At 44.1% G+C, this 72089-nt stretch overlaps 1 protein-coding gene and 1 long non-coding RNA gene across 5 annotated transcripts in view; one reads left to right on the forward strand and one right to left on the reverse strand.

The window, feature by feature from the left end:
- Positions 1 to 21195: 21195 nt before the first annotated feature.
- LOC140586948 (protein LBH-like) lies at positions 21196 to 42520 on the reverse strand. Of its 4 annotated transcripts, none has more exons than XM_072708489.1 (5): positions 42383 to 42520; positions 41956 to 42057; positions 23187 to 23268; positions 22758 to 22959; positions 21196 to 21892 (listed from the first exon to the last, which is right to left on the reverse strand). In XM_072708489.1, the coding sequence occupies exons 3-5, from the start codon at positions 23265 to 23267 to the stop codon at positions 21831 to 21833; spliced, it is 345 nt and encodes a 114-aa protein (XP_072564590.1). In that variant the 5' UTR covers position 23268; positions 41956 to 42057; positions 42383 to 42520; the 3' UTR covers positions 21196 to 21830. The 4 variants fall into 4 exon arrangements, with proteins under 4 accessions (XP_072564590.1, XP_072564589.1, XP_072564591.1 ...); XM_072708488.1 differs by having other exon boundaries at positions 41956 to 42100; XM_072708490.1 differs by having other exon boundaries at positions 23187 to 23320; positions 41956 to 42100.
- A 29448-nt stretch (positions 42521 to 71968) lies between these two features.
- Positions 71969 to 72089, forward strand: part of LOC140586949 (uncharacterized) — a 3798-nt gene continuing 3677 nt past the window's right edge. The window contains exon 1 of the long non-coding RNA XR_011988725.1: positions 71969 to 72064. This is a non-coding gene — a long non-coding RNA (uncharacterized lncRNA). The remainder of the gene's footprint in view (positions 72065 to 72089) is intronic.

Raw genomic sequence — 72089 nt, forward strand, 5'->3', positions numbered from 1 at the left:
AGCGTTGGGATTGAGACATGCGTTTGGAACTGTGTATCATCCGCAGTCCCAGGGAAAAGTGGAGCGAATGAACCAAACAATAAAACAAAAATTGGCAAAAATCTGCGCGCAGACCAAAATGAATTGGGTTGACGCTTTACCACTGGCAATGATGTCAGTGAGGTGTTCCATAAACAGGGGGACCGGGTTCACCCCCTTTGAGCTCCAGTCAGGCAGGCAGTTCCTAGGACCCCAGAAAGGGTTAACCTGGACCCCCGACGAGGAGGGGGAGCAAAATCCTAGAGCATATTATGATTGTTTGCAAGGTCTCGTTGCAGATTTCTCTAAACAGATCCAGGAGGCGAGACCAGAGAACCAGCCAGCCAAACCACACACGGCAGAGTGGGTCCTCCTGAAAGTCATCAAACGGAAGTGGTCAGAGCCCAGGTGGACGGGCCCCTTCCAGGTTACGGAGAGGACGTCACACGCGGTTCGTCTGAAAGGCAAAGGCGACACGTGGTTTCACTGGAGCCAGTGCGCGGCTGCGGAGGACCCAGGGAGAACCACAGCAGAGATCCAGGAGGCCCTGAGGGAAGGAACCTAGAGCGTCAGTTCGGCTGAGCCAGACGCAACTCAGGTCTCAACAGAAGGGGCAGAATAATCCCCTGACCTGAGCAACCAGAGCAGGGTAGTCCACCCCTGCTCCAACGACCAGAAAGAACAAAAGCACCTCATCCACCGCCAGACAACACTAGGACCAGGATGAAGATCAAGATAAAAAGGGGAATGTTGGGGAAACAAGTGTGTTATGTGTGATGCTTAAAATGCTTAAAGTGTTAATGATTAGTGGTTTGTGAGCCATGCCAGCCATGGACCCCGAAGGGGGGCCACGCCTGTGGCGGGCTGGGAGTGGAATTTCCCTGAAGCTCAGGGTTTTTGCCCTCCTTCCTAGGCTGGATGGACAGATTGTGTGTGGAACTCTTTGGAGTCCTAAAGGGGGGAGTGTGCGCTATGTTTGGGGAAGTATGCTGTACTTACATTCCCAACAACACAGCACCAGACGGCTCAGTGACCAGGGCACTCGAGGGTCTCCGGACCCTCTCCAAAACGATGCATGCACACTCCGGGATCAATAACATCTGGGATGCTTGGCTGACCTCGGCGTTCGGACAGTGGAAAGGCTTAATGAGCTCGCTTTTATTATCCTTTGCTACTTTTGCTGCGATTTTAGTTACTTGCGGGTGTTGTTGTATTCCCTGCCTGCGCGCACTGTCAGTTCGTCTCATCACTACCGTGATAGAGAAGCGGGATGGCACCTATGCGCGGATGATGCCTCTCCTGCCTGTCGGGCCGGAGAGGGGCAAAGGTCATTTGGACAGCTTTGAACTACAACTCCCCCGCCAATAGGGTGATCTCCTAGTGGAGATCAAAAGGGGGAATGCAAAATTTCATAAGGGAAAATATTACTAATCAGCATAATCAGGGTGATCTCCTTGCGGAGATCAAAAGGGGGAATTGAGGGAATAATTAATAAAATAAAAGGAATGATTCTATAAGGCTGTAACTAGTCAAAACAAGAACTGACTGGTGCGCCGGCAAGTCAAGGCTACCTAATCGGAACAGATAGGGGGGGGGCGACAGAGAACATCAGCGGCCCCTACTTATCTTTTAGCCTTCCAGAAGGCCAAGAACAGTACGAGCCGGCTAGAATCACACATGTGGTTGTCACGTACACGGAAGATACCGAGAAAGGGGGGGAGATGCCCAAAGGGCTTTAAAAGGGATACAGCTGATACATATGGCAGAGCCTCCTCCTGTACATGCTGAATGTATGTCAGACGGCCGCTCCCGGATTGCAATCTGTCAGACAATAAACCGGTGATTTGCAACTTCTCCCCGTGTCAGCTGTGAATCTCTTCTCATCCACGGACCCGGTGGAGACGCCGTGCTCCAACACACTACAACAAATTCCTCGTATGTGTCAACATACCTGGCAATAAAGCTTATTCTGATTCTGATTTAGAATGTGAATAGCGATCTTCGGGTGGTCTGACCGCGGTACTACACGCCCCGATTCAGGTAAAACAAAGTAAGGTGACATGGTTTGATTTTTTGATTTAACCTAATTTTGAAAAGACAGATTACGGATTTAGCCAGCGTTTTTTCATGATTCTACATTAAGGTTTCAGCGAGATATAAACTGAAATAGACGCGAAAAGTACGCTAAAACGCCGACAATGCACTCGACCCCAGAAGGGTAAAGCATGTGAGTAGAGCAATATTCGGACCATAAGACGCAGTGACTTTTTTTCCCCACTTTTGGATGAGGAAACAATTTCTGTTTGCTCAGAAATGCTAGCCATATGAACTTGAAACTATTTTGCAGCGAATAACATTTGTCTCTTCCTTATAAACCCATCCAGTATTTGCTGTGTACAGGTATACAATGATTTATGTGTTGTAAATAACTAGATGTTAAAAGATTCAGCACCATTAATTCCAAAGAAAGCTTCCTTAATGCCAAGAATGCCTCTGTTGCCAGGAAAGGTAATGAGTATATTTAAAAATTTAATGCAACCTAAACCTTCCTGATTTCACGACACACTGTAGCTATGCTTAAATGTTCAGCATCCCCCACACTGTACAGAAATGAACCACTGGCAAAGTAACGCAAAGTGATACGCACAGATGTGCAACCGTAAGGGCTTTAGAGCGACGTGTGTTCTTAGAAATGTAAGGTTCCAATAACTGACACAAATATGTAATACTGCGTCAACTAAATCTATAGTGCTCGTACAAATAATCGTACGGAAATTGCAACGGATCTATCCTGGGCTGAAGTACACATGGAACCTGTTGCCTTAAAGCTCTATGAATGACCTGCGCTCCCTCATCAACTTGATTATGAATAAACGGGCACGCCATGGTTATTCATGTAAAAGCCTTCAATGCACTCCTTGTCATTTTATACTTTCTGAGTAATTGGAATCGCCTGCATGTAATCTGTAATAATTTTATATTGGAGGGTCGATGTGTGCGAAAGAGGGAGAGAACAGCAGCAGAATAATCCCAGCCCTGCAGAATGTCGTGCTGCGACATCACATGGCTTGTCCAGTCATATTCATCAAGCTAAGCTAAGCTTCACAGCTAACCTGCCACGGAGCAAGCTTGTCCAAGAGCATATGTTGACATAGTAACTATAAGCGGAGCTTCAGGTTAGCCTCGTTCGTGGAACCGAATTTGGAAAAATTAAGCCGGGATTGTCGAAATAAGCCTGGATTTTGAGGTTAGCTCGCTTCGTGGAACAGCCCCCAGCTGTGTGCTTTATTCCTTAAACTTTTTATGTATGTTTTTATACGCAATTACTATAACCAGGATTTTATTCTTTATTTTACGACGTTAGTGGCTTGCCATTAAAGAGGCTGATACACGTGTGCTTAGAATCTTCCTCATTTCTTGTTGTCTAAATGATTTATAAAACCATTCATATTAATTTGAAATAACGCTATTGCAAAAAGAGCTGTTGGTCATTTCTACAACGCCCACCCCGCTATTCGCACGATAACAAAAGTCTAGTTCTGCAAATCATGCAAAGATAGTCAGGGCGTGTGGGATAATATGCTTAACCGACACGAATGATGTTTTTATCCCTTAAAACATTAATATATGTCCAAGACATTATTGTCATGACCTGCTCGTTCGCTCCTCCTGTGTGCCACGCCCACCTCGTTACCTCATGTTAATTCCCGATTGTTATCACCTGTTACCCATTCTATCCTGCTTGTCTTGTGTATTTAGACCGCGTCTGAGTTAGTTTCCCCAGGTCTGTCATTAACGTTATATGTTTCCCCTAAATAAACCTTTATCTTGTATTCACGGCTCTCTTCGCCTGCTTCGCTGCAAACCGAACGTAACAATTATACTACAACAGTATGTTGCTAAATACCGCTCACTAGTGCCTACAGCTATTAAATGTATTTAAATTAAATCGGTGGCATCTTATTTTAAATAAAACTAACAAAATACAACTAAATGCATCTTTTGTAAGTTATAATGTTTTATAATGTTTTATAGAAGAATTTAGCTAAATGTCGCTAAATAACCCGGGGGTGTGGTGTTAGAGATCGACTTTTATTTAAATTAGAAATACAGTGGTACTTCGGTTCTCATACTCACTAGAATTCGAATTTCTTGAAAGTCGAACAAACCAGTTTGACCTAGAACTCGATCTGAATATCAGAAGTCGAACCGTGAACGCTGACCTAATATAAATTGTGCGCGCCAGGAAATGAATCATACTACAATGAAATTCTTACTTGAATGCCTTCTTCACAGACTGGACGATTAACCAAATAAAGCAGCGCAGCATTACAGTAACTAACAAATAAACCACTAACTTACGTGTACTATTAGAGGATTTATGTCATTTATTTAAACTTTATTTTAACAGGTAAATTAACTGAAAACCAGTTCTCACTGCTTTACGTCATATTCGGGAGAAATAGCAGATTACGCATCGGAACTGCCTGGGATACAAACCTCATGCGTGTAACTAAACTCTTCAGCCAATAAGGGCAAAGGTGTGTCGTCACGGAGGCGGCTCCAGTTTGTGCAGTTGGGTGAGAGGTCGCAATGCATCTAGCCGTAATGCATTGCGTCAGGATCAGAATGCGTTGCTTTAAGCCAGAGCTGTAAGCAAGTGGAACGCACCCAATGACCGGACTGGGGAAACAAACTGAAACGCGGACTTAATACAGAGGACTAATGACAACAACTAGAAACAGCTGATCACATGGGGATCCCACACGAGGTTAACGAGGGGGTGTGGCATACGGAAGGAGCGGACGATTGGGGCAGGACAGGGGTATTGTTGGAATAAGATCTTTATCGTTTTGGAAACCATTAAGAAAAAAATGCTCTTCTTGTTTTATCCTGTTCATTTTGTTTTTAAATGCTAAAAAAAAAAAAAACATATTTAGGTGTAATTTTGGGGGGCCGGGAACCAATTAATTGGTTTTCCATTATTTCTTATGGGAAAAATTCGATCACAACTCGAACGGATTAAGTTCGAGAACTGAGGTACCACTGTATATTATTTTACACTATTTACAAATAAGTCAGATTAACAAATAGAGTTAATGCGCATTCTGTCAGGATGGTGGCATGCTTTCACAATTAAGGGCCATGGGCTAGTGTCACGCCCAGCTCCGTCTGATCCTCGTGTGTGCCACATCCACCTCGTTATCTCGTGTTAATCCCTGATTGTACTCACCTGTTGCCTGTTCCTTTTGCCTAGTCTTGTGTATTTAGTCCGTGTCTCAATCGTTATCCGCAGATCTGTCATTGTATTGTCCGAATGTTCGTGTCTGTCAGTCCTTTCGTGACAATTAAACCCTGTTTACCCGTCTATCCGGCTGATCTTGCCTGCTTCCCCGCTCGCCTGCCTTGCGACTCTGACAGCTAGCATCACGATAACAATTTTCGCCGGTCGCCATTTTATCACCAATAGTGTCTCTACGTGGAGAGAGAGAGCGCATGCGCTCATTTTAACAAGGATTACCCAGCGTTATTCCTTGATTCTTGTTGTCAAAATTTACTTTATTATTCACATTGGCAGAAAAGTGCTTCATTATTTAAAAAACGTCATGGTTAAGGGGTTTATTTGAAATAACCGGCGCACCATTGTTGTCGCCATTTTGAAACGTGTGTCTGCGTGAGTGCGCCTGCTGCCGCCCCACGGTCGATCATTTGAAGCGCAACTTTTGAACGGAGGGGACGCTCATGGCCAAGCTGCAGGGCTAAATGTTTGCTGGTTAAATGTTTTCTTCAACCTAACACTGGTAAATATCGGTAAAAGTTTTTCTTCTTCTTTAAACATGTTGGTTAAATGTAATGGGTTTAAGTGCTTTCTTCTTTTAAAAACTTGGGCTAAAATATTTGTGCAAACTCAGCATTTGCTCTTCTGGCAGGCAGGGTTCCCGCGGGGTCTTAAAAAGTCTAAAATTCAGAAAGTTAAATTTAAGGCCTTAAAATGCCCAGATTTTCATCCTAGGTCTTAAATTTAATTTACCCAAGTCTTAAAATTCTTACCTCCGTTCATTCCCAAAAAGCGTTGTCCGCAGAAAATAAAATAGTATATCGCTGTAAAACTAATCCGTTGGTTGTGTTTTCTGGTCTGCACCGGTGTCTGCGTGGTAATAAAACTACAAATCCCTATCGCGGGGGATCCAGCAATAGGTGAAAATCCGCGATATAGAAAGACCATATACATAAACTTTTTATAGTTTAAGCCTTAAAATACCACTCCCACATGCTTTAAACACATGTGAACTTCTTAAAATGCACTTTGTAAACACATGATATGTGGATGTTGGGCTAAGGATATGAGTGACATAAATTTAAATTTTACTCATAATGATCTTAAAATGTCTTAAAAAGGTAGCTGAATATGAGAAAGATCTCGGTATGTATGTTGATGCTTCCATGTCCCACTCTCGCCAGTGTGGGGAAGCAATAAAAAAGGCGAACAGAATGTTGGGTTATATCTCTAGGTGTGTGGAGTTTAAGTCAAGGGAGGTGATGTTACACTTATATAATTCCTTGGTAAGACCCCACCTAGATTACTGTGTGCAGGTTTGGTCACCATACCTCAAGAAGGACATTGCTGCCTTAGAAAAGGTGCAACGAAGAGCTACAGTACGAGAATGATTCCTGGTCTTAGAGGAATGTCTTATGAGGAGAGGTTAGCGGAACTGAATCTGTTTAGCCTTGAGCAAAGGAGACTAAGGGGGGATATGATTCAGGTCTAAAAGATTCTAACGGGTCTGGATGCTGTTCAGCCAAATGAATATTTCAATATTAGTCTAAATACTAGAACTCGCGGCCATAAGTGGAAATTAGCGGGAGAACATTTTAAAACAAATTTGAGGAAGCACTACTTTACACAGCGTGTAGTTAGATTATGGAATAGTCTTCCTGCTAGTGTAGCAGAAGCTAAAACCATGGGTTCCTTTAAATCAGAGCTAGATAAGATTTTAACAACTCCTCTCGTTTGTAAATTTCTTAAATTTAATTTACTAAAACCTGCAAGATCCCTGGGCAGGGCTTCGTTCAGGCATGTTTGTACTTGTTTAAATTCTGCCTGCTTTTCTTTCTTTCTTTTCTTTTTAAAAATTAACCACCTGTTGGGGCGCCCAGGAAACTGGGGGCCTTGCTCAAGGAGCCGCAGACATGCTGAGGCTGAGTTTGAACCGGCGACCTTGTGATTACAAGCACACAGGGCTAGCCCACTGAGCCACACGCTAATGTATTTTTATTCTATTACAGTTTAATGGCAACCATTATCTCCCCAAACCATATGTCCCCCTATCGGCAACACGTGGCATAAGCATGTATGATACCATTGGACATAACCCTCGACCAATCAGAACAAGGGACACGCCCCTCCCACTTATGACGTCATAGACGGGGAGAGCTTTAAGCTCCGCCCAAAGTGCCCATTAACCTTTTTTCCCATATGTTTTGATATGTTCAGTCTTACACAGTACAGCAAGGAATATTGATGATAAGGATGTCATGTCTTGCTGGTAAATTGCCTATTACCCAGTATACACCACACACTTTATGTTTCTTTTTCGATGTTCCTAATGGATTACATATTTCAAAATCATCTATATATAATCCTATAGTAATACTGATATCACAACCTGAGAGAATTTGGTTCTTCAAGTATTCACCATCTCAAAATGATTTATATTATCCAGAGTCTTTAACTGGATTTATTAGATCAATAAATTCCAGTACCTCTTCTCTTTTTAAGAGTTCATGTAATAAATTCAAAAAAGTAACGTAAACAGAAGTATGGGTCCTTTCAAGTGGATTTAAAACTTCTACAAACAGTAAAAGGACTGTTTGTAGAATTATTGCCTTTTGTGTGCTGTACCTAAAGGTCCTTCTCTTGAAAGTGACTTCAATGGATTTGAGTTTCGTAATGCTTCAAACAAAGAATCAACTATATTATTCTCATTTGTAGTTCTGTTGTTTTAAAGTATTTTCAATTGACTGCTTAGATATTTGCCCAGCTAATTCTCCAATGTCAAACAACTCATCTACAATTTCCTGAATTGCTGACTAAGCTTGGGTTTAAAATGTTCTAATGTGGAAGACTGATGGTCTTTGTAATGCTTAAGGGCTTTCTTTTCATTACTTGAAGAAAACTCGTAAAACTTACAGTTCTACTTCATGCAGCCTTTTCAAAACTCTAATCCAAAATGTTGTGCCTGTAAACATAAAACATCTTTATATTTAGAACATGGGTGTAGTAGTAGTAGTAATAATAAATAATAATAATGTGAAATTAAAACATAACTTTGAAAACCGACTTAAGATTCCGAGTTCATTAGGATTCATTTACTGGAAGAAAGTATAAAAAGTGAAATATACAAATGCTTGATCAAGGAAAGCATGATCAAGGAAAGACGTTATGGCATGTACAGTTAAATTTGTTCAATTAGTACTAGTTAGTACAAAAATCTTCTATATTTGCAAGCAGATTTTACATCATATTGGGGCAACTCATTCAGCTAACAGCAGAGTAAATGCACGGTAAAATACCGTGATTATGGCTGGGCAAACTGTGATTAATGAATCTTTTGGTGCTTGAGAAGGCATTTCACAGAATCAAATTTAACTGTATTTCAAAATTATGCACACTTAACATGGTTCACTACAGAAATACAGACATGGAAATAATAATCTTAAAAAATGACCTCTTGGCCTAAATGCTTAATTAGGCTGCACGCCAGCCCTAAGCTACGAGTTAGTCTGTTTATATCAAAATACTTTGCTTTTTTAAATAGAACTTCTGCATATGGTGCACACAATGTATTGAACAAAAACAATTTGCACGTACCTTTTCCACAGTCAGAAGTAGGCTAGCTGTAGCTGAAGTCTCTTTCCCACAGTAAACGTTGGTATAAGTCTCGTTCGAATGTCAGATTTTTAAGCTTAATGACTTAACGTTGGTTTGATGTATTATTTCTCATTAAAATTTTGTAAGCAAATGAAATTGAGTCAGTATTACAGAACTGAAGAAGACGAGTAAAATTAGTAAATATACATATGTAGTGTTAACGAAATTGGGTTGTCATTTTTTACAGTGTGGGGACCAGAGAATACCACAGCTTTTCTTCTACCCCTACAAGGAATCAGCAAGAAATCATTGATATCAGCAGATATAATTATACCCTTTTGATGGTGGTCAAGTTTATATCAATACTTTAATGTTTACAAAAATGCCTTCAATTTAATTTCACAATTAACCTCCCAAAAGTGTTGGAATGAAATGAGATTATTTATTTGTAACCAGAACTTGCATCAACAGGAGAAAATGAGGCCACTTTACTTGAGCAAAAACATAGACTCTCTGGGGGCCCTTGAGGACCAGGATAGGAAACACTGGAATAAGCAATTTATTAGGTCTGAGGTGGGAAGCTTTCGGCTTTGGAATATTTCACGTGCATATGGCCGGAGGTCCACTGGGATAAGCAAATCCAAGGATCAGTTGAGGTATGAGGAAATGTCCTGAAAAATGTTCTGGTTTATTTCATCTTCAGTCTGCTTGTCTCATGCGGTGAGTACCACACATCCTATAAGAAGATGTTCTCTCTACAATCACTGGAAATTAGTATATTTTCACTACACTGGTTAAACATATATTTGACATGTAAAAGCATGCCAAAATTATAAGTATAGAGTATCTATGAGGTAGATACAAAATGTCTATAAAACATCTATCTTCTGTACCTGCATGTCCTATTCAGGGTCACAGGAGGTCCGGATCCTATGGGCAGAAGGCAGGGAACAACCTAAGATGGGCCGCCAACCCTTTACAGGACACACTCACACATCATTCATTCATATTAGCAGAACTACAGTCACATCTGTAACTCCAATTCATCTCAGTATGTTTTTGGACTGTGGGGAAAACCAGAGTACCCTGAGGAATCCCCCTGATGATAAGGGCAGATTGTGCAAACCCTGGTCCCAGAAGTGCCAGGCAACAGTGCTAACCACTGCACCACTATGTCACCAAAGTACAGAATATCAAATAAAATGAACCCTCTGGAGTCGACAGCATTGTCGGCGATGCTGCGTATCTATCTCGTGTATTTCAGTTCATAACTCGCTGAAATATTATAGAAATATGAAAAAAATGCTGACTGAAACACCAAAACAATGACTTTGACAGTGAACATACAGCATATTTTGAACTTTTCTGAGTGCTCTGAGTGCTGATGGCTTTTAATCTTCATGTCTTTCTCTGATCTGAGCATGATTATTTGCATTTTTATAAAGCACCCTGGATTTGTATGTGGTTGCTATGGAGGCAAAAGTTATGTCATCATCCTTCTGCTCTTAGTGTCTCCAGCTCTCTGCTCCCTTGCTGTTGCCACTCATATGGCACTCAGTAATTTGATTAGGGTTGATATTGGAGAACGTTTTGCATTTGGCATAGGGTGAGTAGCCACACCGTCATGTTGCCATTGGAGACGCAACAATAGGCGGGTCATTTATAAACACTGGCTTGCCCCTTAGCTGTGGGAGTCAGCCATTTCAGCACCTTCATTACTTCTGCCGCCATGTGGCACTGTGCCCAGTTTCACACCCTTCTAGAGGCACTAGTGCTGCCCTACAGGGCTGCTAATCTCTCTGCCCATGAGTCAACTGCAGGAAATCATGATCCAAATATAGCCACTTTGTGTAGCTCCATTGTCCACTGTAATGTCCACAGGCTCTGACATGTGGCAGCCTGATGCCATTTGGGTACATGCAAATAGCTGCATTTGCATCCCACCTCATCCTCACAACCAATGGATAATCCTGCTTTCCAAATATGCTGGATAGATAGGTATGGAAATGAAAGAGAAGGGGCTGTCAGAGACCGCACCCCCAGCTAAACAGGGTCCTGAAAGTGGGCTGCTGGTGTAAGGAGTGAGTGGGGGGATCAGATCCCTTCCATTACTGTTTGCTTGCAAAAGTCAGCTGTGAGCAATCAGGCCACCACTTCTTAGTATGAAAAGCCAAGGAAACCCTACAATAAAACCTATGATGAGAAGTAGAATAAAATGTATAAAATAGTAGTAATAGTAGTAATGAGCAACAATTGAGCAGAAAGGAAACACAACAACCATTCTGAGCCTCAAACAGAACCAGAATCAGGTTTATTGGCTATGTATGTTCACTCTCTCTCTCTCTCTCTCTCTCTCACACACACACACAGGGTCAGTGACCCTCAAACATGCAGATGTAGACACAAGACAACGAGCAGACATTCATTCTCTGACCCCACAATTGCTAGTTTAACAACAGAAAGATCAAATGATTCAAAACAATATGCTTCATAGAAATGTGCTTGTCTTACTATTGACAGAAGGTACCTGGGCAAGGGAGTTTCACAGCAGGTGTTGCTGACAGGAATGGGGAGGGCCCCCGGTTAACTTTGCCAACCTGGGGTGGCAGGGTTCTCTGTAAATTGTTGTGGATTTTGCATGATCACCTATTGTCAGAAGGGGCACTTCATAAAATTTACGAGCTGGGGGTGGAGGGAGGGTTGTCCCCCTTGATAAATTTTGCTGTGATGGGCTCCCTCGCCTCCTTCGCTACTGAGAAGATATAAGGCCCCTTATGTAATATATAACATGCTTAATGTTTAAACTTTACTTTTACTTTAGCAGATGCCACAACAACATGCAATTGAGGCAAATAGCACATTAAAAACACAGGTGTGATTTTGAGAAAGTAACTTGGATTAAACAAGTTTAGTCATACTAACACCAGTTACGCTCATGATAGCTATTGTTGTAGATTGTAGAGTGCAACCTTTCTCAAAGGCTGTGATTTCAGTCACATTTGGGGTCCAAAACAGGGTTCATCACCACACAGGCTGTGAGGGTGACAGCACTGCTGCCTTTCTTATCCAGCCAGTCATATGCAGTGGAGGCCTCAATCTGCTTCCTTATCCAGCCAACCATATGCAGAGCAGGCCTCAATTTGCCTCCTTATCCATCCAATCATATGCAGAGCAAGCCTCAATCTGCCTCCTTATCCAACCAATCATATGCAGAGTAGGTCTTAATCTTCCTCCTTATCCATCCAATCATATGCAGAGCAAGCATCAATTTGCCTCCTTATCCAGCCAATCATATGCAGAGTAGGTCTTAATCTTCCTCCTTATCCATCCAATCATATGCAGAGCAAGCATCAATTTGCCTCCTTATCCAGCCAATCATATGCAGAGTAGGCCTCAATCTGCCTCCTTATCTTGCCAATCACATGCAGAGTAGGCCTCAATTTGCCTCCTTATACAGCCAATCATATCCATAGTGGAGGCCTCAGTCTGCTTCCTTTTCTAGCCAGTCATACTCAACGGAAGCATCAATCTGCCTACTTAGGAGGGGGAATACAGGAATCTGGTGAAGGACTTTGTTGAGTGGTGCAATAAAATCCAGCTGCAGCTCAACATTGGGAAGACCAAAGAGATGGTGGTTGGTTTCAGGAGATCAAAAATCCCCCTGTATTGATGGAGAGGATGTGGAAGTGGTGGACACATATAGCTACCTAGAAGTATAACAAGCTGGAGTGGGCTGTGAACACAGAGGCCCTATACAAAATGGGATTGGGCAGCCTCTACTTCCTGAGGAGACTTTGGTCCTTTGGAGTCTGCAGGTTTGCAAGTTATATAGAGCATTGATCAGGGTCACATTTCCAGTGATGCTCATTCAATGAGGCCATCTGCTTTGGTCACATTTGAAGTATATAACGAAGGGCAGATCTTTACTGTGACAATATCTAAATTGATTATTGTGAGGATAATCTGCAGATTGGTTGGCTAAGGGCACTTTTCCACTGCACCAAGTACTGTACTTTTGGTACTTTTCCTTTTCCATTGACTTCTGGGCAAGTTCCAGTACCAAACGTTCCAGTACCAAAAGTACCAAACCAGCTGGGTGTCACGCCCACTCGGGCGGGACCAAGCACATACAGGCGATCAACAGCTGATCGCTCCACTATTTAACACTGGCAGACGTAGCATGCAGTTGTTGCCATTTCCTAATGTGCCATACCAAGCACTTTCTTTGTCTTGTGTCTTCCCCTCTCCTGCCTGCCTGCCCTGCCGACCTGCCCTGTCCTGATCCGCTCCCTCATCGGTCCCATTCCTCCTGTCCCATCGGAATCCCGTCTCGTCCGTCTGTGTAGGACTGACCCCCCCGACTCCCGACCACCACCTGTTACCCGACTACGATTTTGGAACATCCCTTTGGCTCTGTCTGCTCCCGGCTTATTAAATAAACAAGTTTGCTTCCGCATTCCGGGGTCTGCCTCCTCCGATCTAGCCTGTCATTACCGAATACTTCGGCAAAATGAATGGACCCCACGGAGCACCAACTCCCCTCCACGGGCCTCTCGCCCGGTGCCGGTTGCCATGCCGGAAAAATATGATGGCAACCCAGACCACTGCTGGGTCTTTCTCATGCAGTGTGGCCTCTACATCGAGGAGCATCCAGATCGCTTCACCGAGGAAACGGCACGTATCAGGTTCATCATCTCGCTGCTCACGGGCCGAGCCCGCGACTGGGCAACCGCCCTTTGGTCCGATGACAGCCCCCTTCTAGAGTTGGCTCAAGACTTTCAAGCAGCCTTCAAGGAGATTTTCCATCACCCCGCTGTGGGGCGCAGCGTCAGGTAGACCTCCGACAAGGTTCCTGGACCGTAGCGGAATTCTCCCTAGAGATCCGGACCATTACGGCCTGGTTATGCTGGCCAGAGGACTGCATCCGTATATTATACTGTACCAATGTGCCCTTAACCCTGAGATTCAGGACTAACTAATGTCCAGAGGCTCCGCACTGTCCTTCGAGGATTTCATCGGTGTTACGATCCCCTGTCTAGGGTCAGGGACCGCCAGAAAGGTAGAGGAGAGGGAGAGGGGAAGACAAGACAACCAGGGAATAAGGGAACGGGAACAAGGGACACAGGAGGGATCTTTTTTTATGGTTTTTTTATTTTTCACAACACGTTCACAAACAGGAGGTGCAACGAACTTCGGGAGTGACCCACGCCAAAAATAACAATCAAAACAACTAATGAGCACGTCCCAAACTGAGCTAATCCCTAAGTGAAAATAAGTGAACAAAACGACAAAGACTAAACCTGGCTCCCTATCCAAAACACACAGTAAACACCACGGACGCAAAACAAAATGGCAGTCACTCCTTACGCACCAAAAAGACATGTACAGACAACACACAGGCCGAGACACGGTATCCAAAGGGCGAGCAAAAGAATAGTCAGAAGACAGGCGGGAGATCAGAAAACCAGCAAATCAAACAAATCAGAGCAACAGTACCAGAGAGGGAAGAAGCGAAAGTCGTAGTCCAGAAGCCAAAACCAGTCATACACATATAATCAAAACAATAAGCAAACCAATCACAGAAAAACCAAAACGAGCAGAGCTCCTGAGGTGTCTTCCTGTCGGCTTTTCAGCTCCCGGAACCAGGAAGTGACGCGCGACGCATTGGAGGAGCCGTGGGCGGGATCTGGTCAGCAAGGCGGAGCCAAGATGCAGCCGGCGAATGGCGACGAGGGAGGGAGGTCCGGAGAGTCGGCAGGGCTCCTCCTAGAACTTACGGCACGTAACAATCGGGCTGTCCATCATACTGCATAACAGCCTCCGAGAACGCCGTCGCCGGCGTTCCCGTCTGCTAGCACTACCAGGACCCGTTCCTGTCGAGGGTCCCGAACCTATGCAGCTTGGAAGATCCCCTCTCACCCCAACCGAGTGGAGACGCCACACCATCCAGGGGTTGTGCTTGTACTGCGGCAAACCTGGACACACCCTCCACTCTTGTCCTGTTCGTCCCTCTCGCTCTGAACCATCCACCAAGGTAGGCCATTCCATCTTTTTGTGAATCTCGCAGGCACAATCAACATTACTCGTCGAAGTTGCATTCACAGGGGAGTCGCAATCCACACAGGCCCTGAATGATTCCGGAGCTGCGGTCAACTTCATGGATCTGACTTTAGCGCAGAAGTTATGTATACCACTGTAGCCCCTCACCAATCCTATCGTGGTCCTAGAAGTTAGCGGGGAGCCCTTGCCTAAAGGAAGAATCACCCATCAATCGTGCTGTCACCTTGCTGGTTGGTATCCTTCATACCGAAACTCTAACCTTTTTGATTCTTCCTTGCACTAAAGATCCCATCATTCCCCTGTGGCTACAGGACCACGATCCCCGTATCTGCTGGTCATCTGGGGAGCTCGTGGCCTGGTCTCCCCAATGTTATTCTCAGTGTTTTACTGTACCCTGTTGTGCATCTCTAGTAGAAAGCCCAGACCCAGAGGACCTTACCTCCATTCCCGAGGACTATGTGGACTTCCACGACACCTTCCAGTTGCCACCACATAGGGACTGTGAGAATGCGCGATAGACCTCACTGAAGGAGAACCACTCCCGAAAGGAAGGCTCTATCCCTTGTCCGTCACCAAGGAAGCTGCGATGGAGGAATATATCCGTGAAGCCCTGGCACAAGGTATAATTCGACCATCAACATCTCCCACCACCAGGTACCTTCCAGGTTCCAAGAATATCAAGGCAGATGCTCTTTCCTGGCAGTATGATCCGCAAACATCAACCGATCGGGCGACGCCCATTCTAGCTCCATCCTATGGAGTTAATTTTGTGCCAAAAGTATTAATCAAAATTTTGAAAACCGCAAACAAATTATTAAGTATCAGAATGAAAATATGTATTTTAAATATCAAAAAAGTCGAATAAAATCATTTTTTCCTTCTCTAATTTGTTTTGCTTCTGGAATGTTTTTCCTTGCTTTTGAATTAATGCTTTTTTGCTTCTGATTTGTGGCACTGTTTTAATGGGTGGGCGGGCCTGAGCAGCTTACACGTCTATTGGTCAGCTGGAATTTGGAGTGAACACACCTTTAACCATCTGAGCACGCCCACTCCATGACGCTTCAGAATATCGCAACATGGCGGGAAGCTCCGGAGCCAGTTTACAACTTGGAATTGCATCTTTGCAGTTCTGTAATAGTGTACTTTTATCAGGAATTGATGTATGCAACACGTATTTCGTGTAGATAAAATGTCACCAACCCATCCAGTTCAGTAACCTTCGCTATTCCACCAACACGCTGACCAGGGAATTTTCTAGCTAAATGATGAGGGGCTAAGTCAAGTTTACCTGGGGCACCGCGGTTAAGTTAGCTTCATATTTGATATTCAGTTTTCTGGCTTTAATAACATTTAACGGTAGTAAGGTGCGGCATTTTTAATGACAGAATTGTGATGTACAGTACACAGACAACGATGCACACCGATTATTTTTGCGCTTCAAACCATTTCGTGATTTGTGCAAAATCGTGTTAATAGCCAATATAATAGTGTCATAATATAATAATATAATAATGTCAGCTGTAATGGCATGGTGGTTTAGCATTTTTGGCTCATGACGACTGTTGCACACCCCTTTGTTTCCCAGATTGCTTTATGTATGATTTTTAATTAATTTTTGAATGTTCGAAGGTATCCGTATAATGTGCAATGGGACAGTACATGAATGGGTTAATAACTTTAAAACTAGACAAGACAGGCACATCTAGTGAAGTGTGCTTTGATCAGTGGACTACAGGGAACAATGCACACCCCTTGGATTTTCAGACTTTGTCTGTGATAGTTATTAATTATTATATTGCATCCATTTTAAAGTGCAATGGGGCAACACACTAAGGGGTTAACAGCTCTGAAACAAAATGGGACAGCCATGTCCTATGAAGTTAACCTGGGGGACAATGCACAACCCTTGCATTTTCAGAATAACTTTCTCTAAGTATGCTGTATCCATATTACATGCCATTGGGGCAAAGCACTAAACCAGGGGTGCCCAACTCCAGTCCTGGAGGGCCATATCAACCCTGCACATTTTTGGGTTTCCCCTCATTTAACACACCTGATTCAACTCCTTGTGCTAATTACCACACAGCTCTTGAGCTGTATCATTTATGGTGGAACAGGGAAAGAACTAAGCTACACAGGGCACCCCTGCACTTAAGGGTTAATAGCTCTGAAAGAAAATGGGACAGCCATGTCCTATGAAGTGTGCATTGATCAGGGGAACCTGGGGAACAATGCACACCCCTTGGATTTTCAAGATCACTTTCTCTCTAACAGTTATCAGTTATTCCATTGTATCCATACTACATGACATTGCTCCATTTCATACATGTTGACAGTTCATTGATAACACATGTTAATCCATAAATAAGTTGTAAAATGTGTTTTAGGCAGTGCACCGTGGGACAAAGCAAATGCTGAATTGCTTGATTACATGTTTCGTCACATTTAATACATTAGCATTAAGCTTTAATGTATTGCCCCAATGGAATGTAATATGCATACAATGTATTAATTAATAACTGTTAGTTGTTTTGCAGCCACCATCTCCTGGTCCCTGGAGGAGACCCTCCGAACCGCGAACGAACGCACGCTGCCACCTACCGGATGCCCACCTGGAAGATTATATGTGCCTCCTTCGCACCGCCCTGCAGTCCTCAGGTGGGTCCATACCTCACAGAGCACCGGACACCCGGGAGTCTCCGCGACGCTCTGGCTGGTGGTGCGACGGTACTGGTGGCCTGGATGGTACGTGGCTTCCTGTCCGGAATGTGCCCAGCTGAAGGCATCGCACTTACTACCTGCTGTGCTCCTTCACCCTCTACCGATCCCGTCACATCCCTGGTCACATCTGGCGATGGATTTTTATCACGGATCTTCCCCTCTCAAAGGGAAACTCCGTCATCCTTACCATGGTAGATCACTTCTCAAAAATGTGTCGGCTGCTTGCTCTCCTGAAGCTCCCGATGGCGATGGAGCTGGCCGAGATTCTCCTTGCCTGGGTTTTCCGATACTACGGTATCCCAGAAGACATAGTGTCTGACTGGGGTCCTCAATTCTCCTTGCAAGTATTTCATGCTTTCTGTTCTAAGCCTAATATCTCTCTGAGCCTGTCCTCCTCCTATTACCCCCAATCCAATGGGTTGGCAGAAAGAACTAACCAGGAAGTGTCCAAGCTGCTGCGGTTATTATGTCGAGACAGATCCACAGAATGGGCCTCCCACCTCTTGTGGGCAGAATACGCCTTGAACACTCATGTGAGGACTGACCCCCCCGGCTCCCGACCACCACCTGTGACCCAACTACGATTTTGGAACATCCCTTTGGCTCTGTCTGCTCCCGGCTTATTAAATAAACAAGTTTGCTTCCGCATTCCGGGGTCTGCCTCCTCCGTTCTAGCCTGTCATTACACTGGGGTACTTTTTTGGTACTTTGGGGTGGGACTTAAAATGCTTTCTTTGTTAATTGGTTATGCAAATACCCTGCCTCTGAAACACAATACAAGTGCTGCCTTTAACACAGTTGCGAACTCAGAAAACAATGATAAACAAAAAAAATTATTGCAATCTAGTCCGAACAACAGATGCAGGATGGCATAACAATTTTTTTTTAAGATTTTATTTAATATACTATATGCATGCTGTCTTTGTAATGTGATTGTGTTGTAATTAATGTTGGGCTATTTATAAAACAAGAAAAGGAGTTCATAAATTTCTCACAAACCCATCTTCGCCTGATTTAAACAGCAAGGATGAAATAATTACAGTCAGATGGCAGCGATCCAGGGTGGCGATGCTCTCCTTATGCAAACAAAAGGTTAATGGGGGGTGTTTGACATCAACAGTGAGACATGGCGGGCAGCTGAAGGTACTTTTAATGTTCCTATAAATACTACCCCCCTCTCCGGTATGTGGGAGGTCACACAATCCCAGCCTCACCCACACATCCAGAGGATGTGCTGCCATAGATCCCCCCAGACCATAACCACCATAACCCTCCCTTTCATATAACCCACTCTAGGTGCAAATACAGTAGCAGCAGCAGAAAGCATTTCAATTTCCTGTCCCCAACCAAACCAGGCAGAAATGCAAATCCTTGTATGGATGTACTGCTGTCATTTACTAGGCATGCAAATACATATGCAGGAAGGGAGGTCTCCAAATTGGGCTGAGGAAGCTTAAACGGTAACGGACATGTAACAAAGAGTTAATGGATAGAAAAGTGCAATGGTGCAAGACGATGGCAGAAATCATACTGGTGTTTGTAATGGAAATGCTGCAGATTCACATGCTGCGGAGGGAGTGCAGTGTGCCCCTGCCAGGCAGGAGGGGGAAATTTAGAGGATAGCTCCCATAGCAGCCTGCTATGCACCTCCATTCTCAGCATTGTCACAGCAATTACACAGAGACACTTCCCATTAAAAGGTGCTAATTACAATTTTTATATGGATTTTTTAGGTTGCTGGTTTGAATCCAGTGAATGCCAGGAGTGATCCTACTTCACTGGGCTCTTGAACAAGGCCTTTAACCTTCAATTGCTACATCCTGGGTATGACGTTAATCTATATCTAGCCCTGCAAGGAGGTCCTCCAATTTGCAGGGATAATTTGGGGGTTGGTGGCAGGATTGGCACTCCAGCTACCAGAAAAAACTCACATTGTTCCATTCAGACTCCATTCCAACACCAACATGCAGGAAAACATCAATCTTATTGCTTTCTGTGGATTCATTTTAATGCTTTTAATTATTCGAGGACTGTAGTCCAGAGGGGAGCTGTGTATGTATTTCAATTGTTTGTGTGCTTAAGTGTATGCTTCTATGTTTTCTCCTGTATAATGACTTCTTTCACACCTGGTCCTAACTGGTTTTTATGGCTCTTCTGGGAATCATCCATCCTCCAAATTTTCAGTATCCATCTAGGATTGTGGTTATCTGCAGCACATACTGAAAGGTATTAAAGCCTGCAATATCCCATAGCAAGCAAAATATTGAAAGCATTAAAAAAAATACTGAAAGCCTAGTTCATATTCTTATTGAGAGTTTGTGGGCGGCTGAGAATCTGAGACCCCCAGGTAAACCAAAACCCTCCCACATAGATGGGTGTCTGAGTGGGTCAGACTGACGTATAGAAAGGCATTTGCAGGACATTGGAATATTTAAAAGATCAGAGGGGTGCACTCGGCATAGTCCTGTAAGCATCAGTTTGCAGTGCCAAAGCCAAAGTGCTGACATAAGAGCAGAGGAATCGCATTTCCAAATGTCCCATGTACTGCAGCTCCTCTTCCTCTACTTTCCTGCCTCATAGCCCCTCCTTCACCTCCACCTGGTTATTACAATAGCAGAGGGCTGCCATGTTCTAATTTGTCACCTTTGTGACTATTGGCAAATAGCTGCCATGTTTTACATGATGGCGATATTTAAAGATGAGCAAATGGACCCAGTACCCAAAGTGAAGCATTCAACTGACTTATTGTGACTGTTGGTCTGACTCCACTGACTCTCTATGCAAGATTTTGTGTGGTGAATGGAGTCTCTCCTGAAGAGGCTTGGCCTCACAGATGTCACACGAGCATAGATACAGCTTAGGTAAAGGTGTGGTGCAGCTCAGCTGGTATGGGGTCTGATCCCATATCCAGAAGTTTGTGGGTTTGATTCTCATGGCAGACAAAGCAATCAAATCATCCCTAGGCCCTTCAGTATGACCATTGATCCCAACTGTTCCGGAGGTGATGGCTGCAGAACAAGCAGTCTCCATGCCAACCTCACAGAGGTGACGTCAGGAGGCTGATGCTCTGAAAGGCCCTACAGAAGACCAAAGACACTGGGGAAAGTTCATTAACATGAGGATATGGTGCAGGTTTGAAGACTCAGAGCACCTGAAATGTATCACTGGAGTATCATGTGAAAGATGTGCATTGAATGAGATGGCTTGGGAACCGAAGCTCTTATAATGTGTTTAAACTGACAGTAAGAAGACTTCACCTCCTACATCCACACAAGGCATTCATCCCAAAGCACTATAAGAGCAGATAATGATTAAAAAAAGCAGACACTGGTTTTGTCTTATATACCCAAATAGTTGCAGAAGTCAGTGGTATCCATAGCATGAGAGTATGACTGAGGAGATGAGTGGACACACCAAAGCCATAGCTGGCAGAGTTTCACCATGCAGCCACAGAAACACTATTAAGAAACGTATATATCATATGGCCACAACTTATCATATAATATGATGAAAGTTACAAGCTGTTTCAAGGGAAAATTTTATTGGAGTGTTACTGGACAAAAATCTTTACAGTTGTACTAAGAGAGCTTAGAGTTATTGGCATTTTATGTGGCAGGCTGCAAAGCAAGGATTCAGATTTCTATTGTTGGACCTACCATGATACTTAGAAAATTATAATTAACACCGTATGCAACATAAGTATTTTTACGTATATCAAGGAATACTATAAAGGGACAAATGAATATTTAACAGAGTACATATTTATACATTAAACACATAAATTATATATGTCATATTGCAAAATGTGCCTATAAGATACTAGGGATCTAGTTCAGTGTACAATCTCTCAGAACAGATTTACAAAGTCTGAAAAACAGCTATGCTGATTATACAGATGTAGGTCTGCACTAAAAAAAACTATTATAAATAGAGTAGATACGAGTACAGTAGAATTTGGCACGCCTGAGCTGCCGAGGACATTTTTACACTCCTATACCCTGCCAAAACATAACAGGGGGTCTCTGCCAAAAGGGGTCCCAGGCATACGAGAGCAAGGCCTTAGACACCCTATTAGGCACCTGGACATGAGCCCTTGTTTGCATTCACGCCCCTGCGTAAGTATTCACAGTGAATGCTGGAGTGTCGCCATGCCCGGCCCTCAGTCAGAGTCCTCGCCCAGGGGCCTGTCCATTTCTGGGGAGGTGGGAAAAAGCTCCCCCCCTAGGCCAGAGAGAGGCAGAATGGCGATGAGAGAGGTTGAGGATGGGGACTTCAAGTGCCCCATCGGTCATGACTAAGCTACCTGAGCCTGACTGTGGGGGTGGTATCAGCCCCCTGAACGACAACGACCCCCCAGTCCTGGTCACCATGACCTGGCACTTAGTCTGGGCACAGTATCCGCCATTCGACCTGTTCAGCTCTGTAGACATCCCAGTTTAGCCCAACTAACCTGAATATAAAACTAGTTATGCTAATGAAGAAACCTTTGTACGCTAATAATGTGAAATCCTGTCCTCATCCAGGTACCCATATAGGTATTTCCTCATCAGACCACACACCTGTACTCTGATTTACAAACAACAGATGTACATAAATCTACATGAAGGTCACCTGACCCAGTCACCTTGTTTATCTGTCACACTTCAGGTATAGAAGCAGAGCCACATGGCCCCTTTTCCAGGAATGAAACAATGTCGATAGCCCCTTGCCCAGTAATAATAATAAAGCTACACCTGTGACATAGCATAAGAGTATTGATGGTATTCATCATTAGCTAAAAGGGCTGAGACTATTACACAGTCTTACCTGATCATTGAGGCATGATTGCATGATTTTTTTAAGGTGGACGGCATTAGAGAGGCCATAATTCATACAGAGGGGCCAACCATATTATTAGCCAATGATTTGTTTTGAATCGGTGAGTGACAAAGGAGGGGGGGCACTCCGGGGTCCAATCAGCTTTCAGTACCTTTGTGTATGCATCCCTGTCACTTACATTCCCTGCCTTTCTGGCAGAGAGCCCCCTGACAATTTGTCAGTCACAGTATCAGCGTGGTGCCCCAGTGATGGAACAGAAATAGAATACCTGTGGCAGGGGGCCGCAGGGGGGGCGCTGGGTTGAAGTGGGTGGAACTCAGGTCGTCAGGGGGCCAGCGGAGCTCCCCGCTCTCCACGTCCCCTCCCTGAGTAGGCTCCACCACAATGGAAGGCAGCCGCTTGGACAGCTTGGGGTACCTCTCGTGGGAATCGGGAAAGACCTGAACTCGAGAGGGGGAGTCAACTGGGGGCTGGGGGACAGGCAAAGGCTCATGAGCAGGACTGCTATTCAAGGACAATAAGATGAACAGTGTCTGTTGTTCCCAAGAATCACCTTGGGAACAACATCTGTACTAACGCAAAACACGCAACCAATCACCAGGATGTGGATTAGTAAGCAAGTAGAGTCCAGACCTAGGTGGGTTTCTGGTTTCTGGTAATGTCTTGAGTAATGTCAGGCAGCTCGTACTAAGGCTACCTGGAAGGAGATGCTCTGGTCCCCAGGAGCTGCACTGAAGTCCTCCATGGCAGAGTCGCAGGAGCGCATCACCTCTGTCATGCTGCAGGAGGAGAGGTGCAGATCACTGTGGGAGTCTATAGCCCTCCATTAAGCTATGACAGAGGACAGGGGCTTCAGACCAAGCTGTGGAGGGGGGGCAGCCATGCAGTCAGCATTTTGCATTATTCCCTCCTCCACGTCCTGCTCTCTGCTGTGTCTGGGCCCAAACTCGAACAGGTATGCAGCTTGCAGCAGGAGTCACACACAACATTCACTGCCTCAGCAGTGTCAGAGGGAGTTTGACATGGGGGGAATTTGCCTTGGTGACGCAGGGGCACAATGTGTATCATGACATCACGGTGGGCACACGTGCAATAATCACACTGTGAAAAGATGCGATGTAAGAAAGATTTCATTATTTAAAATAAGACTACCACTGTTTTGGGGTAAAGTTTCACAAATAAACATAACTTAAAAAGATAACTGATCCATATGATAAAATATCACAATGTAATTTTTTTCTCCAATATTGTTCCGCCCTAAATAGATATCTGTTCATTATCTGTGACATTACTGAGGATGTGGTGAAAGTTGTAGAGAGTGAAAGTCAGATTCAATGAGAATGAAGTGTGATTATTAAGAGTGACTAAGGATTAAGAGTGACAGGATGACAGTGATAATGTCTACTGATATTTTGGGGGGGGGGGGGGGGTGCACATACCCCCACCCCCCCTATTTCTGACAACTCTGAAAAGCCTTGATCCAACTGCCTAACCCCCAGGCCCTCTGTCTAACCACAGGGTCTCTGCCTAACCCCAGGGTCTTACCTAACCCCAGGATTTTGTCTAACCCCAGGTTCTCTGTCTAACCCGAGGGTTCTGATGCCCGGTTGTGATGTTCAGGCTGCGATATCTCAGCTGCGATGTCCAGGCAGAGTTTCAGTTGCCCGGTGCGTTTTGTAGGTTCATCTTTTCTGTGAAAGCGCACAGATTGTGATGTCCAGGCAGAAATGTCCAGGCTGTGATGTCCCAGCTGCAATGTCCAAGCCAGGGTGTCCAGAGATTCAGTTGGCAAGTACAATTTGCAGGCTCTTAATCTTTCGGGTGTTGTGCAGATCAATGGGCCCCTAAGTTTTTGTGCCTGTGATAAGGTCGCCAACTTCAGCCTTGGCAGATCTGTGGGCCCCTGAGCAAGGCCCTTAACCCTCAGCTCTAAGGATGCCCCACACTGGCTGACCCTGTGCTGTGACCCTCCAGCTTGTTCTCATCTGTCTGTGTGTTTCATGGAGATCAAGATGGGGCAGGTACAAAGAGAATTTCTCCACAGGGATTAATAAAGTTTCACTGCTGGCTTAATTTTAGTGTGAAAAATGCTAATCCACATGAGCGTTCGCATTGCGAATCTGTCCTTTGCTATCCTGTCAAGGTGATATTCCACGCAACCTACTGTAAATGGCCAGTGTTACAGCATGTGCTGTTCCCAGAAACTAGGACACTCACATGCTATATATACACACTGAACAGTAAGTTTTATATAAACTCACAGTCTACATTTCACAATAACAGAAAAAAGAGTTTTGTTGCGACCTCTGAACCATCTGATATTTTAATTGTAAGCTTCACTGTCCTTTAAATAATCACAGTGCTAATCATGCAGGTTATGTACAGTAATACTGTGGAGAAATCAACTTTTTGACAGACAACCATATTGTTCCATCTGGCAGTGTTAACACCTGGGCATTCACATTGTACATATACTGTACATCTTTATGTCCAAAACGATGTACAAAGTCAATTTTTTTTTCCATTTAAAAAATAAAAACTTGCACAGAAGTTTTTTTTTGTATACAAGAGGGGTAAGTAGCACAAAACATTCATGCTATCAAGGAGTGAACTAGGCAGTGCAGCTAGGCTGAGCTTCCAATGAATGCCCACGTGTAAGCAGTACTGAAGCAGGAGCTACCGAACAGCTACACCACTACACATATAACTGTAAACAAGGTAGGGACCTAATAAAACCTAAGGAATAATCAAACTTATTGAAAGATTCTCTAAAATATCAGATTGCTAAATTAACTAGTCCAAATCAACTATCCTTCCGTTATTCTCCAATGGGTTGGATGCGACAGCCTTTACCACACCGATCCCAATGTGCATTGGTCACACTACATATTTAGGTATTAAAATATCCTCCAGGCTGTCAGAACTCGCCTCCCTAAATTATATGCCTCTCCTTAAAATTATTGTTGATGATCTCCAGTTTTGGATGAATCTACCACAATCACTCATAGGTTGGATTGAAATGATCAAAATGTCTGTTCTTCTAAAGATAAATTACGTGTTTACAATAACTTTGTTACAACCAACTGCCAATTGGTAGAGAACCATGGACTCAATCATTAATAAGTTTTATTGTAAAAAATAAAAAACCCAGAATCAAACTGAGTATGCTTCAAAAACCCAAATGCCAAGGCAGGCTAGATGCCCCAAACTTCCTTCATTATTGCCTGACCAGCCAACTAGAGTATATCATCAGATGTATTAATCCTCAACCACTGGATAATAAATGGATTTACATCAAGCAGACGGTATGCAATCAAATGCATATCTCTGATTCAACTTTTCTTAGCTAGTGTGCTAGGAGTCACCCATGTTTTAAATGTTCATCAATGGCAACGACTCTGAGTTTGGTGGAAACTCCACCAAATCACTTAGACTCTCTACCATCTAAGAACTCCCCAAATTGGAACAACCCAGATTTGGTTGTCACTGGTAAACCACTTCACTTCAAATCTTGGTCTGACAAAGGTATTACTTATCTCAGGGACATATTTCAGAACAATACTTTTGTCTCATTCCCCTTCTTGATTCAGAAATTTGGGATTGTCAGCCAACATTTTTTCAAATATACTCAACTGAAATCCTCCATTACATCTAAAAATATTATAAGAAATAATGATGTAGAACTCCCCTACTGATCTCAGACTTTCTCAAAATTACTGTCCAAAGTAAACTGCAATCAAAAATTTATAAAATTCTTCCAAATTATGATCTGACTCCAACCTCTTAGTGGGAACAGGATTTGTCTCTCATTGGGAAACCAAACTTATGGACACAAATTTGTAAAAAAAAGAACATTCACAATGAGCAATAACACAAAAATTCAGCTTATACAATACAAGGTTACTCACAGAGTCCACTTCACTGGTCACAAGACATTTAGAATGGGATTAATATAGTCTCATATCTGTTCACAGTGCACACTTAAGCCTGGCTTTGGCTCTCAGCGGAGGCAGACGCACTTCTCTCCCTCTCCCTCCCCTTATGTTCCCTGCTTTGCTCCTCTCGTCTCGTCCAGTCTACTGTATTACTGTCTATACTCGAGAGACCCTCTCATCCCTGCTCTTCAAAACTAAGGAAATCATGGATTTGATCAACTGGTCTCTCAACGCAATTGACACCATCTTCTCGCAGAGAAGCGCAGGTTCGGGGAACCTGACTGTCCTGCAGGAACGTACGCAGCTGGCTACACAATGGACGGATGGGAGAAGTGGAGGGTTGTGTGTCTGGTGGCTCTGTCTGTGGAGGACATCAAAGATATTTACTTATTCGGAACCATGATTACAGGTCTGATGCTGATTGGATTAGGTATCACCCTGGTTTATCAAAAATTGAAGAAAACGGTGACAGCCGCTCAAAGCCCCACTAGGCTGGGGATGATTGACGGAGTTGGCAGAGCTGTCGGCCCTCAGACTTGGCTCTAGATCGCAAATTGGATACCATTATTGTGACTATGGACTGCAGACTTGATAACATCACGGAGAAGCTTTCGGCTCTGCAAAGGATTTTGGATGGCGGAGATCAGCGTGGACATTAGAGGAGCTACAAAATTACAGCTTCTCGCCCAAAAACTCAAACAACCCAGTTCTATCTGCTTCTGGCTCCCCCTTAATCAGCACAGGCCTTGGCCAAGGCCGCTGCTGAATTCAGCAACTCCCCCAGAAGGACAAGGCAGCGAGACTCTCTTGCATCCCTCCCCCCAACCCCAAGGACACCCTCCCCCAATCCAACGCCTTCGCCGCTTCACACCCCCAGCGTGAACAGGTAGGTCGGTGACCAGGGCATCTGGCTGCAGGACCGGATGGCTGTTTGTTCTATGCTGGACTACTTCCACTTCCCCATTCCCTTCCCTGTTGCTAGTCTCGATTTTTTATGTTGTGTAGTGACTATGTGCTTATGTTGCTGAGGTGTTTTTTTCTTTCTGTTCCTACATTATACTCCCTACTGGAGTACAGTCTAGGGTAGGGGTCTCCAACTCCGGTCCTGGAGAGCTACTATCCAGTCTGTTTTCAATCCTTCCTGGCTTCTGATGAGCCACACCTGTTCTCAGGTAAATACCAGGGCCAGGTGTGGCTCATCAGACGCCAAGTGGGATAGAAAACCTACTGGATAGTAGCTCTCCAGGACCGGAGTTGGAGACCCCTGGTCTAGGGGCTGTATTTTTTTATTTGCCTCTCTCACCTCATGTAATTCTGTTTTCTCTGTTCTTCCTATGATTGGGTCGCTGCTCGTGCGGTCGACAGGTTGGCTTGTAGAGCGGCTGTCTTCCTGACCTGTCTTCCCCCACTGTGATGTTTGTATATGTATGGTCGGGTTGATCTTAACACTGCTCTATGTGCCCTCAAATTGCCCCTCGGGGACAAATAAAGTGCTTGATTGATTTAACCCCTCAGACACATTTTTTCACACTTTCTGGCTATGCACACCCATCCACCATTTTTTTTTAATAAATCACAAATTCACTATCATTCTCCCTGGCTGCGGCATGCCTCTGTCACCCATGCTCTGCCTGCTAGGTGACACAACATCTGTTAGTTTAAACAAGGAATCTACCAGACTTCTCCTCGTGGCTCTAGCTGTTGCAAAAGACTATTCCTTTGAACTGGAAAATGAGAAATTTAATTATTTTCTCATTTTGGAAAGTCTCTCCGCTTCCATTATCACCAAATCACCCAGTAGAATTCACTCTCGGTCCCTTCTTTTACATATCTGACCTTAACCAATTGACACACTCAATCTCTTTCCTCCACCTCCCTATTTCTGACCACTGCATTTATAACATCTCATATTTTATTAGTTACTATTACTTCAATCATGTCTCCCTTTTATTTTTTATTTATTTATTTTTATTCTATTTTATTTTATTTAATCTTCTTTGGTTGTTATCATTATTATTATTAGTATAATTATTTTGTCATTATTCGTTTGGGACCTATACATTGAACATCTTATTGCTATACTTACCTATGAAGCACCTGCTTTAATACTTTTTTCTTCTTCTTCCTTCCCTTCCCTCCCTCCATTCTTTCGTTGTATACTAGCATTAATGTTCATACTTGTATTTAGGTTTATTGATCAAATCAAATCACTTGTGTGATTATTGTCACGTCAGTTGTCACCAGTACACAGGTGAGTGAAATGCTTGTGTGTAAAGCCTCTCAAAGCAGCCATAGTATGACATGAATTAACAATCAAATTATAAGTAGAAATATATAAAACAAAACATTTGACAAATCTAAGTATGTACAAAAGTGTATGCAGTTGTGCAATAAGAATGTACAGTTAAATGATGTGCAGAAGAGCATCATGTGCAATATGTAGTAAATGGTTAATGGTCAGAGTTCAGCAGTCTGATGGCTTGATGGAAGAAACTGTCCCTCAGTCTGCTGGTCTGGGACCGGATGCTGCAGTACTGTCTGCCTGACGGTAGCAGCCTGAACAGTGTATGGCTGGGGTGACTGGGTCTTTGATGATCTTCCCCACTTTCCGCAGGCACCTTGTGATGTAGATGTCCTGGAGAGAGGGAAGCTCACCTACTATAATACTCTCAGAACACTGCACCACTCTCTGCAGAGCTTTGCAGTTGTAGGCAGTGCTGTTGCCGTACCAGGCGGTGATGCATCCAGTAAGGATGCTCTCAATGACACAGCTTTAAAAACTCCTGAGGATGCAGGGGCTCATTCCAAACCTCTTCAGTCCCCTGAGAAAGAAGAGATACTGCTGCACCTTCTTCACTGTTTTGACTGTGTGAATTGTCCCTGTGAGGTCCTCTGCCAAGTGCACTCCGAAGAAACAGAAGCTGCTCAACCTCTCCACAGGAGTGCCATTGATGGTGATGGGGATGTGTCCTCCTTTCTGCTTCCGGAAGTCCACTATCAGTTCCTTGGTCTTACCGACATTGAGGGTGAGGTGGTTCTCCTGGCACCAGTGTGTCAGGACGTTGACCTTATCTCAATATGCTGTTTCATCACTGTTGGTGATGAGACCCACCACCATGGTGTCGTCTGTGAACTTCACAATGATGTTGGAGCTGTTAGTAGCTGAGCAGTTTTGAGTGTAAAGCAAGTACAGGAGAGGGCTCAGTACACATCCATGAGGAGCGCCGGGGTGAGGTAATGCTGCCCAGTCTGACTACCTGATAATAGTCTAATCAGTATGACAGGAAGTTGAGGATTCAGCTGCACAGGGTGCTGCTCAGGCCTAGGTCCCGCAGTTTCCTGTCCAGCCTAGAAAGAGCAATGGTGTTGAACGCTGAGCTGCAATCTACAAACAGTATTCTCACATATTGTCACACCCAGATCGTGCTGCTCCTCCTGTGCCACGCCCCCCTCGTTAACCTCATGTCGATTCCCAGTGTTTCACAGCTGTTTTCAATTATCTATATTAGTTCGATGTATTTAAGTCCACGTCAGAGTTTGTTTCCCTAGTTCTGTCATTGTAGTGTCGTGCATTGTAGTGTTGTATTGTTGTATAGTAGTGCCGTGTTTTCCCCTGTTATGCCCTTGCGTTCTCCCATTAAACCCTTTTATTTAACCCCGTTCCTGCTCTCGTTCGCCTGTTTCCCTGGTCCGTGTCCTACGCCGTATGACACATATGTGTCCCTCTTCTCCAGGTGGGAGAGGGCAGTATGAAGAGTCAGGGCTATGGCATCATCGTGGACCTGTTGTGGTGTTATGCAAATTGCAATGGATCTAATGAGTCAGGGACCACTGAACAGATGAAGTCCCTGACCAGCCTCTCAAAGCATTAGCTTACGATAGACGTCAGGGTAACTGGTCGCCAGTCATTCAATGATGAGATATTTGAAGACTTGGATACAGGGTGGCCGATTTGAAGCAGGCAGAAACCACAAACAGGGAGAGGGAGAGGTTGAAGATGTTCATCATGGTTGAAGCAAATTATTTTGTGCCCACATACTTCCCCCTCTTTTTTCTTTAATTTCACTATTATTATTATTATAGTATATCAGTATTATTGTTAATTCACCCATTCATTCATTAATTTTCCAAACCACTTATCCTTCTGGGCCACGGGGGGGTCCGGAGCCTATCCCGGAAGCTATGGGCACAAGCCAGGACGGGGGGGCTAGCCCATTGCAGGGCACACTCACACATGCACACCTATGGGCAATTTAGTTACTACAATTAGCCTCAGCATGTCTTTGGACTGTGGGGAGAAACCAGAGTACATGGAGGAAAACATGGGGAGAACGTGCAAACTCCACACACATGTAACCCAGGCGGAGACTTGAACCCTGGTCCCAGAGGTGTGAGGCAACAGCCCACCATGCCACCCCTGTGGTTATTATAACCTTTATTATTTTTCTCTTTGTTTACAATTGCACCACCTCTCATCAGACACAACCATTGCATGTACATGCAATCCTGTCTTTTTTTTCTTCTTTCTCTTTTCCCTTCTTTCTCTCTTCCTTATTTTCTTCCAATATTGACTTCACCAGCCAAGACACCAAGAAAAAGTCAAAATCAAACAAACTCCATTCTAGAATAGGGGTAGCAGGTCGTGTTAGGTGTGGTTTGCTTGGGGCGGGGTTGTCATTGCTGGGGAGCTGTCCTGGGGGTTGCCATGCCTCAGGCCTGCCCATGGTGCAAGGTGGGCCTGGCCTGCCTTGGTTGGCCTTATGATAACCTTCCTCCCATTCAGTCTCCCTTTAATAATAATAATAATAATTATCATTATTATAATATTTTTTTGCTTGCTTTTTTGAGTTGATTTTATTATTTCTTTCCCTTTCTTACTTCTGTTCTCTTTCCTTTACACAATTTGATGACATCTGTCTTTGTCCCTTTAATAATAAAAAAGAACCTAAAAAGGCTACTCAAGGGCCAAGGATAAGCACTACATAAGGGCATCCAAAGAACAATAAGGTTAGTAGAGAAATCCATGAAAATATGGGTCTTAAGGTGTTTCTTGAAGGCAGAGATGGAGCCCGAGTACCGGATGTGGTTTGGCAGTTCATTCTGCATCCAGGGAAACACACAAGAAACCTGTGGCTTAGTGGCACAGAGATCATTGCCAGCTGGGGGTTCTGCATGCACATGACACCGCAAGGTGCCCAGAACACGGAGAAGCAGGGCTTGCTGACCCAACACTCAATACACACGAGAAATGTCAGCGGGTGCCAACAAATGCAGAACATCAGTGAGAGCGTGACTAAGGCCCTGTGCAGTGGGGCTCCATTATCCAACTAACTTCAGAGAAATCAGATCCACACCACCAAATCCATTCCTCCACAGATGTGAGAAACAGTGAAGGCTGGTGTTTCTGCACTGGAAAGCTATTGCATACTGACAGATACTGCCCTTTGTATATTCAATTCAATTTCAATTCAATTTTATTTATATAGCGCATTATCACAACATTACATTGTCTCAATGCGCTTTACATTTCTGCCTCGTAAGGACCCCCCATTGAGTAAGCCAAAGGCAACGGTGGCAAGGAAAAACTCCCTAAGAGGAAGAAACCTTGGGAGGAACCAGACCCAAAGGGGGAGCCCATCCTCCAGGGGCCGGCAGATGAGTCAAACAAACAAGATGAAATGACTAAGCTAATACAGACAAGATGAAATGACTAAGCTAATACAGGGGTTGAAATATATGTCTCAATGCAGCGGCCGACCGGTGCAGGCACGTGGTGCTTGATGCACGATGGCAGGATTAATAGACACACAGCCGCCGGATGGATGGCGAGGCATCGTGTTGAGCCAAGGGCAGGCAGGTTGGAGGGTAGTTGCTGGAGGTGGAGGTAGTTGTCTTGCAGGCCGCAGAGGCATAAACTCTTCAACGACATTGTGCTCCATGGAGCACACCCCAGAAGGGGTGAGGGAGGAAGTAAGAATAATTGTGTATTAGCCAGAGTTGAGGAAACCAGAGGCAGTGCAAGCAAAATGATCGAGTGCAATATTCGTCTAGGCTCCGGCAGATCTGAATATAGCAGCATGAGAAAGAGGGAGAGACAGGCGGGAACACAGGCATGGGGACTCCCTGAACATCAGCACTCTAGTGTAGAGCTAGAGTGACAGCACTGACGCCTCAGTTTATCCAAAGCCAATGACACCGATCCCCACCCAGCTCATCACCTCATACTGTTAGTCTGACTGGGAGTGAGCGACTAGCTGGAACCAGAACTAGGTTTCCTATACGCTAAACTATACAAGTGCGTTTTTAATCTAGACTTGAATAGCGAGAGTGTGCCTGAATCCCGCACATCCTCCGGGAGACCATTCCACAGCTGCGGAGCTCTGTAAGAGAATGCTCTGCAGCCTGCCGTAGTCCTGTCTACTTTAGGAACTAATAGATATCCTGCTCCTTGTGAACGAAGCAGGCGAGAAGGGTTGTAAGGGACCAGAAGATTATTGAGATATTGTGGTGCAAGGCCATTCAGAGTTTTGTAAGTCAATAGTAATAATTTGTAGTCAATCCTAAACTTGACCGGTAGCCAGTGCAGGGAAGACAGGATAGGGCTAATGTGATCAAATTTTTTAGTTTTTGTTAGAACTCTGGCAGCTGCATTTTGTACTAACTGAAGTTTATGTAGGGATCCAGATGGACAACCCGAAAGGAGGGCATTGCAGTAGTCCAATCTAGAAGTTATAAAGGCATGTATTAGTTTTTCTGCATCTTGAAAGGACAGCAACTTCCGAAGCTTTGGTTATGTTCCGTAGATGATAAAATGCCGTACTGGTAATGCTATTTATGTGAGCACTGAAGCAGAGGTCGGAGTCTACCAGGACACCAAGATTTCTGACCACTGTTTTAAATTGAGTAGGGAGGCCGCTAGGGTTGGGGTTTACAAACTTATTGCGGGCCTCCTTAGGACCGATTAAAAGAACCTCAGTTTTTTCAGTATTTAACATGAGGAAATTCCTTGCCATCCAACAACGGATGTCTAGCAGACAGTCGGCTAAAGAAGAGAGCTGGGATGCGTCACTAGGTTTAACAGATATATACAATTGTGTATCATCAGCATAACAATGAAAATTAACACTGTAATTTCTAATTATGTTACCAAGCGGTAGCATATATAGATTGAACAGTAGGGGGCCCAGCACTGATCCCTGCGGGACACCATATCTTACTTTAGTGGCTATGGATGACTCATTGTTTACATGGACAAACTGGTAACGATCAGTTAAATACGAACGAAACCACAGTAGTGCTGTCCCTTTAATGCCAATCAATGTTTCCAACTGGTCCAAAAGAATATTATGGTCTACAGTATCGAATGCTGCAGTTAGATCCAGTAAGAATAATAGCGATATACAGCCACGGTCGGAAGCCATAAGCAAGTCGTTTATCACTTTGACTAAGGCCGTTTCTGTGCTATGATTGGGTCTGAAACCAGACTGATATAGCTCGTTAGCATTATTATCTTGAAGAAAGGAGGACAGCTGGTGAGCAACAACTTTCTCAAGAATTTTAGAAATGAAGGGAAGATTTGAGATGGGTCTATAGTTTCCTAAGTCGCTAGGTTCAAGATTTGGTTTCTTTAGGATAGGTCTAATAACAGCCATTTTAAAAGATTTAGGAACATATCCAAGACTAAGAGATGAGTTTAACAAGTTTAACAATGTAGTGCTAATCAGTGGTGCAATTTCCTTAAGTAGATTGGTGGGTATTGGGTCAACAAGGCTAGTAGTGGGTTTGCAAGAGGAAATTAACTGAAGGAGTTCTGTCTGCACTATAGGAGTGAAACATTCAAAGATGTTATCATTAGTACTAATAACACTAGCACTAGCAGAGGATTGGTGGTTGTGTGCAACCCTGGGCGTGCTCGTGATGGTATGTCTAATCGTGGTTATTTTATTATTAAAAAACGCAATAAAGGCATCACTACCAAGAGCTTCTGGGACTTGTGAGTTTAACATTGAACGATTCTTTGTTAACCTAGATACAGTTTCAAATAGGAATTTAGGATTGGTTTTGTTATTTTCAATTAGTTTAGAGAGATACATAGACCTAGCAGTCATTAGTGCATGTCTATACTTAGACAGGCTCTCTTTCCAGGCAAATCTAAAAACTTCTAATTTTGTTGACCGCCATTTGCGTTCTAGCTTTCGTGAAGCTTGTTTAAGTTCATGTGTACGGTTAGAGTACCAGGGGGCAGGTTTCTTATCTCTATGTTTTATTTTCTTGAGTGGTGCTACATGATCAAGAGTGGTACGAAATGATTCTACCATGTTCACGGCTACCTGTTCAAGTTCATTTACACATGACACTTCAGAGGTTAGGTTAAAGTACTGTGGGAGCTGTTCCAGAAAAGTTGCAGCGGATAATGAGGCTATGGAACGTCTAGTATCGTACCTCTGGTCTGGGGCCTTAGGGGAGTTATGTTGTATTTGAAATGTTAAAAGGTAATGATCTGAAAGTAGAGGATTCTGAGGGATAATTGATATGTGTTCTACCAGGACACCATGACTAAGAATCAGGTCTAGGGTGTGGTTACAGGCATGAGTTGGCCCAGTTACATTCTGATGTACACCGACAGAGTCAAGAATGGCAGTAAATGCTTTTGTTACTGGATCACTTTCATTTTCCATATGAATATTAAAATCACCAACAATCAAGGCCTTGTCGGTAGTAACCACCAAGCTTGTTAAGAAATCTGCAAATTCCTTAAGGAAATTGCTATAGGGGCCTGGTGGTCTATACACAATGGCAATGGTGATTGGAGGTGTAGAACTACACTTAGATGTGCTTGCAAGATTTAGAATAATAAATTCAAACGTACTAAAGCTATAACCAGTATTTTCACGCACTCCTAGGTCGGTCTTAAATATTGCAGCAACTCCGCCACCTTTGCGATTGGGTCGAGGAGTATGCTTATAGCTATACTCAGCTGGAGTGGATTCATTTAGTGCCAAGAACTCATTCGGTTTTAGCCAAGTCTCAGTAAGACATAGGGCACTAAGATTAGAATCAGTAATGATTTCATTTACGAGCAATGTCTTAGGAGCCAGCGATCTAATGTTCAGGAGTCCAAGTTTTAGGTTTGCATTACACCTACTATCCAGAGTTGAAATAGGTCTAATTTCTCTAAGGTTTGCAAGACACGAACATTAAAACCGCGGGGAACAGACACAGTCTCAATAATATGAAGCCTGGGTGACGACTCTAAGCGACTAGCAGGCGGTCGGTTAAGCCGTTTTGCCTGCCGCCTTGGCTTGGCTCTGGTTAGTTAGCAATCTGCCCTAAGACTGTGAGCTATGCTTTTTGACAGGAGATCGGCACCAGCCCACGTGAGGTGAATACCGTCCCTCTTCAAAAGCCAAGGCCTACCCCAGAATGTCCGCCAATGGTCTATATAACCCACACCATTTATTGGGCACCATTCCGACAGCCAGCGATGCAGCGACGATAATCTGCTGTACATTTCGTCGCCACGTCTAGCAGGGATAGGGCCAGAGCATGTTACTGACGCGGACATCTTCCTCGCAAGGCTGCACACCGCTATGAAATTTGCTTTAGTGATCTCCGATTGCCTCAATCTGACATCATTTGTGCCGACGTGGATAACAATATGCGAATACTTACGTTTACTCTTAGCCAGCACTTTTAAGTTTGATAAGATGTCGGTCGCTCTGGCACCAGGGAGACAATTAACTACGGCCGCTGGAGTCGCTACTCTCACGTTTCTTAGCATAGAATCGCCGATTACCAGAGCGCTTTCAACAGGCGGCTCAGTGGGTGTTTCACTGAGTGGGGAGAACCTGTTTGAAACGCGAATGGGTGAATGGTGCCGGTGTGAGTCCTGTTTGGACTTACGGCTATGCCGCCGGGTCGTCACCCACTCGCCTTGCTGCGAAGGCCCTGCTGCCGGAGCGGGGGGAGACTGGCTCACTATAGCGGACATATCCGGAGCCGCTAACACTGCGTCAATAAAACTCTCACTCTCCTGAATCTCCCGTAACGTCCGGATGCGTCCCTCTAAGTCTGCGATCTTCTCCGTCAGCCTGGCAACTAGCTTACACTTATCGCAGACAAACGTACCGCTAATGACGGGAGAAGAATAACTAAACATACTGCACTCGGAGCAAACGACAGGAGCCATAGTGATATACTTACGTTTAGCGGGGAAAAACTCCGGGGGCGGAGGCGATTAATCCGTCGTGGATTTGGAAGATTATCAGGAGACTATTAAGCTTGCCAAGATTTATCCGATTGCTTAATTATAACTCTAAGTATTATTTGGGTTATAGTTATAGTTATAGTTTAAAAGTTCGCGCGGTAGCAACTAGTCTCGCTCACGCAGGAAACAGCAAACAGGAAACAGCAAACCTATACATGGAAATTGACCAAAATAAACATCCACCTTTGCAAATCCAGAGATCTTATTTCTCGTTCTATCTTCTAGGAACTTAAGGCTTAAGGCTGTGTTTCACCTCTGTTTCTTTAAACCTCTATAATTCTTTTGTCATACGTCACGCATTCGAAAAATAAACAAGTCCATCAAGGGTAGTAATGGCTGGTCCTTCAGCATCTGATGGCCAGGAATTTAGCTGAGGTTGGCAAACATCCAAATGCAAATGAGGTATATGAGCCTCACCTATTCTATGGCAGCTACCACCATGGGAGCAGCCAGACCAGAGTAATTTGGTTGTTGAGGAAGTAGTACGCTGGTGAAAGAGTGGCGAAGGGGGTGCAAATTATATTGTCTCGGTACAAAAATCACTCCAGATAAATATATGTTAGCCTGCAAGACTGAGAGATACTTAACAATATCTAAGGAGGGTCCCTAAGTCACTCCGCAGAGGAGGGTCAAAGGGCTATCCGCCCTGCAAGTTGAAAAAGCGACCCATACAGACAGCAGCCGTGGCATTAGCGTTAGCACATCTGTATGAGGACCATCTGCGCTTTCGTGAAATTTCATGTATTCAGCTGCACATCAAAAGAGCCAGATGCTCTAAAGACAACTTCCCTGAAAACATCCGTTTAGAAAAAACTCATCCATTTAAAAAATCCATGTTACAAGTTAAGACTGAACAAGGAAAATTAAGCAAGATTGGCTCTAAAGACTTGACCGTATCCCCCAGTCTATGTGGGATCTCATGCTGGCCTTCAGTACAATATTAACAAGTGCCTATGTAGCAAAAAAAAGTCCTTTAAACTGTAGCTGCAACAGGATTTTGCTCTCCTACACCCTGCATAACATTTTGAATGGTCAGCTTTTTTACAGTATAGGACAGAACACTTTTTTTACAGCATAGTATTGGTTGCCACTGGGAGCTCATAATTTCTAAAAAACTGTACTTAGTTTTCAGTTTCTTTCGATAGCTTATTATATTATTTAGTCTGCTCAGAAAACTTCTGTGTCAAGCTGAACCACTTTTTATTTTGCAACAGTAAGCTGAAATTTTGTAATTCAACCACCAATTTTGTCCACCCTGTCATGGACAAAACAGATTAATAATACTTCCATGGTACTGTGGTACTACAAAGTTCCATTTTCAGAAAGATACTGTGTCACTTTCCCAATATAATTATTTTTCTGAAAATATTTGTGAATCATGAAAATTATGATACTAATATTTGCTTCCATTACACTTTTATTTTCAGTTCCACACAAAAATGAAGGAAAAATATATATGAACAAAAAATAAATTGAAATTATTTATCCTAGTTATTTATTTAATATTCAATTATAATGTTTTATTAGCCAAAAGAAATTATTTTGGTCAACTTGAAGACAACAGCTACGATGATAGGGCAAAGGCCTGACTCAGTTCAGCAGGGCTCCATATTTATGAAATAACAGGAAGCTATAGTTGTGGATGGCATTTTATTAGGGCATATAAATTATTTAGCAGGACAAATCTGAATGATATTCAGAAAAAATTATCAATGTTTTCTTTGTTTTATATCAGATTACAACACAACCTTTCCAACAGTAACAATTTCATGGCACAGATTAAGTGTATGATCTTAAACAGATAAGGTCAAATTGGGTAGTATGTCACCACATGACGAAACACCTTGCGATCCCAGTTGGCAAACCCCTAGGCAGACACACTGTCCAGTTCCACCCTCTGAAAGTGCCTATCTGTCTGCCACAGCCAGGTGCTATGTGGGCGTCCCCTTAGGGGAAGGTGCCACATGGCTGTAGTGCCTTAACTGGCACTCCTTCACAATGCACCTGAATATTAATTTCTATATGTGTTACTATAAATTGATCCAAAATACATTACATGGCCAAAAGTACTCTATGTGGACACCAGCTTGTCCAACATCTCAGTTGAGTACAGTAGGTCAGCTCATTGTTGCTTTAATAGCCTCTACTTTTCTGGCAAAGCTTTCCATTAGATGATGGGACATTGCTGGGTTTGCTGCCAATCAGGTTGGATATTGATATTGGGTGATCAGCACTTGTGCAACCAACCACTTCACAGTTGAACTTGTTCCCAGACATTTTGTCCTTCACAATCACTTCACTTGTGTTTGACCAGGACAGGTCTAACAGGGCAGGTAGTGAACTGACTTGAAACTGACTGAAAATATGGCCTCCTATTATGGTGCCAAGTTGGAAAGTCACTAACCTCTGCTGTAAAACAACCACCCATTCTGCTGTTAATGTTTGTTGTGGGAGATTGTATAACAATGTACTTAATAGTTCATCTGTGTCAGTGGTGGGTGTGGATTAAAAAGGAAGTTCCTCTGATCAATTGGGGTGTCCACATACTTTTGTTCATAAAAGCAGCTTTTGAAATTCAGTATTCTTTAGTTGTTTACCTCATAATTTCCAAATGAATGAGCCACAGTTTACAAACTGTGTACAAAGATACTATTCGGAACCAGAATGAACATTCACACAGTGATAGTTGGTTTCAAGTCCGTAATTTAAACTGTAGGAAGAATAGCAATCCCACATAACCTACTCACTGCTCAAACATCTCATTATTGTGATAGGCATTTGCTCACATAATCAAGACAGACTTAATATGTATGTCCATCCTGTCAAGAACAGAAGCATTACAGGGCAGATAAAACAGGGTGGACATTTTGAGCTAAAATGAGCATTTGATGAAAGCATGATTGACAGTTAGGTAGTGGCTATCGAAATATGACAGGGTGCACAGCAATTCCAAAAACATACAAAAAATGTTTGTCATGAAAAATGCAACTAACTTATCAAGAGACGTATGAAATGTTTTCTGTAGTTTCTTTTGCAATTTTTATTTAATCATTTAAAATACATATTGAAGAAGTAAGCAACCCCTGGGACATGTGAAAATCCTCTACATCCCACCAAATAAAATGCTGCAGAATGTATAAAGTGCATTTTAACTCAAATGTCGTTGTACCGATATATTCATAGCTATGCATCCATTCATAATAGAAGCTGGGGCAAAACAGTACTTTGCGATATTTATGTAAACATTGGATCGCTTTACTGAGGACATCTAAGGCCCCCTAAACTGTGAATGACCCTTATACTTTCCCATTGCATTAAAAAATTAATAAATAAACAAAGCTGCCATCTTCTCGCAGAGGAGCGCAGGTTCGGGGGAACCTGACTGTCCTGCAGGAACGTACGCAGCTGGCTACACGATGGACGGATGGGAGAAGTGGAGGGTCGTGTGTCTGGCAGCTCTTTCCGTGGAGGACATCGAACATATCTACCTATTCGGAACCTTGATAACGGGTCTTATGCTGATTGGATTAGGCATCGCCCTGGTTTATCGGAAATTGAAGAAAACGGTGACAGCCGCTCAAAACCCCTCTAGGCTGGCCAAATTGATTGACGGTCTTGGCAGAGCTGTTGGCGCTCAGACTATGGCTATAGATCGCAAACTGGATAACATCACAGTGTCTAATGACCGTAGATCTGATTACATCACCGTGACTATGGACCGCAGACTGGATAACATCACGGAGGAGCTCAAGGCTTTGCGCAGGATTTTAGACGACGGGGACCAGCGTGGACATTAGAGGAGCTGCGAAATTGCAGCTTCTCGCACGAAAACCCAAACAACCCTATTCTATCTTATTTTGGCTCCCCCCTAATCAGCACGGGCCTTGGCCAAGGCCTCTGCTGAGCTCAACAACTCCCCCCTGAAGAACAAGGCAGCGAGACTCTCTTGCATTCCTCTCCCCCAACCACAAGGACACCCTACCCCCATCCCACGCCTTCGCCGCTTCATACCCCCAGCATGAACGAGCGGGTCCTTGTACAGCGCCGTCTGGCTGCAGGAACGGATGGCTGTTTGTCTATGCTGGACTACCTCCACCTCCCCATTCCCCACCCCTGTTGCAAGTCTCGACTTTGGTGTTGTGAGCTGTGGTGACTATGTGCTTATTGCTGAGGTGTTTTTTTTCTCTGTTCCTATATTGTACTCCCTACTGGAGTACAGTCTGGGGGCTGTTTTTTTTTATTCACCTCCACTCTCCTCGCGTAATCTTGTTTCTCTGAGTTTTCCTATAGTCCCCTGTCTTCCTGACCTGTCTACCCCCTACGTGTGTTGTATATGTATGGTCGGGTTGATGGCCAATATTTCGCTGGTACTTGTGACTAGTGACAAGGTGTACTGCAACAGCAATAAAGGGTTTCATCAATCAATCAATCAATCAAATAGAATAAACCATAAGAATAAAGAATAAGAATAAACCAGGACTACTGTTGAACGTCAATATAAGAGATTCTTAATTTTTCCTGGTCATGAGCACCTAATGAATTACCACAAGTTATTACCCTAATTTTACTGTTACTTTATATTATTTTTGGGTGATTCTAGCACTAACAATTCCATTCTGAGTCTATATGAATGATTAATTTGATATTGTAAAATAATATTAAGTGGCACAGTAGCACTGTTGCCTCACATGTCTGGGACCAGGGTCTAAGTCGCTGCAATGACTCTGTGTGTGTGGTGTTTGCATGTTCTCTCCATGTTGCCCTGGGGTGTCCTACAGGTACTCCCCCCACAATTCAAAAACATGCAGAAGTTTGAATAGCTGTGTAGGTAGAGATGAATGGATATGGGGGCAGAGTCTAGGGGTGGCAACTAATATATAATATAAAAAGCTATTCATGACTTAAGCCAATAAATACACACATTTTTTTTTGGGGAGGGGAGGACTAAAAACATTTTAGTGGGACTAAAGCCCCCTTAAAATAGGCCTAACAACGCCACTGATTGGAGTTACCGAAGTGCGTGTGTGTATGAATGAATGGTGTGTAAGTGTGCCCTGCAATAAGTTGGTGCCCCATCCGGGGTTGCTCCCTTGCCCATACGCTCTGGAAACCCCACAACCCTGAATAGGATAAGTGGTTACAAGAAATGGATGGATAAATAATATTAATAGCTTGCATGCACATCCTCTTGTTTGACAGTGTGAAAGGGTGCAAACTTCTTATTTTAAGCATTTGGGCATTCTGGAAAAAAAGGTAACGCTTACCTTTCTAAGGAGGAGGTTTTGTTCTTAGAAGTCCAGTGTGTTGTACCAGCGATTGTGTTTTCTGAGTTGTTTAGACCCTATGGTAAATCCTCCACAGAAACTCTGTCATCAGATAAATATGTATGCTGTGAGCGCTGGTCTGGAGCTGTGTGTGTATAGAGAAGAGAGCGAGCGAGCGAGCGAACGAGAGAGAGAGAGACAGAGAGAGAAAAAGGGAGGAGTACACAGTGTAACTTCCTTCAATACCGACACACGGGCATTTATTCATATCCATCCGGTCGAGCATGCCGTGAGAACTAGATAACATAAATCATATAAATCATAAAATGAATCAGTAAAAACACGCATTTTCCTAAAAAATAACCAAACAAACGTAAATACTGTACAGCTCGCTCACGCCATTGCAAAATGGACATAAATCTCGTACCTCGTTGGTCGCGTTAATTCAAGAGGAGTTAAAGAAAGAAAACTTATGATTGCAGCTTATACAATAACTCAAATCTCCATGAATAGACACAATAACTTTAAATACTTTCTCAGCCGCATAACAAGTGCTGCGCTTAACTGAGCAAAATGAAAATGTTACCAACAAAACTGACCAGACCTCAACCCAAACGCAAGATTAGTTCCGCTATAGAAATGCTAGAAAGATCCTTACTAACATATGCCTTTAATTATGTTAATTACTAAATTCTTCATTTAAATCAAATAATGCTGGGATTTCAGTTATGTTTAAATTATTCTTATATTTAAATTAATTAAATAAACTTAAAGCAACATAACTGACCCTAATGGCAGTTACACTCCCACCAAATCACTGGTGATTTCCCATAATGAACCTAATGAATGCAATATTCCAGAATGAGACATTTTGAGACCAGGCATTAGGAAAGGTAGAAAGCAAAGCTGCTTATTCAGCTTCAAGCAGGCTTACTGTCTTATGAATAGGCCTCTCTAGATAGACTGGTTTAGTGAGTCGCATTCCTTGCTTGTCTAGTGCTGTGTCACTGACTAGCAATTGCAGCTTTCGCACATGTCCATCCTCATCAGGATACACTGCAGTAACCTTAGCCAGCCTCCATTTATTCCATGGCAGTATCATCTTGTACAACCTATTGGCCTTATCTTTGGTAATTGCCTCCTTCCTGCATTGAAGACCTTGAATTTCTTCAGAGAAGGTTGCCCTTTGGACAGTGCTTATGATGGTAAGTTCAGCCTCCTTTCTCTCTTCAAGACTTGTGGCTTCATTGCTTTTTGATGTCAAGCCTTTGAGCTCCTTTACACGCCGTATAAGCCTGGCTATAGCTTTGACTAATCTCGTCCGCAGGAGAATTTCTGGAAGCGATCAAGCAGGGAAATTTCTGTTGTCAAAGTCCTCTGTGCAAAGGTCTTGCAAACTTCTGGGTCTTCATCTGCAATATCTCCCACCTTCATATCTCCACTGGGAAGTTCATCTCGCCAGAGAAAGTCTGGACCAGTAAACCAGTTGGAAGTCTTAAGGTCCCTTGATGCATGGTCAGCGGGATTGTCTTCAGAAGTTACGAATCTCCACTGACTTGGACATGTACTTTCTTTAATACGCTGTATGTGGTTTGCCACAAACACGTGAAACCGCCTCGCATCATTGCTGACATTTCCAAGGACAACCTTCGAGTCTGTCCAAAAGAATTCCTGTGCACCTATTTCCAACTCTTTTCTGAGCAGGTCACTTGTGAGTACAGCAACAACAGCAGCTGCCAGCTCAAGTCTTGGTATAGTGGTAACTCTTATAGGACCCACTCTAGCCTTGCCCATGACTAAAGAATGGTAGATTTGCCCTGATGCGTTGATTGCTCTCACATAGGTAACATTCCCCATACCCTATGACACTTGCACCTGAGAAATGATGGAGTTCGAATCTTTGGACTTCTTTGAAACTAGCTGGAAGGTAACAATATTGGATCTAAGAAAATCATCTAAGAAAATCATGGATTTGATCAACTGGTCTCTCAATGCAATTGACACCATCTTCTCGCAGAGAGCGTGGGTTTGGGGGAACCTGACTGTCCTGCGGGGACGCACGCAGCTGCCTACATGATGGACGGATGGGAAAAGTGGAGGGTAGTGTGTCTGGCGGCTCTGTCCGTGGAGGACATCGAAGATATTTACCTATTCGGAACCATGATTACAGGTCTGATGCTGATTGGAATAGGCATCGCCCTGGTTTATCGTAAATTGAAGAAAACGGTGACAGCCGCTCAAAGCCCCACTAGGCTGGCCGGGATGATTGACGGAGTTGGCAGAGCTGTTGGCACTCAGACTATGGCTTTTGATCGTAAATTGGATACCATCATTGTGACTATGGACCGCAGACTTGATAACATCACAGAGAAGCTCACGGCTCTGCAAAGGATTTTGGATGGCGGAGACTAGTGTGGACATTAGAGGAGCTGCGAAATTACAGCTTCTCGCCCGAAAACCCAAATAACCATATTCAATCTGCTTTTGGCTCCCCCCTAATCAGCACTGGCCTTGGCCAAGGCCGCTGCTGAATTCAACAACTCCCCCTAAGGAACAAGGCAGTGAAACTCTCTTGCATTCCTCTCCCCCAATCCCAAGGACTAACCTCCCCCCCATACCACGCCTTCGCCGCTTCATACCCCCAGCGTGAACAGGCGGGTCTGTTGACCGGCGCTGGACTTGGCACAGGACCGGATGACTGTTTGTCTATGCTGGACTACCTCCACCTCCCCATTTCCCTCCCCTGTTGCAAGTCACGACTTTTTTATGTTGTAAGGTGTGGTGACCACGTGCTTATGTTGCTGAGGTGTTTTTTCTGTTGCTATATTATACTCCCTACTGGAGTACAGTCTGGGCGCTGTTTTTTTTATTCGCCTCTTCTCTCCTCATGTACTTCTGTTTTCTCTGTTTTTCCTATATCCCCTGTCTACCTGACCTCTCTAACCCCTGTAATGTTTGTATATGTATGGTTGGGTTGATCGGGACAAAATTAATTACACTGCATGTTGTACCTGTACAACTGTGCATGTGACAAATAAAGCAATCTCTTGAATCTCTTGAATCTTGACATCAGATAGATTCTTTAAGTCCAAGAGCCAGGATTCCCATTGTGGCCGAAGATCATCATGTAGTGGTTCATCCCATCCAGTCTTCTCTTGGAACGTTTGTTAAAAATATTTGCTTCCCAAGTAGAATGAAAGGTGCCACAAAGCCGAGAGGGTTGTAGATAGAGGCTACTGTCAACAAAACGCCTCTTCTAGAGAGCGGGCGTTCGCTTACAACCACTCTGAATTGAAATTGATCTGAAGTGACACACCATTTGACACCTAGGGCTCTCTCAATTTGTGGCTCACCTAAAGTTAAATCTCGATGTTGTACTGTCTCAATACACTCTTCATTGGGAATTGATGCAAGTACCTCCTGGCAATTGGAAATGAACTTGCGGACCCGTAGCATGCCAACGCTGCAGAGCTGTCTTGCTTCATTACCTAAGTGCACCGCTTCAGCCTCTGTCGAGATATTTACCAGACCATCATCCACATAAAAGTACCTTTCAATGAAGCTGATGGAGGCTTCGCTGAAAAGACCACGTCCTTGGGAGGCAAAGTACCTTAGACCATAGTTTGCACATCTTCTACTGTCTGGCAGACTCGGCCTACCCTCCTCAAATGCCAAAGGCATTTCACAGTGACCGTTTGCCTTGCTTCTGATTTCCTTCCTGCATAATTGCTAAGAAGCGATCTTCTTGAGAGAAGCGAGCATCCTCTGCAGTTTACATGTTGGGTGCCTCCTTTTACATGTGTCACAGACACTCCTCCTTCCACAGTTCTTTGAAAGGTGTCCTAATTCTAAACATCCAAAACACAACTTTCTCGTTTGCACAAATTTAACTCATTCTGCAATTGACTTGTTCATAAACCTTCTACATGTGTGAAGGCCATGAGATGGTCTCTCACAAAAGATGCACCTTTTAGCATCTGGGTTCTCCTCAGAGCTGCTTGCCAGTACCTTTGCTCCAATGCTTCGGGTCTTTGGTGGCACCACCTTTTCACTGTCACTAGACTTTAGCGCATGAAGTGAGGTTACCGGATTACAAGCTCTCTCAGCTTCCTTTGTGACAAACTCAACAAACTGGCTGAAACTAGGGAATGCCATGCTTTCTTCCTCAATTTCAATGACTCTTCTATTCCATCATGTTATTAACCAGTCAGTCAGCTTGGTGAGTATTCTTTGATTTTCACCACAATCATTCAGGACTTCAAGACTCTTAATCTGAGACATTGCTCCTTGGCAGCCTCTCTTAGTTCATAGCTGTCTTTGGGTCCTATTTTTGGCCATGAGGTAAGCTTATCCCTAAAGGCCTTTGCAATCATGAAAGAAGTTCCTTTCCTTACCTTTCTTCCAAGATGTCCAACACCGCATGGTAAGCTGTCTCTGTGCCTAACAGGAAATAACTCTCTATAGCCTTCTTTGCAGGTCCGCTGACGTACTTACGGAGGTAGTAGATTTTCTCATTTACTGTAATGTTCTTCCTGCGTATCAGTGTTTGAAAGGACATTTTCCAGTCTTTATACTTTAATGGATTCCCACTGAACACAGAAGGCTCCGGTACAGGGAGCCGGCTTGCATTGATGGATTCTGCTATTGCTTCGGCAAGTACTATAATGTTATCTCCCTTATGAGCGCTAGTAGCAGGTTCACCTCTGGTAGCGATTTGTGTCATCACTGCAGGTTGCACACTATGTGTCATATGTTGCGGTGGTGCTACATGAAGCTCTGGAAGACTTCTTGCGATATGTGCCTGAACGTCCTGTATAGGTTTGCAGTCATGGAACCAATCTAACAACTCTTCATCGGATCCTACATCTTGTTCATAGACCTGCATATGTGCCTTTGCAGCATTCATCTCCTTAACTGTCTCCAAGCGCTCAATCTGCCAGCACTTCTCTGCTAATGCATTTTGTCTAGCAGCATTTTCAGCTTCTTGTAGCATGATTCTCTGTCTATTCTTGCTTTCAAGGTTTGCAAGATTTTGTTTCTCACATTCTATATCTTGTAAGACCTTCAAAGTGGCTCGTGTCGCAGCTAGATCTGCAGTGGCTTCTTGCTTCTTTGCAGAGGACAGGCTTGAACGTTTTGATCTGATGCTTGAACTGCTTGCAGTCCTTGGACCTTTATAGCTTGAACTGGATGGCTGAGATGCTGTAGATGAGAACACTGAGCCAGTCTCAGTCCAGTGTGCTCGTTATTTATGAGAATCTTCTTTGTGTTTCTCTTTAAGATGATCCCATGCATGTTCCCAGATCATTCTAGAGACAGCATCACAAGTATCTACTCTGCTATATGTCTCTCCATCAGGTGGAATGCAAAGGCGTAAATCTTCTTAAGCTTGCTTTACCTCTGTTGAAGCACAGTGAATCTTGGTCAGGAGCTCTTGTAGGCCTTCGCTGGACAGAGGTCCACGGAGTGCCTTTTTGGCTTCCTTAGCAAGATCCTTCCATTTGCCATAAGTACTCATGAAGCAATGCTGAAGCCCTTTGCATTTGTCATCATGGAGTTCTTGACCCTTTTCGGTAAGTCTTTGGGTTCTAAGACTTCGTAGTCCTTCTGGAGCAGAAGCCTGGGTCTCTACACTCACCTCAACCACTCTTGGTGGGTTTATGTCTTAAGGTTCACTATCAAAGGTCTTAGACTGCAGCTGTGACCTTACAGCTAGATCATTACTATCCAAGTCCTGTTTATTAGTTTCATGCACATCCATTTTCAGAACTGTTTTAACTAACTTATTTGTTTGACTGAAATGTAACTAAATTAATTTAATCTATTAGCACAGCCTTAATGTTACTCTACACCTATGATACAGATTGCAGCAATAACTGAAATTATATTAGCTGATCTAAATATCATTAGTGTCCTAGAACTGTCATAAACAACCACTTTTACATGCAAATTGACTTATTTTCACACACAATTAAAATACTTCCATTAAACACTTAGAAAATTACATCAATACTGCTTGTACTATGGTAATATACCTTTAAATGTCATTCATACAATGACTTAACGACCAACTGCGGTGAAATCAGCAATAACTTGAACGTAAAACATGTACATAACACCGTAACTTTATCCTTCAGCACTTATACTCCCTTAAATACATTCACGTGGCCATTCCACTATTTAACATTTAACTTGTTTTAAATGTGTTACTTCTGAATGGCTTAACCATGCAAACCTCCCAAACTACGATTGTCGGTGCATGCACAGTCTTATCTGTTTGATGCTAGGGATCGATGAAACTCTGAGGAATTTGTTTGCGATTCTTCACCCATCTCTTCACCTCGTGTCGAACAGTGTGAGTTCTCACTGTAACTCCCCTCAATTACGAACATGAACACAAGTTGATCTCTGCATGATCACAGGCATTTATTCATATCCATCCGGTAGAGCATGCCGTGAGAACTAGATAAAATAAAACACATAATTCATAAAATGTATCAGTAAAAACACAGGCATTTTCCTAAAAATAACCAAACAAACGTAAATACAGCTCACTCACGCCTATAGTTGTTTTTGGCCACCTGTCTTAATTTTAGTTTTAGTCTAGTCTTTGTGTCAAGCTGTCATTTTAGTTATTATTAGTCTTAGTCACATCCATACTCATTTTAGTCTAGTCAAGTTTCAGTCGACTAAAAGTCTGAGCATTTTAGTCATATTTTAGTCAGAATTATCCATGACTATTTTAGTCTAGTTTTAGTCAACAAAAATTTATGACATTTTAATCTAGTTTTAGTCAATGAAAACTGATGACATTTTAGTCTAGTTTTAGTCAATGAAAATGGTATTTTAGTCTCTTTATTTTAGTAATGCAATTCTATTTTACCTAGTCAGTAGTACAAGTACCTAGTAGAATAGACAAAAACAAATTTTTCTTTTAGTCAAACGCATTTCACAATTAAAACAAGGTCATCTTATTATTATATTATTGTTACCTTATAGACTCAAGAATACTCTACATCCATTCCAGACACGGAAGTGTCATGCCTGGCTCGTCCGATCCTCGTGTGTGCCACGCCTCCCTCGTTACCTTGTGTTACTTCCTGATTGGGATCACCTGTTGCTTGTTCAGTTCAGCCTGTCTTGAGTATTTAGTCCGTGTCTCAGTCAGTATTCCCGAGTTCTGTCATTGTATTGTCATGTTTGATGGTCGATGTCTGCCCGGGTCCCTTAATAAACCCCGTTTGTGCGTATTACCGGCTCTACTCGCCTGCTTCCCCGCTCGCCTGCCTGCATGCACGTGACATAACAGAACTCCCAAATGACGCACCGCAGCAGGAAGAAGACCTATGGCTCATCCTGCTGCATGAGGTGGCATACTGGCGAGAGCAGTCAGAGGTCCGAGAGGACCCCGGCTTATTCGCCTTAGCTGACCAGAGCTGGACCCTCCTGCAAGAGGTTACCCCACGCACCGAAGCGCACGCAATGGCGGAAGTGCGCGCTCTCCTGCAGCAGCTCATCAGCAAATGGAAGGAGAAGCGGCAGTCGCCGCTCTCCTTCTCAGAGGCAACCCCACCTCCACCTACCTGTCCCAGCCGGCGAAGAAAAAGAAAGAAGCGCAAGGGAAAAGGAGGAGAAGAAGCCCCGACAATCTTCTTGGGGGCTTGCTCTCTCTCCGAAGCCTCTCTCCACGCTGAATGTCGGGAGGAACCCCTCCTGATACAACAGCCAATCATCCCAGCCGCGCAGCTGCCTTTGGAGGCTTATAATGGCCGCACGCATGAGGTGCCCGCTGATGCCACCGCTCTGCCCACGGCACCGCCTGACCCGCCTGTGCCTGACCCACCTGTCCAGCCCGGCTCGCCCCTCCTGCCTGTCAAGCCCGGCTCGCCCGCGGCTCTGGCTGCACCGCCTGCGGCCACACCCGTGGCTCCGGCTGCACCGTCTGCAGTCACGCCTGCTACCTCACTGGAGGCCCTGACTCCAGTCCCCCCAGCTCAGGTCCTAGTCCCTGAGGAGGTCCCGGACAGCCTGACTGCCGCTCCCAGCTCCATAGAGGAGGAGCTCGTATGGGACCCCTCAGGGACCTTCCTTATGACTTCTTTCCCCTCGCCTCGACGTGGGCGATCCCGACCAGGACCCCGCCTATCTGTGTCCCGTAAGGGGAGGGGACATAGACGTCGGGCCAGGGTCCCGCCCGCCCTGCCCCCTGGCTCGCCCTCGCTCACTTTGGTGGGGGCTCGGGGCGCGCCTGCGGTTTCTCCAGCTCCGGGCCGGCGGTCGCCTGTGGGTCCCCCTCCGTAACCTAGTCCCCCGGCCTCAGTCCCGCCTCCTACTCCGCGACGGTTGCCTGTGTGCCTTCGCTGGCTGCGGCTTCCCCCTTCTCCTTCCCTTTGCTGTTGGCCCCTCCGACTCCCTCCTTGTCTCCTCCGTCTGTCCCTCGTCCTGTCTCCTTGTTCCCGTCGTGGTCCCCTCCTGCACCCTCCTCCCAGTTGCTTGCGGCCCCTCCGGCTGCCGACCATCTGAGCTCCCTCGGGCTCCCCTTTGTCCTTCGTCCGTTCCTGTCTGGCCTCCCCTGTCTGCTCCTGGTCCCTTTGTCCCTCCTGTCTCTGCTCCTCGTCCCCCTGTCGTGCCTCCGTTCACTCCTGGCCATTTTAGTACAGTGAACTCATTGTCATGTTCAAGAAACCAATTTGAAATGATTCGAGCTTTGTGACATGGTGCATTATCCTGCTGGAAGTAGCCATCAGAGGATGGCTACATGGTGGTCATAAAGGGATGGACATGGTCAGAAACAATGCTCAGGTAGGCCGTGGCATTTAAACGATGCCCAATTGGCACTAAGGGGCCTAAAGTGTGCCAAGAAAACATCCCCCACACCATTACACCACCACCACCAGCCTGCACAGTGGTAACAAGGCATGATGGATCCATGTTCTCATTCTGTTTACGCCAAATTCTGACTCTACCATTTGAATGTCTCAACAGAAATCGAGACTCATCAGACCAGGCAACATTTTTCCAGTCTTCAACTGTCCAATTTTGGATGAGCTCGTGCAAATTGTAGCCTCTTTTTTTCCTATTTGTAGTGGAGATGAGTGGTACCTGGTGGGGTCTTCTGCTGTTGTAGCCCATCCGCCTCAAGGTTGTGCGTGTTGTGGCTTCACAAATGCTTTGCTGCATACCTCAGTTGTAACGAGTGGTTATTTCAGTCAAAGTTGCTCTTCTATCAGCTTGAATCAGTCGGCCCATTCTCCTCTGACCTCTAGCATCAACAATGCATTTTCGCCCACAGGACTGCCGCATACTGGATGTTTTTCCCTTTGCACACCATTCTTTGTAAACCCTAGAAATGGTTGTGCGTGAAAATCCCAGTAACTGAGCAAATTGTGAAATACTCAGACCGGCCCGTCTGGCACCAACAACCATGCCACGCTCAAAATTGCTTAAATCACCTTTCTTTCCCATTCTGACATTCAGTTTGGAGTTCAGGAGATTGTCTTGACCAGGACCACACCCCTAAATGCATTGAAGCAACTGCCATGTGATTGGTTGATTAGATAATTGCATTAATGAGAAATTGAACAGGTGTTCCTAATAATCCTTTAGGTGAGTGTATATTGAGAAAGTGACGCCATCTGTGCGCCCGAATGGGAGACACAGGAAACAAAAATACTGCATAATAATAATAATAATAATGCGATTAAACTAAAGGAAATAACGTCTCGTTTTTGTCAACGAAAATGAAGAGACATTTTAGTATAGTTTTTATTTTGTAAACCAAATTTAGTCTCGTTTTTATTCATGAACAATATTGCATGATATATTTTGTTATAGTTATCATCACGTGACCAGCACTTACGTTGCGTCTCGTCTCATCAAAAAGGTTCGCTGACGAAGATATTTCGTCAAAAATTTCGTTGACGATAACAACACTACTCACGCCATTGCAAAATGGACATAAATCTCGTATCTTGTTGGCCGCGTTAATTCAAGAGGAGTTAAAGAAAGAAAACTTATGATTGAAGCTTATACAATAACTCAAATCTCCATGAATAGACAATATAACTTAAAACACTTTCTCAGCCGCATAACAAGTGCTGCTCTTAACTGAGCAAAATGAAAATGTTACCAACAAAACTGACCAGACCCCAACCTAAACGCAAGATTAGTTCTGCTATAGAAATACTAGAAAGATCCTTACAAACATATGCCTTAAATTATAATTATGTTAATTACAAAATTTTTCATTTAAATCAAATAATGCTAGGATTTCAGTTATTTTTTACATTATTCTTATATTTAAATTAATTAAATAAACTTAACTGCAACATAACTGACCCTAATGGCAGTTACACACAGACAAATGGTCTTTTTTCCAAACCAACCTGATCCTTGACCCGAAAACGCATACATGTCACATGCAGCAGTCACAAATCCGTGTTAGGCCTACAGCAAAAAAGTCACATTGTTGATCTTCATCAGGGGATGTTTTAAGTTCCAAACATTATTGCAGATAATATAGAAAATCCAGGTAAGAAAACCTGTATATTCATCATTTTTGCTTCGGCTTTAATACTAAGCATGTATGGGTGGCCTTTTATTTGAGAAATTCACCTACGTACAATACAGAAATTAATTTATTCCACTAGCAGGTTTAAGTATAGGCAACATGGGCAGCTACCCAGGGTGTCATCTTGCCGGGGGTGCCCAAAAAAAGTGAAATTTGTGGGATTGGTCTTCTATTGCTCATTTGCATGTCACATCAGTGATATGTCACCGTGTGGGTCACTTAACCTTGTCAAAGTCAATGCCCTGATTCTAGTGTGTGAACTAGGCAAATTAGCACTCAAACCAAAGATGGGGGGAGGGGGGGGGGTTAGGGTAGGCTGTTCTCAGGAGCTAACCCATCGCAGGCTACACTCACACCTGTGGACAATTTGGTAACTCCAATCAGCATCAGCATGACTTTAGAGCAATTGGAGGAAACCCCCTGATGACACCAGGAGAACATGACGACTCCACACATAGAACTATGCTTATGCTACGTTCACACTGCGAGCGGCGAGAGTGTCAAAGCGACCGGAAGTCATTCATTCTCTATGGGAGGGAGCGTCGGGAGGCGTCGAGGAGCGGCGCGGCGCGATCTGGGCGGCGGGAGCGTCAGATAGAAGTTGAATCCCAGTCAACTTTATGGTAATGAGCTGTGACGCGGTTGGGCGTCAACCAATGGGAATGTAGAGATGCTCCGCTAAAGAGAGCGCCGCAGAACATAAGCGTGTAAACTTTTGTTCCGACCCAACCGTTCCTAGGCACAATGGAGGAGAGACTTATTATTGCTGTGGCCGGGTACCCAGTTATATATGATGTGTCTCTGTTTGCATACAGGGACATAAATAAAAAAAAATGAGGCATGGACCAGAGTGTCCGAAACAATCGGTGTTCCAGGTGAGATGGTGAAGTGCATAATATATTTTTTTGATCAGTAGTAATTTAGGCACCATAGCAGAGAAAACAGTGCAAATTGTCGGTAATGTTATACTTATTTATAGCATTAGTGTTTGTCAAAACATAATTATGTGTTTTAGTAGAACTGTCGTGATACATTTTAAGTACTATTTATGTTAACTAAAGAAACATAAAGCACAAGCAACTACTTGGCGATCATCCATTGTGAGAAGGTAAATTTGAAAAGAAGCGCTACACTATTTATAGGTAACATTTTCCCTCCAGAACACTTGATTTTAAGCGGGAATGCAAATAACTTGCTCACAACAATATTTATTTGACAAATTATGTCCTATCAGGAGTCGGCGCAAAGATATAAGCTACACGTTTGTTTGTTTTGCGGCCCATTTAAAAAGTTCTCAGAGCTTGGCATTTTGAGTGGCCTTGTCCCCGCCCACTCTATGACGTCAGAGAGTGTCTCCGGCGTTGGCTAGCGTCGCGTTCAGGGCGGCGGGAGCGACAGCTGGTGTCTTTGATGCTCGCGGTGTGAACGTAGCATTACACTTGAATGCAGGTCTCAGATATGCGAGGCAACAGCACTAACCACTGCACCACCATGCCACTCCAATCCTGAACCAGCTTTACATCAGTACATGACAACCCCCCCTACTTGGCTTTATACTGTATAAGCACACCGTTTAAAGTAGATTTTCCTCCCATGTGTGGTTAGAATCCTAAAAAAACATAAAACCCTTCACTACGGTCTATTCAACACAAAGATGTACCAAACTATACATCTCTTAAATGGTGTATATATATTAACATTACTTTCCCATGTTTACTACCTGTCATTAATAATTTTATGACCAACCAAGCCCATTGGGGCGGGTTCATCTCTCTTCTGTTCTTCCTCAGTCCATGCCATTTGTGTTGTGTTTTCTGACTGTGGTATTGGGTCCTCTTGTTGGAACTTCTTCACAAATGTTGTCTTTCTAGTGTATGTGGCTCCTTTTGGAGATTGAACCACAACACTATTTCCGGCTTTGCTCATGACTCTGTGTGGCATCTTGTTAAATGTTGTCGAGAGCTTGTCTGTCTTGTCCTGTCTCAGGAGAACCTGGTCCCCCACTGACACTTGTGACTGCCTCTCTCCACCTGATATCAGCAGCTATGTTGTACTTCCCTTTTTGTTCTGCGTCCATGTCCCGGGCCTCTAGGTCATTCTGTGGAGTGCTTAGGTCTGGGAGTTTTCCTCTCATTTTTCTCTTGAAGAGTGATTAATTGTGTAGTGGTAGAGTGATTACTTGACCTGTAAACAGTCACATAGTTTCGTAATTCTTTCCTTCAGCCTGCGCGATGTATATTCTTTTCACCATTGACACATTTTGTATTTCTACCTCTGCGTTGGCCTTGGCCCATTTTGGTGTTTTTACTTGTCTAATTCCGTTTGTCTGACAGAAATCCTGGAACTGGGATGACAAAAACTGCGGGCCACAGTCGGATCTGAGTGTAATCGGAAGGCCGTGTCAGTTGAATATCTCTTCCATGCAGTAAATTACCCTGTCTGTTGTGGTTGTGGTAGTAATTCACTACTACTAATACTGAGTGTCCTGATGGCAAGGGTCCCAGCAGGTCGGTGGCCAGGTCCTGCCACGGTCCTTCTGATAATGGTGTTAGCCTAAAGGGCTCGGGCACACCGGGTCTTGCCACTATTTGTCACGCATGACAAGATGTTTCTATGCCGCCCGGTACATTCCCGGCCACCACGTCTTGGTCCTAAGATGCTGTTTGATGCCCACAATGCCTAAATGTCCCTCCTGAGCCAAGGCAAGGGCTCTAGCTCGCAATTTATAGGGTAACACAAGCTGTGTTTCCCTCAATACCAATTGTCTCACCGTGCAGAGTTCATTGCCTATTGGTGCATATGCCTCGCACTTATCATAGCAGCCACTCCGGATTGCCTGTCTTACCTCTCCAAGTTCCTTGTCAACTGCAGAGGCGTCCTCCACCTCCTTGGCTCTCGGGGTTGCGTTCACGGCTATGAATCGCACATAGTCCTCTGCGCCATGGGCGTGCTCCCATTGTGTCCTCCGTTTCCCCAGTAGCCTTCTGATGTGTTCTCTGGCTGTCGTACCTCAACCACTGCTCTCACTCTTTCCACGGTGGACCCTATGCTTTTTTGAGAGAGTAACATGCCCATGAAGACTAGTTTCTTTATGTTAAATTGACATTTGTCCCCGTTCAGGATCACGCTGCAATTCTCTAGCCACCTCAAAACAGCTAGTAGACATTGGTCATGGGTTTCCTGGTTAGGGCCATGCACAATTATGTCGTCAGATATGTTCTCTGCCCTTTCATTGCCAGTTAGGGCTGTTGCAATTTCGTATTGATATTGTTTGCTTGCTGATGGTTCCCCAAAGATCAGTCTCTTGTACCTGTATGTTCAGGTGTGCACTGCAAATGTTGTTATGCCTCTAGACTCTGGCGTTAGTTCAAGTTGATGATATCCCCACTTCAGATCTAATTTGCTGAATACAACTCATTCATTCAGTCCTTATAAGATCTCATCCACGGTTGGGATTGGATATCTCCCTCTTATAATGGCAGTGTTTGCTCTTCTCATATCGAGGCACATGCAAATGTCACCCTCCGCTTTGGGGGCCACCATCACTGGATTTACCCAAGGTGTGGGGCCCTCTACACTCTCAATTATGTCCAAATCCAGCAATTGTTTGATTTTCTTTACTACCGCACTCCTCAGATGGAATGGTATCCGCCTTAGGGGCTGTGCTACTGGTGTCACACTCTCATCTTTCTTTGTTGCCCTTTCCTTTCCTTCCCAACAATACGGTTGACCGAACCACCATCACTTGGAGCAGGGGCGCTTGCCTGCATCGCCACAATCTGCATCTCTACCCTCTCACACTGAGCTGCTAAATCAAGGGCGCAAGCTAAAGTCAGTCCCGGCTCTTCCAGTAATTTTCTCCTGACATAGTCTAACGTACATTTACTGAAAATTACATCTCTGATCTGGTTGTCATTATCAGCCCCGAAATCAAATCGAAGTCCCTCGCAACCTGGCGTAATCTCGTCACAAACTGCAGTATTGTCTCCCCATTTTTCTGGGGTAACTGGTGAAATGTTTGTCGAGTGAAAGCTGCATTAACTTGTGGCACAAAATAAGTATTCAGCGCCGCCACCACTGCATAGTAGTCAATGCGCTCACCCGTATTCGGCAGAGTGGAGGAAATGTCCTGGACATCCATGCTCTCCTGGTGCAAAAGCAAGGCTCATCATCTTTGCCTCACCGATGCTTCTGTGTTATGCGTAATAATCAGTCAAAAAATATTAGGTGGTACATTGGGAAGAGCTTAAATGGGGCTCTGTTTATGACATCATAAGTGGGAGGGGGCATATCCCTTATTCTGATTGGTTGAGGGGTTATGTCCATAACCAGAGGAGATGCCATTCTTGATCTTGTTTTCTCTAATAACCAGGACAGGACTGGTAAATTAGACATTTTAGGACCACTTGACAGTAGCAATCATAACATGGTTAAATTTGAGGTTAAGTTTAGTGCCCGAAGAGCAAAGTCCAAATCAAAAATATATAATGTTAGGAAGGCTAACTTCAATTGTATGATATTAAAACTAGAAACTGTGAACTGGATGGAGTTAAATAACAAAACTGTTGAAGAGGCATGGGAATTTTTTAAAAGCACATTATTGCAAGTGAAAGAGGACTTCATACCTGTTTCCAAGGAGAATAAATCTAGGAAATTGCAACCTAGGTGGTTTACTAGGGAAATAAAGTATAAAGTAAGGAGGAAAAGGGCTTTGTTCCAGAAATGGAAAATAACTGATGATGACAGAATAAAGCAAGAGTATCTAAATCTACAGGCTGAATTAAAAAATGACATTAGACGAGCTAAAAGGAATGTCGAAAGGAAGATCGCATTGGAGGCTAAGGATGACGTTAAAAGTTTCTTCCAGTATTTTAACTCTAAAAGAGCTCTAAAAGATGAAATTACTAATCTGCAGGATAGTAAGGGTCTTATAATTAAAAACGACATTGATATAGTAAATGAGTTCAATGATAGTTTTGCACGGGTATTCACTGTTGAGGACACTAGTAACTTACCAGTTCTTATTACTAATCCAACATCGTCTATAACTAATATATATATAACTGAAGCTGATGTTTTGCAAAGCCTAGCTAAGCTCAAAATAAATAAATCACAGGGCCCTGATGGCATCTTACCTATAGTGTTAAAAGAGATGAGGGATATTATTTGCCGACCCTTAACTTTTCTGTTTCAAAAATCCTTATCTGAAGGTGTGGTACCTTCTGATTGGAAGCATGCCAACATAACGCCCATTTTCAAAAAAGGGGATAGAAGCAATTTGTCAAACTATAGGCCAATCAGTCTAACTTGTATAACTGGTAAAGTTATGGAGGCTATAATCAAAGAGAAAATGGTAGATTACCTGGACTCAAATAACATTTTGAGGGATAGCCAGCATGGATTTAGGAGAGGTAGATCCTGTTTAACAAATCTGTTGGAGTTTTTTGAGGAAGTTACTCAGGAAGTTGATGATAAGAAGGCCTATGATGTCATCTACTTAGATTTCCAAAAGGCTTTTGATGTTGTCCCCCACAAGAGGCTCTCACTTAAACTCAAAGCGACAGGTATTTTAGGAACTGTAGTGACCTGGATTGATAACTGGTTAACAGATAGGAAGCATCTAGTAGTTATAAGAGGCACAATGTCACAGTGGGCCTGCGTTCATAGTGGGGTACCACAGGGTTCAATTTTAGGACCACTATTGTTCCTAATTTACATAAATGATATAGACACCAATATATACAGTAAACTGGTGAAATTTGCAGATGACACCAAAGTGGGTGGTGTAGCAGATACTGAACTAGCGGCTCAGCAGCTACAGCGGGATCTTGATTTAATTAGTGACTGGGCTGATACCTGGCAGATGAAATTTAACATAGACAAATGTAAGGTACTCCATGTAGGGAGCAGAAATATAAAGTACAGGTATTTTATGGGACCTACTGAAATAAAGGTAGCTGATTATGAGAAAGACCTTGGTGTGTATGTTGATGCTTCCATGTCTCATTCTCGCCAGTGCGGGGAAGCAATAAAAAAGGCTAATAGGATGTTGAGGTATATCTCCAGGTGTGTGGAGTTTAAGTCAAGGGAGGTAATGCTAAGATTATACAATTCCTTGGTGAGACCTCACCTAGAATATTGTGTGCAGGTTTGGTCACCATATCTTAAAAAGGACATTGCGGCCTTAGAAAAGGTGCAGCGTAGGGCCACAAGAATGATTCCTGGTCTTAGAGGAATGTCATACGAGAAAAGGTTAGTTGAGCTAAATCTGTTCAGCCTCAAGCAAAGGAGACTGAGGGGGGACATGATCCAGGTATATAAGATTCTAACAGGTTTGGATGCTGTTCAACCGAATAGTTACTTCAGCATTAGTTCAAATACAAGAACTCGTGGCCATAGGTGGAAATTAGCGGGAGAACATTTCAAACTGGATTTAAGGAATCACTTCTTTACACAGCGTGTAGTCAGAGTATGGAATAGTCTTCCTGATAACGTAGTGCAAGCTGAATCCTTGGGTTTCTTTAAATCAGAGCTAGATAAGATATTAACAACTCTGAGCTATTAGTTATGTTCTTATGAATCCCCTAACGCATTTAAAATCACCACCGCAACGCCCTCCCAGGTACGCAAAGCCCACATTCTGGCCACAGTGTCACCACCGCTGGCGGCTTACACAAGACACTTGCGGTGTCTTGTTTTATGAAATCAGCAAAACTTTGTTGGTTACCTTCCATATTGTAATCTTGAAGATGTTTTTGATGTATGTTGCTAAATACCGCTCACTAATTCCTACAGCTATTAAATGTAATTAAATTAACCGGGGGCATCTTATTTAAAATAAAACTAATAAAAATACACTAAATTGTTTTATTCCTTAAATCTTATTGGTTTAAAAAATTATAAAGTTAAATTGTAAAGTTATGTCATACAGCCATTTAAGTTATGACACTTTATTCCTCTGATTAAACAAGTGTAGTTAGATACTTTATCCAACCCCCCAGGCCCGCAGCGGGGCGTCTGGGCTTATGCCAGAGCCCCAGAGCTGTGGTGTTAGAGATCGACTTTTATTTAAATCAGAAAAATATTATGTTATACTATTTACAAATAAGACAGATTAATAAATTAGAGGTAATGTGCTTTCTTCCAGGATGAGGCTGTTGGCTGTGTGCTTCTCAGACCCAGGACCAGTGGTTAAACGAGATGTTATAGTCACTCTGTAGGCACCCTGTAACAATTTGTCAACTGGCGGCCATTTTGTTTCATTGATGCTTCCTTCTCATGGGCTTATCGCTCACGACTCCAAAAGGTCTTGCACCAAATGGGATGTCTGTGTGAGTGTGCATGCGCAAGTGCTGCCCCCCCACAGACAATCATTTGACGCGCAACTTTTGAACAGGCCGGTCGCATGTCGCAGAGCTGCAGGATACGCTTATTTCGCCTTTCAGTTACCGTCGGACTATTCCTTCTAAAAGTTTGCTGGTTAAATGCTTTCTTCAATCTAACAACGATATAATGTAAATACCGCTAAAGTTTTTCTTCTTCTTCTTTTAACATGGTGGTTAAATATAATGTCTTTAAGCGCTTTCTTCTTTTAAAATAACGCTAAAGTTTTTCTTCTTCTTTAAACATGTTGGTTAAATCTAATAAGTTTAAGTGCTTTCTTCTTTTAAAATAAGCTGGGGCACTTGTGTCTACTGCAGACGGAACCCCCGCTGGCTGTGCGCTAGCTTACATTCATCCTGCTTTATGTTTTATTATTCCTTAATGAGTAATTAAAAATAAGACATTAATAAATACATGTAATGTATTTTTATTCTATTAAAGTTTAATGGTAACACTTATCTCCCCAAACCATATGCCCTCTTTATCAGCAATACATGGCATAAACATGTATGATACCATATGGACATAACCCCTCGACCAATCAGAATTAGGGATATGCCCCCTCCCAGTTATGATGTCATAAACGGAGCCCCATTTAAGCTCCTCCCAATGTACCACCTAATATTTTTTTCAGTCCTTTACCTTCTGCATAGAGCTTGAACGCCGTGAGCCATTTTGTCCAGCATGGTCCCAGTGTGGCCGGATCATTATAGCACTCAAACTTCGGTAGAGCGGTCTCCATTTTTCATGTAAGCTGTTTTTGAACCCACCTGACTCGTATTTAAACTAAGAAAACCATTGTTAGGTTCCCAACCTTCATACCATGAGTAATCCACTCGCTCAGTCACAGATACAAGTTCAGAACAACTGCAACATCCTTTGTTAGCTTTCCTTTTTTTCCTTACGCCGTCGCTGTCCCCAAATGTATGTTCGCCATCTAGTGGAAACATCAGTACATGACAACTGGGGTCTATTCTGATGATCTAACGTAGGGGCGTCAAACTCATCTTAGAGAATCGGCCACATTAGGACTTGTTCAGACTCATGTGTGCCTCATAAAAGAGTTACGTTGATCATAAGTCATATACAATCAAATGAACAGGCTGGGATGCTTTATGAAACTTCTGAACTTTATACAAATAATCAATGGTTTTTCTCATACACACAACCAAACAATTACAAAGAAGTTATGCTTAGTGATGCAAGATTAACAGTGCTTAAAAATGTAATTTAAAAAAATCTCATAGTTGCAGTGAACAGCATTTATCAGGAGCGAAGTGTCAAGCGCTCAATTTCATGCTCAAAATACAATCTGTGTCACAAAAGGCATTAATGATAAAATCAAGTAATGCCTTGCAGCATGCTAGACTCCACCAAAGTATAACGACTTAATTTTCTTAGGTACACATAAATCAAAGGAATGTTTCATTTTGTGCACAGAATTGTTATCAGCACCTTGCATTTTATGGACAGAGGGCTGAATGTATTTGCTTTAAATAATAAAAAGAAAGCAATTTCATTCACAAAATGCATTTTATCAAGTAAATAAATTCATTTTCTGTACAAAATGCATTTCGTGAGTGAAAGAAAGTCATGTTGTGGTAGTACTCCCCCATGGGCACTTGCCTACTACGTGATTTTCGTGGGGTAAAAGACAAACTGCATATCATGGTTCCACAAATGAATATATATGAGATGAATGTATATTCATCTCGAATCGTTATGTTTTATCGATTATAACCGTATATTCAATGGTTAGATGAGCTAAATATAGAATTGTAATGAATTCTATGGTGTGGGATGGCGCCTATGTTGCGATTACCATCGGCATAATGATCCCACACATCCAGGACCTTTCTTCCCAGTTGGCGGGGGCATCCATTTTTTTGAAGGCTGATCTGGTGCATGGCTGCCATCAGGTCCCAGAACATCCAGGGGACATTGCAAAAACTGCGTTCATCATCCTGTTTGGGCTTTTCGAGTTTCTTCGGATGCCCTTTGGGCTTAAAAACGCTGCCCAGTCTTTCCAGCGGCTCATGGATAGTGTCCTGAAGGACCTTTCCTATTTGTCTATCTGGATGACATTTTGGTGGCTAGTAACTCCAGAGCTGACCACTTAGCTCACCTTTGGACCCTTTTCGAGCATCTAAGCAGCCATGGGTTAATTATCAACCCACAAAAGTGTCAGTTTGGTTTATCCTACATTTATTTCCTCAGCCACGGCATCATGGGAGATGGGGCGGTTCCTCTGCCGGTCAAAGTGGAGGCCATCTCTGCATTTCCGCAGCCTGATGCAACCAGGCCCCTGCAGGAGTTTCTGGGCATAGTTACATTCTACCATTGCTTCATCCCACTGGCCAAACAGGTTCTTGAGTGAACAGCTGAGCAGACCCAGGCTTTTGTGGCTAACAAGGCTGCTCTGGTGAACGCGACCATGCTGGCCCACCCGTTGTCTGATGCTCCAGTAGCCCTCACCACTGATGCCTCGGACTACACTGTGGGGGCCGTGCACGAGCAGTGGGTAGATGGCGCCTGGCAGCCGCTGGTCTTTTTCAGCCTGCAGCTCAGGCCACACAAGCGGAAGTACAGCACCTTTGACCGTGAGCTTCTTGACCTGTACTTAGCTGTGCGTCACTTGTTGACCACAAGCCCCTGATGTTTGCGATGGCTAAGACATCTGAACCTTGGTCCGCTCATCAGCAGCAGCAGCTCTCCTTTATATCGGAGTTCACGACTGACATCTGCCATGTGGCAGGGAAGTATAACTGAGTTGCTGACTGTCTGTCCCGCTCAGAGGCAGGCGCTGTGCACTTAGGAGTAGATTACGCTCAATTGGCAGCAGACTAGCGGGTCGATCTGGAGGTGCAGGCTTTTAGGACCCCAGTAACCAGTCTGCGCCTGGCAGATGTTCCCTTCCTTGACTGTGTGATGTCTCAACCGGTCTAGCTAGGCCTATTGCGCCAGCCGGTTGGTGTCGTCACTTTTTCGAGGTGGTGCACGGACTTTCACACCCAGGCAGACAAACGTCTCAGTGTCTGATGGCCGCCACGTTTGTCTGGCATGGGCTGCGGAAGGATGCCCGTAGTTGGGCCACCTCCTGCATTCAGTGTCAGCGGGCCAAGGTGCACCAACATACCAAGGTACCACTGGAGCCTTTTGTGGTGCCTGAGTGCTGTTTTGACCAGGTGCATGTGGACCTGGTCGGGCCTCTTCCCCCTTCCCTGGGTTTTACTTACCTGCTAAGGGTGGTGGACAGATCTACTCGGTAGCCAGAGGCCAAACCTTTGTCATCCAGGGGACTCCCTACCCATCACCACAGCCCCTTAGTGTGCCGGACACCAGCGCTCCATTCTGCAGGACTTGGCTGGGGCTTTCATTCCACTGCCCACGACTGAGTGCCGCAGATGCACTTTGGCCGAGGCCGCATATGTCTTTGTCCGCCATGATGCTCATCAGAGCCCACTTCGGATGCCGTACAATGAGCTGTTCCGTGTGCTACAATCCAGGAACAAGTTTTTCACACTGGATCGGGTTTTGGTGAACCGTCTGAAGCCTTCCCATTTGTACATGGACACCCCAGCAGGACCCCCTCCGGCTGCTGTGCGTGCACGGAGGACTGCTCCAGCGGCATGGCGCCTAGCCTCCATGCCCATTGTGACTCGTTCTGGTCGAGTGGCTTAACCTCCCCTCAAGTTGGACTTGTCTGTTTTTGTGAATTCTGGGGGTGTGTGTGTAGGGGCTCCTACCATTTAAGATGAATTCACATTCTCCCTTACTCATGTTCATGCGCAGGGTTTGGTGGTGAGTGCGCATGCCCAAGCTAGGACTTTTTCGGTGTTTGGTGAGCTGAAATAAACACACCTGCTCTTTGGCGCTCGACTTGTGGTGGCTGCCTCTTTCCTCTTTTTCCACTGCACTGCAGCTCTGCAAAACATAATTGCCATTTTTTTAGGTTTTTGCGAATCATTTGTAATCGTATTTTATTGACGTGAGCTGCAGCGGTAAGGGGTAACTTGAAACGTACGTGATACCTTGAAACTTACCGGGGGGGGGGGGGTATTCCATGATCAGGTGGGCCCACCACCCGCAAGAGGAATGTCAGGGGTTCGATGCATTGTGGATCAGGTGGCGGCCAAGGCAGGCCCTGGCGGTCCGATCCCCAGCTGACAAAACTGGCTTTCGGGACATGGAATGTCACCTCTCTGGTGGGGAAGGGGCCTGAGCTTGTGCATGAGGTTGAGAGGTATCGACCAGATATAGTCGGGCTCACCTCAACGTATAGCGTGGGTTCTGGAACCAATCTCCTGGGGAGGGGCTGGACGCTCTTTTCTTCTGGAGTTGCGGCAGGTGAGTGATGCCGGGCTGGGGTGGGGCTACTGGTGGCCCCACAGCTCGGTGCATTAACAACAGAGTTTACCCCAGTGAACGAGAGGGCTGACTCCCTGTGCCTTCTGGTTGGGGATAGGTCTCTGACTGTCATCTGCGCTTATGCGCCAAATGACGGTTCAGAGTACCCGCCCTTCTTGGATTCCCTTAGTGGTATGCTGGTTAGCGCGCCACGAGGGGATTCCATCGTTTTGCTGGGGGACTTCAACCCTCACGTGGGCAATGACAGTGTGACCTGGAGCGGGGTGATTGGGAGGAACGGCCTCCCTGATCTGAACCCGAGTGGTGTTCTGTTATTGGACTTCTGTGCAATGCATGGTTTGTCCATAACGAACACCATGTTCGAGCATAAGGGTGTCCATAAGTGGACATGGTACGAACATGCCCAGGGCTACAGGTCGATGATCGATTTCATAATCTTATCATCTGATCTGCAGCCTTCTGTCTTAGACACTCTGGTAAAGAGAGGGGCAGAGTTGTCAACTGATCACCACCTGGTGGTGAGTTGGCTCAGGTGGCAGGGGAGGAAGCCGGTCAGACCAGGCAGGCCCAAGCGCATAGTGAGGGTCTGCTGAGAATGTCTGGCAGAGGCTCCTGTTCGCCGGAGCTTTAACTCGCACCTCCGGCAGAATTCCAACTGCATACCGGGGGAGGTTGGGGACATTGAGTCTGAATGGACACTGTTCCGGACCTCCATTGTGGAAGCGGCCGTACGGAGCTGTGGCTGCAGGGTGGTCGGTGTCAGTCGTGGTGGTAACCCTCGTAACCGATGGTGGACACCAGAGGTGAGGGGGGCTGTCAAGCTGAAGAAGGAGGCTTACTGGGAATTATTAGCCCGGAGGTCTCCGGAGGCAGCAGACGGGTACCGGCAGGCCATGTGGAACACGGCTCGGGCGGTCGCAGAAGCAAAAACCCGGGCGTGGGAGGAGTTCAGTGAGGCCATGGAAAGTGACTTTTGGTCGGCCTCAAAAAGGTTCTGGCAAACCATCCGGAATATCAGGGGAGGGAAGCAGCTCCTGGTTCCTACTATCAGTGTTGGGAAGATTACTTTGGAAATGTAATTCATTGCAATTACAAGTTACTCTATTTAAAATGTAATAGTAGTGTAACTATTTCAATTACTATATGAAAGTAATGTACCTAATTACATTTGATTACTTTTTGATTACTTTTCTAAATTATGAATGAATATTCTCAACTGTTAACCATTGTGAAATTTTGTAACCTGGCAGTGTTTACCTTACAGCAGTACTAAACACTGACTACTGTCAAACTCCTTTCAATACATGAATTAACATGATTATAATTGATCAATTTAATAAAGATACCAAACATACTGTGACGTCCAGCTCGTCCTATCCTCATGTGTGCCACGCCCCCCTCGTTACCTCGTGTTAATTCCAGATTGTACTCACCTGTTGCTTGTTGAAGTCAGCCTGTCTTGTGTATATTAGTCCACGTCTGCCTTTGTTTCCCAGATCCGTCATTGTTGTTGTGTCATGGTTGTTCATGTTTACCCGGAATAAACCCTGTTTATTCATATTTACAGCTTTGCTCGCCTGTTTCCCCGTTCGCCTTGCACGCCCGGCATCACATAATGACGGATCTCCACAACGCGCCTCCACGGATCGAGGACTAATGCCTCGAACTGCTAAGGGAGGTAATATACTGGCTAAACCTGCCAAGATAATTAACCCTTCTCGAGGAGATGACCCCGCTCACAGTCATGGTTGACGTGCGCGAAAATCTCCAGCTGCTGACAGAGAAAGTAACAGAGAAGCGGCTCCAACCGCTCGTTCTCTCCGGGGCTTCTCCGTCGCAGCCAACCTGCCTAAGCCGGAGAAAGAAGAAGCGCAAGGGGAGAGAACAGGGAAAAGATCCGACCATTTACCTGAGGGCATGCTCTCTAGGGTGACCAGATAATCCATGTCAGGGAGGACACTCTGAGCTAGGACAGGAATTGTAAATTACCATTTCAATTAAACTGACCTGGATTTCACTTGAGCACCGAGTTCTTGCTGTGTGTTGATTGGTCAGTCTCCTATAAGCATGCATGTGTCACTAATGCTAATTTAAAACAGCTGGATGAGTCTTTCAGTCAAGGAAACAAACCAGTCAAAGCACAAGAAGAGCTGAACTCTTTAGCCGAGCACAGGAGCCTTTTAATTTGGAAGTAGTTTGTAAAACCAGAAGTAACTTAAAGTGTCCTCCCTGACATGGATTATCTGGTCACCCTAATGCTCTCTCTCTCCTGCTTCACTCGCCGTCATCCCCGGAAGTCACCGCCGCTGCCTGTCTGCAGGTGCGTCTCACCAGACCTGCCAACGAGATGCCGCCACCCCTGGCGGCTTGTCATTACTGGGTAGCGTGCCTGTTCAACAGGCGCTGCTTTATTTGGTTAATCGTCCAGTCTGTGAAGAAGGCATTCAAGTAAGAATTGCATTGTAGTATGACTCATTTCCTGGCGCGTACAATTTATATTAGGTCAGCGTTCACGGTTTGACTTCTGATATTCAGATCCAGTTCTAGGTCAAACTGGTTTGTTCGACTTTCAAGAAATTCAAGTTCTAGTGAGTTTGAGAACCGAGGTACCACTGTACTTGCGAAAATAAATGGTTCTGTCATGGTGTAAGGCGCGTGGAACGTAAAAAGGGAACAGGCTGCCAAGAGGTAGGGGCAAACACGGGATTTAATGAGCGTGACAACACAAGGCGCAAGCAACAAACGGGATGACATTACAATGACCGGACTGGGGAAACAAATGGAAACGCGGACTAAATACAATGGACTAATTGACAACGATCAGGAACAGCTGGTAAACACATGGAATCCACATGCGGTTAACGAGGGGGCGTGGCACATGAGAGGAGCGGACGATCGGGGCATGACAGGTTCCATTTTACTTCTGATCTGAACAGTTCTTGCATCAGACAAGATACGAAAATTTAGCTGATTGTGTAATCACTTACTCTGTTTAAATCAATTTTTCAATCGCAAATCACGGAATAGCCTAAAACATTGTCTTCGCAGCACTGTAAAATAAAATGGGTTAGCAGAGTGGTAAGCTTCACCCAGTTTTCAAAACTCAATACGACATAGCATGTCGGGAGTGCTAATATCAGACCTAACATAAATTACCAATAACCTTAGCATATTGAAGGAGGACGGCACATTTTCTAGGTATGTTACAAAAAAATCCAAACCCCCAATATAACAGAAAATCTAACTGAATTTGATAGAGAACTAGATAACAAACAGAATGACACCAAAATCATTGAAATACCTCGAGAAATAAGGAAGTTATATTATAGTGCCGGAAATAAGTGGTCATTTTTTCCTTTTGTTCTTAATGTATTTTAAGCAAAGGCTGTGATCTTAAGTTGAGAAATTGAAAGAAATTGAATAAATCATGTAAATAATTTAAATAAATTAAAAAAAAATAATCAATTTGTTTTATAAGCTGTTTTAGTGAAAAAAGCCCTGCTGGGGCCTGTTTCAGGAAGCAGGATTTCTTGCTTAGCTAGATAAGTTGTCAGATTTAAGGTAGTCTGGGCTAAATTAACTTTATCTTTGTTCACTCATATTTACCCCAGACTACCTTAAATCCAACAAGTTATCCAGCTAAGCAAGAAACCCTGCTTTGTGGAACTGGCCCCAGGAATGCACAAAATATCAGTGAAAGATCTCTCATAACAAACACACTTGGTCATCTACAATGTAAACAAACGCGCTTGACGAATCAGGTTGCAGTATAGCAGTCACGTGACCTCTGGGGCACCTCATTACCGTGACCGCTCAGTTGGGAAAGCTTTCGTTCGCAAGCAAAACCATTGACTTCGCACTTCGAAATTTCACACAGACATGGTTGAATAAATGATATATCAAATCTATAGGATTTTATTAAAAATCTATTTACCTCTAGTGATTTTGAAGCAATGCCTTTGAGAAGTAATTTATCGGTAATTTTGCAACGGGAAAACGAAACACTTCTGACCGGTCAAAAACAAAAATTCGAAATCGAGGTTGTGACGAAAAATGTGAACTATGTCATCTATAAGCGTGTGCTCCTGGAACTTTAAAGATAAACCCACCGTTCAACTTTTTCCGCGGCTGTGCTATTCCCCGCATCCACCAAACTCATGATGACGTGAACACACCTGCGCGGAAGAGCGGCGCAGCGGGAATCGGGAGATTGTAACATACCTACATTTTCTGTCAACGGGATCAGAAGTGCCAGTGTGACTTTAAAGCACATTACATACTTCATTGTGGTGTTTACGCATTTTGTTTTGTTGTCCTATGCGCCGTATCTTATGATTGAGTTGGTGTTGTCGCCGTACAGTCTGCATACCTGTCATAGACAAGATTATCAGATCCGTATCGCACAGTGTGATCGGTAATGATTTTATAAGATTGCTGAAATCAAACAGTGTGTACCGGGCATTACACTTTAGAAGCATGGTGTGGCACGCTGAAGGTAGGCATGTCTTCCCTGCCTTGTTTAATATGACTGTTTGCAGTTACAGTAAGCTAGCTGCTCTAGATGTTTCTTTAGGTTGGACATGGACTGTTTAGGTGTCGACAACATCTTTACAGCTGGTAAACATGCACTGCATTGCAGTTAAATTTGTGCCCTTTTCCGTAATATATCGGAAATGTTTTTTTATATTTCCAGCAATGAAATGCATTCCTTTCCGTGTTTGATATTGCCTGCAACAGAAACTCAGACCACTCAGGCAAGTTCATTAGCGGAATTGGCGCTGCAAATGTAGCCGCGACAGGATAACCAATCAGAAGCATCGAGGGTGCCGCTAGTTTCAAACTTTCGGCTGTGAAGGGAAATAGCAAAGGAGGATGTTTTGCATAAGAAAAACACGAAAAGCAATAAAAAATACTGTATTAAAGATATTAGCAAGGTTTTGCATACAACTTATGATGTAACTAAAATTGTAATCATGAATATTTCCATAAGTAACTGTAATTTGATTACACTTTTTCTCTAGTAACTGTAATGGATTACAATTACATTTTTTTGTAATTAAATTACTTAACGCCATTACATGTAACTCGTTACTCCCCAACACTGCCTACTATTTATAGTGGGGAGGGGGTGCTGTTGACCTCACCTGGGGACATAACCCGGAGATGAAAGGAATACTTTGAGGACCTCCTCAACCCTGCCTCAGATACATCTATGCATGCTGTCTTTGAGACATCTGAGGGCACAGAGCCTGAGGGTGCTGGGGGGGGCTTGCCCATCACTGGGGCTGAGGGGGCTAGGGTGGTTAAAGAGCTACGTGGTGGCTGGGCCCTGGGGGTGGACGAGATCCACCCGGAGTACCTAAAGGTTCTGGATGTTGTGGGGCTCTCGTGGCTGACACGCCTTCTCAACAGCGTGTGGAGTTCAGGGACAGTGCCGCTGGATTGGCAGACCGGGGTGGTGGTCCCCAAATTTATGAAGGGGGACAGGAGGGTGTGTTCCAACTACAGGGGGATCACACTTCTCAGCCTTCCTGGGAAAGTCTATTCTGGGGTACTGGACAGGAGGGTGAGATCGATAGTCGAATCTCGGATTCAGGAGGAACAATGCGGTTTTCGTCCTGGCCGTGGAACACTGGACCAGCTTTATACCCTTGCAAGGGTACTGGAGGGGGCCTGGGAGTTTGCCTATCCAGTCTACATGTGTTTTGTGGATTTGGAAAAGGCTTACGACCGGGTACCCCGAGGTGCTCTGTGGGGGGTGCTTTGAGAGTATAGGGTCCAGGGTCCATTGTTGTGGGCGATTCGGTCCCTGTATGAACGGAGCAGAAGCTTGGTTTGCATTGCCGGTAATAAGTCGGACGTGCTCCCAGTGCGGGTTGGGCTCCGCCAGGGCTGCCCTTTGTCAACGGTCCTGTTTATAATATTTATGGACAGGATTTCTAGATGCAGCCAGGGTGTTGAGGGTGTCCAGTTTGGTGGCCTCAGGATTGCCTCGCTGCTTTTTGCGGATGATGTCGTCCTGTTGGCTTCATCTGCTGGGGACCTCCAGTGTGCTCTGGGGCGGTTCGCAGCCGAGTGCGAAGCGGCGGGGATGAGGATTGGCACCTCCAAGTCCGAGACCATGGTTCTCAGCTGGAAACGGGTGGATTGCCCTCTTCAGGTCAGGGAAGAAGTACTGCTTCAAGTGGAGGAGTTCAAGTATCTCGGGGTCTTGTTCACGAGTGAGGGTGGGCGAGATCGGGAGCTGGACAGACGAATCGGAGCGGCGTCTACAGTTTTGCAGGTGCTTAACCAGTTCGTCGTGGCTAAGAAAGAACTGAGCCGGAAAGCAAAGCTCTCGATCTATTGGTCCATCTTCGTCCCTACCCTCACCTATGCTCATGAGCTATGGGTAATGACCGAAAGAATGAGATCGCGAATACAGGCGGCCGAAATTAGGTTTCTCCGCAGGGTGTCTGGGCTCTCCTTTAGGGATAGGGTGAGAAGTTTGGATATCTGGGAGGGTAGAACCGCTACTTTTCCATGTCGAAAGGAGCCAATTGAGGTGGTTTGGACATCTGGTGCGGATGCCTCCTGGGCGGCTACCCTTTAAAGTAACAGCTTTAAAATGGCACATACAGAGATCATCCTAGGGACAGAATTAAAAATCAGCATTTTCTTCTGAATGTGTATCATGTAATGTCGAGCTCTGCAATGTTAAATGCAGTGTTTAATCTGATTTCATTTAATTTAAAGTCACATATTACAGAGGGCAAGTTGGTTTCTTGTCCTTTTCAGTTGTTGTTGTGGTTTTTCCTTCTCCGCCAAATCAGAAGTCAGAAGCCGCTCATGTAGATCCAGATTCAGTCTTATTGCAACAATGAAGTTACAACCAAGGCCAGACACACTGAAAAAAAGAACTTTGTGGTGTAGTAAAATTTATTAAATTAACTGTTTAATTTCTACATTGTAAAATTAAGTTTCAGTGAGAACTAGAATTTCTGAAGTAAAATTTTGAATATGTACACATTTTATTCACTTAATAAGTGAACTGTATGCAAATAATAAGCTTTACTATATATATGTTCATACTGTTTAATTATTTTATTGTCACTGTAAATAAACACAGAAATACTAAGTAAATTGTAATCTTAAAAAAGAATACCGCATTTGAATCGGCACATGCGCAATTTTGACGTCCAAATACGCATGTGAGGATTAAAACGCGGTGTGCGGTTTAGATACCCGCGTTTTCATCTCAAATCTGAAGTTTGGTGGTCGAATCTGTTAGAAGGAGTAGCGTGCCTGGACTATCTCCTGCTTAAGTGATTACCTTTTATTTTAGAATAATATTTGTGTCCGTCTGCATTTTGATGGTTTGAATATAGTAAAAGTATCATCAAAACCAATGGGGTGGAAAAGTGGTTAATCATGTGTAGCCGCGTTTTTGCGGAAAGTCGTCCGGTAATTTAGCTCGTGATGATTTAAATATGTGCTGCTAACATTGGCGGTTCTAGACGGGGGCCAGGGTGGGCCAGGGCCCCTGTAGAATTGCTCTTGGCCCCTGTTATGGCCCCTGCACCGATCAGCCAATGATTAAAATGATTAATTTCTAGACGCGACATGCGCTCGTTTGAAAAATGGAACTGATGCGAGTAGCCAACGCGACGTGTTTCTAGACGGGCTCATTAACGCGCTACACATGCTGTTATCTGCAACCTGAAGAGACCAGCAGTGGCGCGAATTGTGAACTTTGCTTCTGATAGATAAACTGGAGCCCTGAATGGACTAACCTGCAAAGCAGAGAAGGTAAGGAAAACGATTAATTTCGTAA

Source organism: Paramormyrops kingsleyae, unplaced genomic scaffold (genome assembly GCF_048594095.1).
Source record: "Paramormyrops kingsleyae isolate MSU_618 unplaced genomic scaffold, PKINGS_0.4 ups102, whole genome shotgun sequence".
Taxonomy (NCBI): Eukaryota; Metazoa; Chordata; class Actinopteri; order Osteoglossiformes; family Mormyridae; genus Paramormyrops; species Paramormyrops kingsleyae.

Coding starts and splice junctions, on each gene's coding strand:
- LOC140586948 (XM_072708489.1), bottom strand. CDS start 23,267: ATGACAGAGGTGATGCGCTCCTGCGACTCTGCCATGGAGGACTTCAGT. Junction 22,960..23,186: donor ACCAGAGCATCTCCTTCCAG/GTAGCCTTAGTA, acceptor CCTGTCCCCCAG/CCCCCAGTTGACTCCCCCTC. Junction 21,893..22,757: donor CCTGCGGCCCCCTGCCACAG/GTATTCTATTTC, acceptor TCTCTGGCCTAG/GGGGGGAGCTTTTTCCCACC.